Genomic DNA, 65,742 nt, shown 5'->3' with positions numbered 1-65,742 from the left:
GAATATGCATCGGGATCTGAATGGTGCCTTGATGGATAGATATGCTCATTGCAAGGGGATGCTTTGCTCTGAAGTGCCCTTGCAATTATTAGAAGTAAAGGGTTTTAAGGATCATATGGTCCTTTTTTGTCATAATTGTACACTTTAAATAGATAGAGTAAATGGACTTGAAAATCCAGAATAAACTATGTTTTTGGTGGAATGGAGGCAGAGCTCTCGTATCTACCTTTCTGAATCTCAATAAACGCAAGAACATTTTACCGGCATTTAAAACAATCAAAGGCCTAAAAAATTGTAAAAAAAAAAATTATTATTATATATTAACTTAAATTTTATATATATATGAATATTATTTTCCAAAGAAATGACAACCTTGTTCATCTTAAAGCTTCTCATAATAATACTCTATCCTTGAATATGTGAAAATCATTATTTTCAAATACAACAAATATGAGGAGAAGATTCATAAATTAAATAAAAAAGTAATTTTCTTCTTGAAATTGACAAAATGCTAGTGAAATTAGTATAAGACCTGCTTTCTATTGTTTGGACATAGGTGACAAAATGGAAAGGGGAGGTAATGCTGCTTTCTCCGATGACAGAGTAGAACATCGATGAAAACTGTTAAGAGAAAGATTAAAAACAACTAAAAGAAAAAAGTTGTATTGATCACCATGAAAACATAGCTATTACTTATTTCTAAATATAAAATCAAATCTCAAAATCTCAAGCACGACAAAGTTAAGTATCTGAAAATTCGAGAAACTGAAATTATGAATGGCACGAATCCGCGCTGACTCACTCTGATATATTTCAGGTATTCGACACATTGATTGTAAAGGTATTAAATTTTATATATATATATGAATATTATTTTCCAAAGAAATGACAACCTTGTTCATCTTAAAGCTTCTCATAATAATACTCTATCCTTGAATATGTGAAAATCATTATTTTCAAATACAACAAATATGAGGAGAAGCATTCATAATTAAATAAAAAATAATTTTCTTCTTGAAATTGACAAAATACTAGTGAAATTAGTATAAGACCTGCTTTCTATTGTTTGGACATAGGTGACAAAATGGAAAGGGGAGGTAATGCTGCTTTCTCCGATGACAGAGTAGAACATCGATGTAAACTGTCAAGAGAAAGATTAAAAACAACTAAAATAAAAAAGTTGTATTGATCACCATGAAAACATAGCTATTACTTATTTCTAAATATAAAATCAAATCTCAAAATCTCAAGCACGACAAAGCTAAGTATCTGAAAATTCGAGAAACTGAAATTATGAATGGCACGAATCCGCGCTGACTCACTCTGATATATTTCAGGTATTCGACACATTGATTGTAAAGGTATTAAATTCGAAGTTTCGAATTTTTAAGTTCAACATCAACTGAGGACTAACCGTCAATACACTGGGTGTGTCTGAATTGTCACCTCAGCTGTATGACACATCTACACACCTCTCGTATTTGAGGACAGATAGTCAGTACACAGCAGGGTGTGTCCATATTGTCCACTTTGGCAGATTCATACACGCATGTATTCAACTAGACATTGTCTAGATAAGCTGTTTTAATTAAAGTAATGGTTCACAATTTAAGAAAATGAAGTAAATTGTGAATTAGAGATGAAATGAAGTTGTATCGTCATTCATACTTGAAAAGAAGTGTAAAAGGTCCATTTTTCATTTGTTTCAGATTTCATACCTTTAAATCTGGAATCCGATTGAACTATGAAGTTCAAAATGACCTTGACCGGAGGACTGCCATAGAGGACGTTTTTGACCTTCATAGCACCATTTACCTCAAGGCGAGAAAAATTTCCCTACAAGTATTAAAGATGAGCTGTTTCATGTATCTTTATCATATGTTAAAAAGATTTTGTCTAAGGATATTACATACAGTATGCTAAAACTATGACTTGTGATTTTAATGAAATATATGTATGAAATAATTGAAACATTATGTTGATTCCTTATTTTACATGAGTACTTTAGTTATATTGCAAATTGATTCATACGCGTCTAGTTGTGAGAATGTAAATTCGCAACAAATACGTTATTACAGAGTTTTACATATATTTAAGCTTATGAAAAAATAAATGTAAGTATAAAATTTACTTTAATTTAAATTTACAGATTAATTTAAAATTTATATTATAGTATTTTAAAAATTCTTATAGATCTACAATATGTGAAAAACCGTGTTCTCTCAACTTGGTTCGAAGTATCACGTACTAAAGAAAATTATTTCTTTTGTCATGTCAAGTTGAAGTGAATGCCAATGATAGGAGATAAATTTACACCAGCATTTATAACACTTGTGAACTTTCCATCACGTTCACATAGAATTCACTCTTTCTCTTATCCTGCAATATTAACGGGTCCTTTCTCTTTGAATTTTCCAGATTACAAATTTAAAATGAGAGAAATATAAGTGTTTATTTGCATTTATTAAATAATTTTTAATTTCCATTAAAATGCAGAAAAATGTAAATGACGTAGTAATTACAAATTGATAGAAATAAAGAAAATCTTAAATCTGTTAAAGGCACCTGACCCCACCTTGAATGTTTTAGAGGTCCGTATTTGCTCTCCTAGTTTGTATTATTTAATGGACTTTTGATCTTGAATACGTTTCATTATCTCAATATAGTTCATCCCTACAAAGAAATTAAAAAAATGAACAGATATAAACACAGATATGAGGGTCACCTGATCTAGATAATAGATAAACAGTGACAAATATAGTGTATGTTTAGCAACAGGATCAATAGGACATCTGTCATTACCGTCAGAAGTCAGGTAAAGTTTACGTGATACTGTCACATCGCATTTGATAGGTCATTATTTCTCTTGAAATTTTCATTTACATGTACTAGTATATTAAGAATTCACGTAACCATTATTGGATCAAGTATTTTACAACTGAGTTATTCGTATAACTACACTCTATAGGCAAATTTTAAAACTGACAGATCTCTGTCATAAAGTAATGGTACCTATCGTATGAGAATAAAAACATGTGACCAATTCTGAAAATTTGATTTCATATTTGCATAATCAAGAATGAATAGAGATCACTTGATCCTCTTTTCAATCGCTAGTTTCTCCTGTACAAAAAATATATTTTCCCTATTCAATGTAACCGACCGTTGTCTTTCTGATGACATAGCCGTCAAGAAATTAGTGTGATTTAAAGAATTTGCTCATCCACCGAATAAAAGTCACTCTCCCTTCTAGAGGATATAATTTGGAAACAAATATTGACCCTGCTATACAATTCATTAATAAATATTAATGACTCTATAATGAATATTAAGCAATCACAATAAAATGATATTCTATTATATTAAAACCCATTTTAATTTGTTACACGATTCTATAGGTTGAGAAACACTTTTTCATAAAACAACTTTTAAGTGCCACAAAAACTCTACATTTCAGAGTTGAAAGTTAAGTCATGAACTCCAGTACCAGTGCCAGTACCCAGGACGTGATGAGATGTGACCTGTGTGAGACCGCTGTGGTACAGATACACTGTGATACATGTCTTGTCAACCTGTGTAAGGCTTGTATGGGAGAACACATTTCTGCGAATCTCTCAAAACCTCATAAAATATTTGATTTCGAGGACAGAAACTCCACATCTCTTTACCCTGGGTGTACTTATCATGATAAAGAATACTGTAAAATGTACTGTAAATATTGTAACATTCCAGTATGCACGAAGTGTATTGCCTCTGATCAACATTTCGCTCATAATTTGTCAGAAATCTTGGAACTTCTGGATGAAAGAAAAGCCAAACTAAGAAAAGATTATTTTGAATTAAATTGGGTCATTTATCCAACCTACCAGGACATTGCCTCCGATGTACAAAACAGAATGATCCAATTAGAAAAGGAATATGGATATCCTTCAACAGCCATAACAAAACATGGAGAGGACTGGCACAGAGAAATTGACATATTTGTCAAGAAACTTAAAGCTGAAGTTGATGAAATGAAAACCACACAGTTACAAACTCTACAGAAACATCTGGATGAAATTAACGATACAATTTTTGAAATAGAAGTAGGAATCAATTTTATTGATATAGCTGTCACTTCTCCTGATATTTCCAACCTATTTAGCACTACATTCAATATAGATAAATATAGACAGCTTCCACCTAAAATTGTTCTCTCCTCACCTTCTTTCAATAAGGGAAAAATCCTTGTAGAGCAACTCAGTAAGATGTTTGGAGCTTTATCATTCACTTCATCACTCTCAGATAAAAAAGGCTACAGCATAAAGACATCACAGAAATCGCAAGAAGCTGTATCCTCTACACCAGTTAAACAGCTGCTTGATGAACCAGAGACTGTCACCACCATAGGCACTGGGTATGGACAGCTTTACAATGTGTCCTGTCTGAGTGATGAAGAAATCTGGACAAGTGGATATGACAGCACCATAAAACTCTTCAGCATCAATCAAGGATCACTACTCAAGTCAATCACATCTAAGTCAGGTAACAGACCATCAGAAATAGCAGTTACAAAAGGTGGAGATCTTGTTTATACTGATTACTATAATAGAACTGTTAATATTGTGAAGAATGGGAAGATAGAGGAGGTGATCAGACTACAGAACTGGTTACCTCGTGCTGCCTGTATCACTTCTTCCGAAGATCTATTGGTTATCATGGAGATTGATGCTTACAGAAAAACAAAAGTTGTCCGTTTTTCAGAATCAATACAGAAACAAACCATTCAATTTGATGATAACGGTAAACATCTTCTATCATTTCAAAGTCTTTTCCTAAAATATATCACTGAAAATACGAACCAAGATATCTGTGTAACTGACAGTGGAGTTAAAGCAGTAGTGGTGATCAATCAGGCCGGAAAACTGAGATTCAGGTACATTGGACATACTACTTCTCCAAACAACGAACCATTTGATCCACGAGGAATCACCACAGACAGTCAGAGTCACATCCTTACACAGGTCGAGACCACTACCTTATATGGAAGGCAAGTTTCAACACTTGACGATGTCTTCGTCACGCCCGTTCTCCAATCAAGTGATAGAGTCCCAAAGCATAACAGTCTACCACGTGTTTACGATTCAATGGCTACACGTGGTTTCGTCGGTTTACTGTGTACAAAATTTAACTCGTCAAAAAAACAATTTGTAACTTTATTAGACCGAAATTGAAAGATTAATTCTAAAAACAATCAATTTAATATTGCTGTTTTAGATATTAACAGTTGCTTCGAATATCGTACAAACGCTTTGAATTTTGCATATACATAAATCACTTTCTGATAATTTTTTAAATAATAATTTTGCACACTTTCTTGTGTCTGCTGTTTTTTTGATAAAAACAAAATATTTCCTATTACTACCTGCGAAAGATTTTAATCTCCCTGTACACGTATATCACGTGAATTTGCGAAATTTGAAATCAATGTTCTATCGACACGATAGCACCTATACGTCTCTTTGAACAATGGTATACTAGGCCGATGTATCATAAGTTGATACAAGGCTTCATAAAGCAAATTTTGTAAATGTGAGCATAGAAATCAAAGATTTTACATCATTTTAAATATTTCTTTCGCAAATTTCAAAAAAGAATTGAAAGAAATTTTCCAATTCAAGTTGCCTTTAATTTGCAACACAGCTATATCCTTTTCACAATGCATTGCGGCTCATAACAAAAAATAAAAAATTATTTACATGCAAATTTATCATGTCATTTAATCTAGGGCAGGCCACCTGTTACAGCTGATTATTACCATGAATGTGTCCACATCATAGACCAGGATGGACTGTTCCTCCGTTACATAGTCTGTGGACTGTTTCCCTGGTCATTTTTATAATTTAAAAACAATTTGTTTATTGCTAAATTCTACAAGAGAGAACTAGAAAATCAAATATCTGCATTTCCATCAGTACACTAAGTGTTGACATTTTAAATCTGAATGAACATTTTTCAGATTATACATTTGTCTCACCTTTGCATTGTGTCCTAAATGATTTTTGATTAAAATAATTATTTCATCAACATATTTTAAACTGACACACTTGAATCAGTTTTCTCCGTGTAAACCAACTATTATTCAAAAATTATCTTTTATGAATTGAAAAAATAAAATGTTTAACTGATATAACTTATTTATTTTTTCATAATGACATCAAATGAATTAGGACCAAATGCATAATAAAATGTACACAGGTTATCTTTTAAAAATTATTGTAAATGTACAAATGCATTATTAATATTTTTTCAATATGTCATTACATATTTGTATCATGATTTTTGAAAGCAATCTTTTTCACTGGCTGCCTTACAAGATTTATACAAGTTTATAGAACAGACCATATAACATTGATGGGGGGCAAAATCAATTTTATTATATCTGAAAAAGAAAATTGTAAAATCTGCAAACTGTAAATATACAATTCTTATTTTTATTGTGGTTATTTTTTGTGCATTGTTTTTAAATATCAATCTGTATTTCCTAATATAAATTCAATACAAATAGTTGATGTTTTTTCATTCAAACAAATGAAATATATTGGAAAAAATATTTTTATCAACAAAACAAAAATTAAATTTAAAAATAGTAATTTTTTTTCAAATTTTGACGTATAAGTAATTTTACAGTGAACACGCATGTATTCAACAGAACATTTTCTCCATAAGCTTTATTAATTAATGTAATTAAAAATTTAACAAAATATCATTAATTGTACATTTAAGGTCTAAGATGTAATGTATTTGTTTTTACAAGGATATATCTTAAAAAACATATAAATGTGTACAAATAAGATAAATTGTTCCAGATTTCAATTCTTTTTAATTCTGGATATTGTTAAATTAGTTGCTATCAATGTTTTTGTATAAAAATGACTTTGATTCAAACACTGCCTTATTGTATTTTTTGACCTTTTTTACCAACAACACAAAATTGCTTAAAACACACTCCTGCAAAAAAAAAAATGTGGTTTTATATGTATAAATAAATAATTCATAACATAAATCATTTTGTTAAAGAATGTTAAATACAATTTATTAAAATTAACTTGAGTGCTTTCAAAATAATGCAAAATTACTCGAATTGTGACAATGTGAATTTGCAGATGGACTGTTATTGAAGAGCTTTACATACATTTCAGATATATAAAAATGAATGTATGAGTGCTACATGTCATGTGGCTTTTATGTGATATTTGAATTCTGCTCTTTAAACTTACAATAGCGTATCACATTTTGTTTAAAATAGAGCTCTCAAATTTAAAAAAGATAAAATAACACCAAAAACAGAAATTAACTTACATCAACATTTATAACGCTTGCGAACTTTTCTATGACATCCACATACAGTTTATTTTTCCTTTTATTCTAAAATTGTAATTTGTAAAGTCAAATTTCTTAAATTCTTCGAAAGAAATTTAAAATACTGGTTATTTTTGCAATATTTGATTCTTCTCTAATTCCATGTAAGAGTTTCCAAAAAAAAAAAAATATGCATGACTGAGAAATAACACATTCATAGCAGTAGATATAAAATCTTAAATTTTAATTTTAAATCCCTTCTTCAAGGAACTAATAAAAGTGTATAGGTATAAGCATGATCTGTGGGTCACCTGATCTAGATAGATACACAAACTATTAGTGTATGTTTACAGCAACGGGATCGATAGGACGACCGCCATTGCCATCAGCAGTCAGGTAACATTGATTCTGTAACATTTGCATGATGATAAGTTTTATAATATTTCCCTTAGGCTTGAATTTTTCAAGAATATATATGAAGATCATTTGTTCAAATATTATTTTTACAACTGAGGCATAAGATGAAGCATGTGCCATGAAAAAAATGACTGATCCCTGTAATGATCCTAGCACATAATGACAAATACAACAAAGTTTGATCTAAAAGTAGAAGTTCTTTATTTATAGTTCTGAACTTAAACTGATTTAAAAAACGTGTGATACTTATTAAGTAAAAAAGAAATTGCTATTTCTCAAACAGCTTTTATATGCACGATCCAGATGCAGAGATGACTTTGACCTTTTTTTCAATCACTAATTTCTGCTATAAGACGAAAATATTTTTTCTACTTAGTGGAACTATTATTTTTCTAAAGATAATGTAACTAACTAATTATAAAGAAAGTACAAGTAACCTGTCTAAAAGAATTCTTTATCCATTCTTAATCCCCTCCCCCAAAAGAAATGCCACTCTACTTCCAAGAAATAATTTAGTATCCAAAATTAATCATGCGACACAAATCATTTACAGTGTATAAAAGCATTTACCCATGCATTAATTCCAAAATGAATATAAAGCAATCTAAATAATTTGTTACTTATAAAGTTAAAACAGAGTTCGATCAATGACATAGTTCAAGACGTTAAAGTAAAGTTTTCATCAGATAAATTGCTAAATATAAGTGTCAAACTAAATCTACATTTCAGAGCTAAAGGTTTAATCATGGAACCACATACCAGTGCCCAAGACGTGATGCAATATGACCTGTGTGAGACCGCTGTGGTACGGATGCACTGTAATACATGTCTTGTCAACCTGTGTAAGGCCTGTGTTGGAGAACATGCTTCAGTTGATCTCTCAAAACCTCACAAAATTGTTCATTTTAAAGATAGAAAGTCAACTCCAATCTACCCTGGGTGTACATTTCATGATAAAGAGGGATGTAAAATGTACTGTAAGCGTTGTAACATTCCTATATGCACCAAGTGCATTGCATCTGATCAACATTTAGGTCATAATTTGTCAGAATTATTGGAAGTTCTGGATGAAATAAAAGAAAACTAAGCAAATACAACATTGAATTAAATGAGGTAATTTATCCAACCTACCAAGTACATTGCCTCTGATGCACAAAATAGAATAAGTCAGTTAGAAATGGAATATGGAGATCTCTCAACAGCCATAACAAAACATGGAGAGGACTGGCACAGAGAAATTGACAAACTTGTCAAGAAACTTAAAGCTAAAATGGACGAGATGAAAAACACACAGTTACAAACTCTACAGAAATACCTGGATGAAATAAACAAGACAATTGTTAAAATCACAGAAGAAATCAAATCAATTGACCAAGTAGTTACCTCTCATGCTATTTTCAAATTATTAAGTAGTACATTTGATGTAGATAAGTTCAGACAGCTACCACATAAATCTGTGCTTTCCTCACCTACATTCACTCTAGGAAGAATCAATGGAGAACAAATCAGGAAACTATTTGGAACTTTATCATCAATTTATCCACAACACACCAGAAACCACAAGAAGCTGAATCCTCTCCACCAGTCAAACAACTGCTTCAAGAACAAGAGAGTGTCGCCACCATAGACATTAAATATGGAAACTCTATCATGTGGCCTGTTTGAATGATGAAAAAATCTGTACAATTGGAGATGACAGCACAATGAAAGTCTTCAGCATCAATCAGAGATCACTATTTATGTCAATTAAAACCAAGTCAGGGTACACACCAGAGGACATAGCAGTGACAAAAAGTGGAGATCTAGTTTATACTGATTACCGTGATAGAACTGTGAACATTGTGAAGAATGTAAATATAGAGGAAGTGATCAGACAATGGAATTGGAAACCTCGCAGTGTCTGTACTGCCTCCTCTGGTGACCTCCTGGTTATCATGGAGAATACTGCTTATAACAATCAAAAGTTGTCCGTTATTCAGGCTCCACACAGAAACAAAGCATTCAGTTTGATGATAAAGGCAATCCTCTCCTTTCATTTTCAATTCTGGGTATCGGTATTGTGGTAAAACATATCACTGAGAACAAGAACCAGGATATCTGTGTGTCTGACTGTGGAGCTGGAGCAGTAGTGGTGGTGAATCATGCTGGGAAACTGAGATTCAGGTACACTGGACATACTCCTGCACCAAAAAAACAAACCATTCATTCCACTAGGAATTACCACAGATAGTCAGTGTCACATTCTTACAGCTGATGTTATTAATGACTGTGTCCACATCATAGACCAGGATGGACAGTTCCTTCGTTATATTGACTGTGGACTGAGTGCACCCAGAGGACTGTGTACAGATACAAATGACAATCTGTTTGTTGCTCAAGAGGAAAATAAACAAGTGAAGAAAATCAAATATTTGCAGTGAAGTCAATCAGTGTAATTATCATTTAGAAATATTAATATAGAATATGCACCTAATTAAAAAGTGTAATAAAATTGTTTTCTGGATGGCTCTTAAAAACATTATTTAATGAAAATGTTAATCTGGCTTGAAATATTGCTTTATTAACAGAAGAAAATAGCATATGATATGGCTTTATTAACATAATATATTAAAACATTTATGCAGTTGGGGTTGTGATTTTTAAATATCCATTGTAATTTTGCTGTAAATTAAACTTGAATTTTGTTTGTTTTGCTTCTTGTTATATGAATAATTTAAACTGCTTAAATCTTGTATTAACAAGAGGTCTCTGATCCAATGTTTACAAGTAATTCCCCGACTCTGATGTGAATTAACACTATCATTTTAAGATACACAAGTTCAGTTACAAGCATATGCACGGATAAACAGGAAGTTGACATCGAATTTGCACAAAAATAAATCCCACCATATGGCATGCCTCAGCAAAGGGTGTGCTAAAATTTCATCTCCGAAGAGTAGTTGCTGAGAGAACTGGATGTGTATGGTACAAATGGCACAGATAAATGGGGAGTTGATATTGAATTTGAACAAAAATGATCCAGAATTCCAGCACAAAGATTGTGCCAAAAGTTCAAGAATATGCAATGAGTAATTGCTGAGAAAACTGTGACAAAAAGTTTTTTAACTGACAAACACACAGCTAGACAGACAGACGGAGAATTAAATTAACAACAAAAATAAATAAACATACATCAACACTTGTGATCTTTTCAATGACATCCACATCGAGTTCATTCATCTTTAATCCGAATATAATTTTATATCAAATTTCTTTAATTCTTCAAAGCAAAGAACTGCGAACGATAGTATTGTTCTCCCGCCTACCTTCAGGTCAATTTTCAAAAGTTAACATATTCGAGGAAATTTTAATATCTTTTTATAGATACTTTTATGGATTTTCATAAAACATTACTTGTTTGGGAAAACAAAGAGAGATAAATCTAAAAGTTTGGTAAAAGTTGTGTTTTTCACTATAGAAATCAACGGAATACAGAAAACATTTTTTAAACATCTATCCCACCGTGACACAAAAATTCCTTTTTACAGTTAATATGGACTGTTATTTCACAAATTCATACCAAAGCTTTTTGTGTGACACGGGGGGGAACATATGTTTATTGACAAAAAACGATAAAATTGCTTACATTCCACCAATTAAAAAGCGATTCACAACTGAAACATTTTATTTAACATATTTATGTTTTATTTATTTCCCTAAAATATAAGAAAAGATATAAGGAACATTTAATCACATCCAAGACTATTTCAAAATATGGTGGTGGTTGAAAGTCCGATTTCAATGGAAAATATCGTCTACCCCCCTTTTTTCAAGAGCTGGAATTTTGGATAATTTACTACTAAGCGCTGGTATCAAGGCAATTCATCATTTCCCATTGAACTGTTCTTTGTATTAAACAAAGATTTTATGGCCAAATTGCTGTTTATTTTGAATTAAATAGATCCAAAATGTAGGCGGGAATCGAGAGTTAGCGTGCGTATTTCTTTAATATATTACTCATCTGGTTATTTTTGCATATTTTAATTTCCTCTATCTCCATAAAAAAATTCAAGGAAAAGGTATGCACGATTTATACTTACAACAAAATGATAGCAGTAGAGAATTTCTATTTTTAATTTGAAATCCCCTCTATACTGTTATAATAAAAGGAAGTAAAATAAGTGAACATGTATATGTACACAGCTACTGGGTTACCAAATCTGGAAAGAAGATACATATAGACATATAGGTGTGTGTTTAGATAGGTCACCTGTCATTACCATCAGAAGTCAGGTAATACATGTATCTACATTAATTCTGTAACATTTGCATTGTGATTATTTCTAAAATTTCCCTTGAAAATTATATTTTAAGATTCTTGTAAACAAGATTTGTTCACAAAGTCATCCTTATAGGACTTTTGTGAGTTTACTTTGACATTTAAACTTGTGTCATGTACGGAGTTACATTAATTAACGGATATTGAAAAGAACATTTTCTAGTTGTCATAGGTACATGTATTGTGTTTGGAGCAAAGGAATATGAAGGGCGTTATTTCAGGATATACCTTATTCCAGCACGTCTCTCTCATTTTATAAAATAGTGTGCTAAATATTTACTGTACATTGTTTCAGTGTAAAAGTAAGCCGTCGACAGCAAAAGACAACGCTTTTCTCAATATTGAGTCATTAGGCCAGGTATGTGCAATTAAAAAAATAGCTGATCTCTGTAAGGACCAAGGACAAATACTATTGAACCAAAACATCTAATTTTTTGCAGGAAAATGATCTTTTTGCTATTTAGACAACACATTATAGGCCTTTGATGCCACATGCATATAAAAGAAATGTACATAGAAGATTTTAAATATCGGTGGTTGGCGCAAGAGAAATTTTAACATTTACAAATAGCATAGTCAATGAAGTATTCTTTTTTAATCATGCTATAAGGAAATATAATGTTACATATGTTACCTCCATAAACACTCTTTAATGTTGTGTGCTCATATTAAAAATAAATCTATTTGGCATAATTAATGACAAATATATAATGATATATTCCAAAGCACTTTGAATTTAACATTGTCAAGAATGATGACGTACATTGTAAGGCGGTATTTTGGAGCACGAATGTGGAGCGGGATACAACTCCTGTACATAGGGATACAAAGATATGTTAACGATGAAAAATACAAACATAAGAATAGAAAGCAGGTTTATCTCTAGCTGAGGGAGTTTGAGGTTGACTTGACTGGTTATCCGATAGAAGAAAATAGACCAAAGAGAAGAAGAATGAAATGACAAGAGCAGGGCGTCATAAGCTACGTTAAGACCTTAGAGAATTAGGTTTATGATTGGGAATGTGAAATTGTCTGTCAAAAGAATTAACTGCGCAATCTTTTGGTAACACTAGTATTTGAGATGTATAATTTGGTAACTAAAGGAAAATTAAATACGGTGTCAACTTTATGCTAAAATGAATTTTATTAGAGGCCCATTTTCCAGAACAAATTCACAAACAATACGAGCAACAAATTTACGTCGTCAGTGTTGCGCCGACAGCGGATTTGTTGGATTCATTTCCCTGAGAAAAAAGTGTTATTTATAGAAATATGTCATTGAAGTTTTAGGCATTGTTAAAAAGATGTTTTAATTTCATAATCTTAGTTACACAAATAAAAAAAATATTTGCGTTTTTCTGGGACAACCATCGATCATATGGAACTTACACTGGCACAAAAAGTATCAATTGTGAATATATTGCTTTTCCTTAAGGGTCCTCCACACCATGTGACTTCCTGTACGAAATGTTCCGCCTGGAATATAGGGGAAATTGAGGCGTACTTGGAGAGGCGTCAATTTGTCTCTCTACATATATGGTGATACAAAAGTTCCGGGCGTAACTGAGACGGAAACCAAGCGTAAACGGGCAGGAATTTGAGGCGAAAAATGCAAATGAGCTACGCCCGGAAAAATAAATGACGCCCGTAAAAAAATTACGCCTGGAAACTAAAATGACGCCTGGAATAAAATTACGCCTGGAATGTCCTTATTATTATATAATACTATGTGACCTAAAAACCTATATATTCACCATGTTAACAAAGAAAAACATTCAGATTATGATTTACAATGTTAAAGCTAAATATTTAGCTTTTTGAACTGTAAGAAAACATAATGACATGTCATTAACATATATCATTAACAAGTATAGAAAAATAACATGAATTTTGTGCATTAGGGACACTAAAACACGACCACCATGATTGAGTGTGTATTTAGAATTAAACTTTTTTACAATACCTGTACATTTTATCACTTCAATAATTATATTGAAACATTTTAGTTACTGACTGAATACAATTCTTCAATTACTCAGCAGTTTACAGTTAGATTCTCACTGCAGCCTCTATCAGACTGATATTTCTCAGAATGTGTGCAAGGACAAACTCAAATAATTCTAAAGTAATTTTAGGGTCAACCAGTTATAACTATCATTGTACATAATCATAATCAAATTTACTCAAATAGGTACTAGATTTTCATGATCACACCTACCAGAAGACACTGTGTTATGATCATCCTCAAGAAGTGTAAAAGCCTTAACATTGAGATATCTGCATTTCCTGTTTCACTCACACTAAACTCCCTCCTTCATGATCAAATTCAAACTTAACCTCCTATCTGAAATGACCCTTAATTGATAATTAAATTGACCAATCAGAGGCTTTTACTTCTCCTGAAAGTTCCAGGCGTAATTTTTGTTTCTATTTTCCTGCCATTTTACGCCCGGAAAATCTGAACTTGCCAATTGACGCCCGGAATTTAGAAATGACGTCTGTAAGACGTCTCTTCTACTGAGGCGTAACTTTTCGAAAATTCCGTCTCCGCCTCAAGTACGCCCGGAATTTGCCAATTCCTGCTCAATTCCACCCAAATTCCAGGCGGAATCCGCCTTAAAAATTCATACAGGCTGTGACGTATATCTATAGAAAAAAATCTTTTACTTCCGGCTTTATCTAGTTTGTCCACTGACAATTTGCCTGGTAAGAGAGTCTTGCAAACGCTTGAGAGATAAAGGTTTTGCTAAGGAAAAAGTATACAGTACACTGAGAGCGACACCTTTATCATATTTGTGCGTTTCAATAAAGCCTTATCCCACTGTGTGTTTATAAATATTGATCAAATAGTGTACGTTTCTAGTGTTACTCTTTTATATCTTTCCAGTTCAGAAAACAATAATGAGTTAAAGTTATTATATTATATCATATACCTAGTAGTGTATCAGCCCTGATACAGGCGTTTTGGACTTGGCGAGACAGCGCCTCGGAAGTAGGGCTGTCTCGCCCTCAGGGCTGAGATATCTGTCTCGGCCCGTCGTCAAGGGGCTGTCTCGCCCTCAAATTTCAAATCATTATTTCTGTTTAATTTGTGTGAATTAAGAGTAAAATTCATATTTAAGTATTAAAGAGAAACATTATATATTGAAAAATTTAACAAGAATCTTTAAAAAATATTTATTCATATTAGAATTTTGAGAAAATTGTTTTTAAAAAGTGCGCCAAATGATAGCACTTGTGACGTAAGAGAGGTAACTCTTGTTTACTTCTAGGACAGCAACAAGTCATGCTTTGAAACAATGGACGTTTATTTGCTTTGACAGTAAGACAATACCAAGTTTTCATTTAATGTGCCATTTTAAATTAAATATATATTGTAAACAAAACAAATAGTTACTATAAATCTCAGGTTTACAAATTGTAACGATTCGTTGACGAAGTTGTCACCCCGGTTCGATCAAAAGTGAAAGTAGAATATTTTTAAGTTCGGGACCTTTTAAATCTTTCTAATGTGCTTCGAAATGAAATGTTTCAAAAGGACTATTCTTTTAAATGACCAGACCAGGCAAATCTCTATTTGAGTATTCACCGTCAAGCAACATCTCCAGGAACATCGAAATAAAGAAAGATAACTCTAATATTTTTTTCTGACAAAATTATAAACGTGATGATCAAAAAATATCAAAATATTTGTTCTTTTCTTTGCTTTAAGATATATGACATAAACAACATCACACCACTGTTTTGATCTCGTCCCTGGTATCAGCCCTCGGGTGGTCTCGGCCCGCGCCCTCTGGGCTTGGGCCGATACCAACCGCTCGGGCTGATACCAGGGCCGAGATCAAAACAGCAGTGTGATATTCTATATATATATTGACCTTTAATACATGATCTGATAAAAAGATCATTTGCTCCATTTGTAAAGCACCAGTTTCTGTTGAAGAACCCAAGTGTCTTTCTTATTAAATCGAAATGTTGACACAGTTTTAACTTTTAATCTGTAATGGGAAATTTTTATGATTAAAAGAAACCTTTGCTCATTCTTACACCCAAAAATTGCACTTCTACCTTAAGGTTGAATAAGTTCAATTTTCCATCAGATAACCATAAGTGTTAAACTAACTCTATATTTCAGAGTTAAAAGTTTAATCATAGACCCCCGAACCAGTGTCCAGGATGCGATGCGATGTGAGCTGTGTGAAACCGCTGTGGTGCAGATGCACTGTGATACATGTCTTGTCAACCTGTGTAAAGCTTGTGTGGGAAAACACATTGCAGCTGATCTCTCAAAACCTCATAAAATTGTTGATTTCAAGTACAGAAAATCGACCCGCCTCTACCCTTGGTGTACATCTCATGGGAAAGGGCGGTGTAAAATGTACTGTAAACGTTCCTGTGTGCATCAAATGTATTGGATCTGATCAGCATCTAGGTCATAAAATATCAGAAATATTGGAAGTTTGGAGGAAAGAAAAGACAAACTAAGAAAAGATCATATTGAATTAAATGAGGTTATTTATCCAACATACCAAGACATTGTCTCTGATGTACAAAACAGAATAAGTCAGGTAGAAAAGGAATATGGAGATCTCTTAACAGCCATAACAAAACATGGAGATGACTGGCACAGAGAAATTGACAAACTTGTCAAGAAACTAAAAGCTGAATATGATGAGATTAAACACAAGCAGATTCAAGCTCTACAAGAACAACTGGATGACATAAACAAAAAAATTATTGAAATCAAGGATGAAATCAATTCAATAGACAAAGCTGTTACCTCTTATACTGTTTCCAAACTATTTAGCACTACATTTGATGTAGATAAGTACAGACAGCTACCACATAAAATTACGCTTTATTCACCTACATTCACCAAAGGCAAAATCAATGGAGAGCAACTCAGTGAACTGTTTGGAACTTTATCATTAACTTCCCTATCCCCAGAAAAGAAAGGTTACAACATAAAGACATCACAGAAATTACATGAAGTTGGATCCTCTGCTCCAGTCAAACAGCTGCTTGATGAACCAGAGACTGTCACCACCATAAACACTGGTTATAAATACCTTTACAATGTGGCCTGTTTCAGTGATGAAGAAATCTGGACAAGTGGGGATGACAGCACAATGAAACTTTTCAGCATCAATCAGGGATCACTACTCAAGTCAATCACAACTAAGTCAGGGACTACACACTTTAGCATAGAAGTGACAAAAAGTGGAGACCTAGTTTATACCGATTACAAGGATAGAACTGTTAACATTGCGAAGAATGAGAAAATAAATGTTGAGGAAATGATCCGTCTACAGGATTGGAAACCTCGTGCTGCCTGTACTACTTCATTGGATGATCTGCTGGTTATCATGGTGAATGATGCTTATAAACGAACAAACGTTTATTATGATTTTAGTTTCCATAGAATGTTGTTGTCTGTCTTTTCCAGTGTGGCTGTTTGCTCTCTGCTGTCTAAATGCTGGAAAATGCTTAAGTCATCAATTGAAAAAGAATATTCATCCAACCTAAACATACCACTACAGAGTATACGCTTCATTTTGTCAAAGAATTTAAACACAATAAGTTAAAAAATCAACTCGAGTGCTTTTGGATTAAAATGACTTGCATTGTGATAATGTAAATTTGCAAAAGAACTGTTAATCCAGAGCTTTACTTGTATATTTCTGAAATATAAAAATAAAAGTATGAGTGCTACTTGTCATGAAGCATTGTGGCTTTTATGTGATATTTAAATTTTACAAAGTATTTCTGTGCTCTGTAAACTTACTTTGGCATATCATATACTTAATGTTTAAAATAGAGGTGTCAAATTGAAAGCGAATTAAGCGATAAAATAGAAAGAAAAAAACAGAGGACTGGGGCCACATCACTCACCTGAGCAACTGGCTAGGGAAAAGCAAAAATTGGTTCAGTATTAAAAAATTAAGATATATATCATAAAAGTGGGTTCTTGGGGGGGGGGGGTGTAAACAAACTTAAATCTAAACTTCCTTAGAATGCTTAGAATTTTCATCCTATAAACAACAAAACCATAATGTGTCACAAAAGCATTCTAAGGAAGTGTAGATTTAAGTTTGTTTTAAGACAAACTTAAATCTACACTTCCTTAGAATGCTTTTGTGACACAATATGGTTTTGTTGTTTATAGGATGAAAATGTTTATTGATATAGCCTTTGTATTTATATGTCCACTTTATGGTTCCTCTATTCTCCTGAATTTCAAATTTACATTACTTTTTTCATGCTTTTAAATTGATGATCAACCATCATGATGACTTTTTGAAGAATTTTATCAATTTTGACCATGCATTTTTATGTAAAAACTTGATCACCCATTGTGGCCACAACCTTGCCAAAGGTGTCATGATTTGAACAAACTTCAATCTACACTATACACGGATGCTTCCATATAACTATGACCAGTCATGACTTTGCTTTCTTGAGAAGATTTTTCTTATGTTTTCCTTTGTTAAACTTTGATCCCCTATTGTGATCCCCCAACCACCACTAAGGATCATGATTTGAACAAACTTAATCTAAACATTCAGAGGATGCTTCCAAATTACCATGACCAATCACAACTTTGCAGTTCTTGAGAAAAATATTTTTCAAAAAGTTTTTTCCTATGTATTCCTATGTTAAACTTTGATACCCAATCATGGCCCAACCCTACTCCTGGGGGGGTCATTACAAGGGGTGATCAAAAAGTTCGCAAACTATCTCTATATCTACAAAACCACAATTCAGATTAGAATGAAATTCGGTACACACATAGCCATACACAAGGTCTATAAATAGAATATGCTAAGTAAAGTTTCTCTCCTTGTTTGTGACGTCACAATGTGAAAATGACGTCACTATTTAGGTTACTTGTGACGAAAAATGGTTGTCGCAGTCGAACTCGTTCAACAAACGACTGTACAATTTATTGTAATATCTTAGAAATCCCTCTAAAGTATCATATAATAATTTGTACACAGTTTATTGAGATAAATGAGTTCCTATAAATTCAATTAATGATTGGATTAATCGTTTTAGTGAAGGAAGGCTGATGGATAAAAATGATACTTGTCATCTTGCCCAGTGAAAGCAAGTTTGAAAAGATATGTATTTTTAATTAGGCAATTTGCTATCGAAGACCTCCAATTAGCACTTTGAAAAATAGTTGAATATTTGAACAATGATATAAGTATTAAATACCTAAGATATCGTTTACTTTAGATTTTAAACATATTAGATATGATAAAAAGGATGCACCCATTCTCTATCCATCTTGAATAAAGGTCTCTCCTGAGACAGAAGATTAATTTGTGTTTTAATGGTCGCCATGCTTATTTTTGGAAAGGATGTTATTATCCATCCATTCTGTTGCCGAGATATGACCATTTCTGACAAATTAATTGTTCTTGTCATAAAAATTAACTCACATGGAAAGAAATATAAAACTCGGAAAAATCTTTTAACTTTTGTGACAGAACGCTACGGAGGGGGTCACGTGACCGCCAATATCACGTGATTTGCGCATACGCAGAACGGTGGTTGATGTGCATTAAAATCGGGAAGGATTAATTTAAAATATAATCAACTTTAAAACCAAATACTGTCTCTTGTATGGAAGTTATTCAATTAGTTTGCGAACTTTTTGATCACCCCTCGTATTTGAACAAAATTAAATCTTCCCTTTCAGAAGATGCTTCTGCATGAGTTTCATCTTTCCTGGCCAAGTAAATCTTGAGAAGAATTTTTTAAAAGATTTTTCCTATGTGTTTCTATGTTACAATTGGACACCTCATGGTTGCCCCATCCTTCCCCAGGGGTCATGAATTGAACAAACTTGAATCTTCGCTACCTGAGGATGATTTCACATAAGCCTTTCCTGGCCCAGTGGTTCTGGAGAAGAAGATTTTTTAAAAATGCCATCAATGTTTCACTAATTCATAATTATCTTCTCTTGAAAGAGGACATGGCCATTTATTTGAACAAACTTGAATCTCCTTTACCCAAGAATACTTTGTGGCAAGTTTGGTTGAAATTGGCCCAGTGCATGATTCCTGAAAAGAAGATGAAAATGTGAAAAGTTTATGACTACGACAACGACAGACAATGAACAAATTTTTATCAGAAAAGCTCACTTGAGCCTTCGGCTCAAGTTAGCTAAAAAACTTTTATCAGCATTTATAATGCTTGTGATCATTGCTATGGCATCCACAAAGAGTTCATTTTTTCTTTTATCCGAAAATTAAAATTTGCAACGCCAAATGTTTTGAATTCTTTAAAGCAATAATATTTGCAATATTTTACTCTTCTTTAATTCCATTGAAGTGTTTCAGATAAAAATATGCATGATTTAGAAATAAAAAAAATGATAGCGGTAGTTGAGAGACATTACTTTATCTCAAAGTTGATGAGATTGCATGAGATTTGAATATTTAAACAATATGGAACGCAAGATCGCGCGAGACTTTGAAAAGCTGCGAATCTCTGTTATTTAAGTCTCTGGCAGTAGAGATAAATCTATAACTTTAAATCCCTTCTACAAGGAAGTTAAATAAAACTGTACAGGTATAAACACATTATGTGGATCACCTGATCGAGATATTAGTTACACAAACTACAAACTGTATAGGTGTATGTTTATAGCAACAGGATCGATATTAAGAAACCAGCCATTTCCATCATAAGTCAGGTAATTAATATCTACATTGATTCTGTTACATTTAAACATTTGCTTTATGATAATATTTATAAGTTCTAATTACGTGTATTCATTTATCATGAAAATTATTTTCAAGAATTCATGTAAAATCTGGTTGATCACTGTAATGAGATATTAAATAAGGTATTAAATGGAAATGTTAACATGAATTAAAGGACAATGGTCTGATTATAAAAGAAACCTTTCTTCATTCCAACCCCCCCAAAATACCCCCAAAATTGCTATTCTGCCTACGTAAAAGTGCAGTTTTCCATCAGATAACTATTAGTGCTAACTTTACTCTGAATTTCAGATTTGAAAGTTAAATGATGGACCCCCGTACCAGTTGCCAGGACTTGATGCGATGTGACCTGTGTGAGACTGCTGTGGTACAGATGCACTGTTATACATGTCTTGTCAACCTGTGTAAGGCCTGTGTGGGAGAACATGCTGCAGCTGATCTTTCAAAACCTCATAAAATTATTGATTTCAAGGACAGAAACTCCACTTCTCTCTTCCCTAGGTGTACATCTCATGATAAAGAGGGATGTAAAATGTACTGCAAGCATTGTTACATTCCTGTATGTACCAAGTGCATTGCATCTGATCAACACCTAGGACATAAATTATCGGAAGTCTTGAAAGTTTTGGAGGAAAGAAAAGACAAGCTAAGTAAAGATCATATTGAATTACATGAGATTATTTATCCTACCTACCACAAAATTGCCTCTGATGTCCAAAATAGAATGAGTAAGTTAGAAAAGGAATATAGAGATCTCTTAACAGCCATTACAAAACACGAAGAAGACTGGCACAGAGAAATTGACAAACTTGTCAAGAAACTTAAGGCTGAAGTTGATGAAAGGAAAACCACACAGTTACAAACTCTACAGAAACATCTAGATGAAATAAACGAAACAATTATTAAAATAAAAGAAGAAATCGATTTAATTGATGAAGTTATCAATTCTCATGAAATTTCCAAACTATTCAGGAATACATTTGATGTAGATAAATATAGGCAGCTACCACTTAAAACTGTGCTTTCCCCACCCTCATTCACCCAAGGAAGAATCAATGGAGAGCAACTTAGTAAGCTGTTTGGAACCTTATCATTAACTTCCATATTATTAGAAAAGAACTGCTACAGCATGAAAGAAACAAATCACAAATCACAAGAAGCTGGATCCTCTCCTTCAGTCAAACAGCTGCTTGGTGAACCAGAGTTTGTCTCCACCATAAACACTTGGTATGGAAATCACCTTTACAGTGTTGTCTGTCTGAATGATGAAGAAATCTGGACAAGTGGAAATATCAGCACCATGACACTATACAGCATCAATCAGGGATTAGTACTCAAGTCAATCACAACTAAGTCCGCGAACTGGCCGACTGACATAGCAGTGACAAAAAGTGGAGATTTAGTTTATAGCGATAATGGTGATAGAACTGTGAACATTGTGAAAAATGGAATGATAGAGGAATTAATCAGACTACAGAACTGGAGACCTCACGGTGTCTGTAGTACCTTCTCTGGAGACTTCCTGGTTATCTTGCTCAGTGATGATAACAAACAAACAAAAGTTGTCCGTTGTTTTAGCTCTAATCAGAAACAAACTATTCAGTTTGATGATAATGGTAGACCTCTCTTTTCATCTGGTTCTCATTATTACAGATTTATAACTGAGAACAGGAACCTGGATATCTGTGTATCTGATGATGGAGCTAAAGCAGTAGTGGTGGTCAATCAGGCTGGAAAACTAAGATTCAGGTACACTGGGCATACAAAGAAAGGATCATTTACTCCACGAGGAATCACCACAGACAGTCAGAGTCACATCCTTACAGCTGATAATACATATTACAACGACTTTGTCCACATTATTGACCAGGATGGACAGTTCCTCCGTTACATAAACTGTGGACTGAGATATCTTTTGAGACTGTGTACGGATTCAAATGACAATCTGTTTGTTGCTCAATGTGGAAACAACCAAGTGAAGAAAATCAAATATCTTCAGTGAAGTCCATCAGAATACTATAGACGATACAATAGTTTTGATATTAAAAATAAATTTGAATGAACATTTTATACATTATAAATGTGTCATAACTTTTGTTCTAAATGTGTTTTTATAAAAATAAAAATGAAATCTATTACATTAAAATGTTTAAAGCTGTCACTCACCTTTATATAAAGGGTATGCATTACTATGTTGGTTTATAAGACATAGTAAAACTACACGTTTATACAATTTGTCAGGTTTAAATCAATTGGAGTTGGAAATTGGAATACACTTGCTTATTGTAATGCACTAGACTTAAATGATCTCCTTGGGATCATACTAGGTTTTCTCAAGTCTCCCTGCTCAAAGGCCGTAAGTGTCGAGCATTGGCCTAAATTTGCAGCCCTTTACCGGCAATGGTGACGTCTCCATATCAGTGAAATATTCTGGAGAGGGGCGTTAAACAGTATACAATCATCAATCATTTAAAAACGGCTTGATATAAGCTGGTAAGACTAAAAAATCTCAAAATATTCAGTGTTAACCAGAAGAAAAACAAATATTCAAATTAATTAATGTTTGCTTGCTCTGAATTTTTAAATAAACTAATCATCATCAGTCTTTTCACGGCTATCAATAGAATTATGGTCCTTTATAAAGTCTCTTTTTAATCTTTTCAAAAATTTTCTACAGAAATTTGACTTTAGTAATCATGTCAACATCACTCAACAAAATAAAAAAAAAACAACAATATAGACAACAATGTATCTCAGCATTGTCTACTTGTGCTCAAAGATTCTCAGTATACTGAAATCAGACCGAAACTGTAAAAAGGAATAGCGTTTAAAAAGTTTTTTGTATCCTACTTAAGTCTGCATTGTTGCAACCACTATTGAAATAACGACCACTATTGAAATAATTATATCAATAGTGGTTGAGAGTGCATTTCAATAGCATCCATCTTTCATATTGTTTCTGAAGAAATACCTTTATTACAGAAATTTCTTTGAACCATGATGATGTTGTTCAAATTGACCTTGTCCTTAGGACTGACATAGAGAAAGTTTTTGTCCTTCTTAGCACCATGGACCTCAAGACTAGAAACACTCCTCTGCAAAGAAAATGTGGTTTTACATGTATTACTGAATAATATATTTAATGTAAATCATTTTGTCAAATGCAATATGTTACAAAATCAGCTCCAATGCTTTTAAAATACTGTTAAATGACTCGAATTGTGACAAAGTAAATTTGCAAATGCACTGTTTTTCCAGAGCTTTATATTTTTAAGAAATATAAGAATGTACTCTGTAAATTAACTTTATTGTAGCACATACATGTTGTTTAAGATAAAGCATTCAAATTTAAAAGAGATAAAATAGCAACAACAACAACAACAAAAACTTACGTCAGCATTTATAACACTTACGTTTTTTCTATGACATCCTTATAGAGTTCATTCTTTTATTCTAAAATTGTAATTTGTAAAGTCAAAATACTTGAATTCTTCGAAAGAAATTTAAAATACTGATTATTTTTGCAATGTTTGATTCTTCTCTAATTCCATGTAAGACTTTCCAAAAATATGCATGACTTTGAAATAACACATTGATATTATTAAATATAAAATCTATAATTTTAAATCCCTTCTTCAAGGAAGTAAAATAAAGTTGTATAGATACAGTATAAACCTATTTGGGTCATTTGATATAGATAGATACACAAATTGTTAGTGCATGTTTATATCAACAGGATCGATAGGACGACCGCTATTACACTCAGAAGTCGGGTAAAACTGATTCTCTTATATTTGTATTATGATAAGTTTTATAATATTTCCCTTGAAATCAACATGTTTTGTTCATATATTTTTTATAAGTGAGTCATTGGTTCGAGCATGAGGAATTAAAAAATGGCTGATCCCTGTAATGATCCTAGAACATGATCACAAATACAACAACGTTTGATATGAAAGTCGAAGTTCTTTATTTATAGTTCTAAACTTAAACTGATTTTAAAAAAAACGTGTAGTATTTATTAAGTGAAAAGGAATTGCTATTTTTCAATTAATTTTTATATGCATCATCCAGGTACAGATGTCACATTTGATCTATTTGTCAATCACTAGTTTCTGCTATAAGAAGTAAAAAAAAATTTCTACTAAGTGGAACTTTTTGTTTTTCTGATGATAATATAACTTTAACTAATAATAAAGAAAGTACAATATAGCCTGACTTAAAGAAATTCTTTATTCATTCTTAAACTCTACCAAATGCCTCTTTACTTCCAAGAAATGATTAAGTAACCAAAATTAATCATGTGACACATACATTTTATAGTGTATTATGGTATTTAATCATGCATTGATTCCAAAAGTAATAAAAAGCCACCTGAATAATTTGTTACTTTATAAAGCTAGAACAGAGTTCGATCAATGCATTAAATAGTTCAAGAGGTTAAAATAAAGTTTTCATCAAATAACATGCTAAATATGTGTTACACTATCTCTATAATTCAGAGCTGAAGGTTGAATCATGGACCCACGTACGAGTGCCAAGGACGTGATGCAATGTGACCTGTGTGAGACCGCTGTGGTACAGATCCACTGTGATACATGTCTTGTCAACCTGTGTATGGCCTGTGCGGGAGAACATGCTTCAGCTAGTCTCTCAAAGTCTCACAAAATTGTTGCTTTCAAAGATAAAAATTCAACTCCAGTCTACCCTGAGTCTATATCTAATGCTAAAAGCCGATGTAAAATGTACTGCAAGCACCGTAACTTTCCTGTTTGCAAAAAGCGTATTGCCTCTGACCAACATTTAGGTCATAGGTTATCAGAAATCTTGGACGTTCTGGAAAAAATAAAAGACAAGGTGACCAAAGATCAAACTGAATTGAATGAGGTCATTTATCCAACCTACCAGGACATTGCCTCTGATGTACAAAACAGAATGAGTTACTTAGAAAGGGAATATGGAGATTCTCTCAACAGCCTGATAAAAAACATGGAGAGGACTGGCACAGAGAAATTTACAAACTTGTCAAGAAACTAAAAGCTGAAGTTGACGAGATGAAAAATACTCAGTTACAAATTCTACAGAAACATCTGAATGAAATAAACAAGAAAATGATTGAAATAAAAAATGGTATTGATTCAATTGACAAAGCTTTTACTTTTTATGATATTTCCGAATTATTTAGCACTACATTCAATTTTAATAAATATAGTCAGTTACCACTATATAAATGGTGCCTGTTTTTGAGGGTAACAGTTGAAATTGACACCCCAAGGAAAACCATTGTCAACCGACGCGTCGCTCTAGAGATAGTCCGTACCTTCCTTGTCCCTGTGCAGCTCCAATCCTACAAAATAGATTCATATTCTTTATACATTGTACTTAATAGATTATTTTGTTTTTAGTTTTATAATGATTATGTAAAAAAAAATTAGCGATGATTTCATATTTAATCAAGAATTTTAGTAATTATTAAACCAGTGACTCTTTTCCTCTGGATCACTTGTGCTGCGTCATGTCAGGGCTGGTGACGTCATATTTAACATAAAGCTTTCTTCTATTTCTCGACGTTATTGCCATCAAGAATTGAAATTTTAAAAGATTTGATAAAATAAATGAATTCAATTTGTTGTTTTCACATCATCATGTCGTTAATTTGATTTTCGACAATTAAACTTCAAATACGGTGCATTACATAACATAGCTGAGTGTGCAGATGAAAAATGTGTCATAGTTGGTGTTCTACATATTTTACAAAATCAAAAATAGATTTAATTCATGAAGAAGTTTAAAGGAGGCACTCTTGAATGATTTTGTCCCTTTTATAAAGGGAGAATACATTACATGTTGCTTTATATGCAGAATAAATAATGTATATCTCAAGTTACCAAATTTGAATAAATTAAAATTTGAGAAATTGACCAAAGTGAAAAAAAAAATACATACTAGTATTTAACCAGAAATGAGTAGATGGTACTGAAATATTTTTCCCTTATCATGAATATTCCCTGAGACATACACCTTTTCTATTTTGATATAAAAAAAACACAGATGACATAAGAGAGTGTATATCATAGGAGATTCTTAGATTGTTCTACAAATACGCAAATAAGCTTTTGCCCCCCCCCCCCCCCCCCCCCCCTCTTCCTTAAAAGCAGCTTTAACAGCTCAAAAATAGATAAAAGTTCTTAGAAATCTTTTAGAAAAAAAAATATTTAAATTAACTTAATTTTTACGTCCCTGAAAGTTTTACTGAAAGAATACTAACCAGAAATTTCTGACAAGACCGTAGCTCTACTGATTTGTAAGTTGCACAAAGGGAGATAAAGGTAGTTCATGGACCTGAACATTTTCAGCAATTATGAAGAGAATAATGATCCTTTGTTTAAGTTTATTTTTGTGGCTAGATGGTTATACGACTTTTTTTAGAATTCATGTAAACATTATTTGATCAAATATTTTTATATCCACTTATCAAACTGATTAAAATCAAACCTTCACGAGCTGCTTTTTATTTTGATTGTCGCGACAATCAAAATAAATCAATCAAAATACCCGATGATATTTAAATTATCTAATCACAATTGTACGAATTGCAGTAATCAAGGAAATTTTAATAAGCTTGCAAAAAGGTAAACTTCATACTTTTTCTTCTCTTTCTTTGATCTTTGTTTATCTTTGTTTATTTTCATTTTTACACAAGTTTGACAAAAAAAAAAAAAAGGAATCACTGACAGTTATTTACCTCAGCCACTTTTGTGGAGTTGTCTGCTTTTGAATAACAATTTTCACAGTTTTAATCTTCATCCCTGATAGCAGATGGCCAGAAATTTCAGATCCCATTCTAAGAGTTCCAACATCTTCCCTGTTTAATTCACTGCTTTGATTAATCAACAAAAACAAAAACAAGAATGAAGTACAATGTAGATGAACAAGTGTTATATTATACATGGATAAGGCATTAATAGTCCCAAGCAGTAAAACCTTGACATCAAAAACTCTGGACTGTAAAAAATATTTACACTTCTGCATATCCAATCAGAATACAATCTACTTTAATACTTCAATGGTATTCAGATTGCTTTCTCAACAGAATGAACCATTGTGATTTGTAAAATTGCTTCCAAAATTTTGTTTCAGACATCAATAAACAGTTTAAAAGATGCAAAAAATTATTGATGCAATTATATATTTTAAAATATACTTCACAATAAGATTATCAGGTACATGTAGATCATACCCTAAACTGAGCAACAGATTCAGTATGAGGGGCCAGTTGGTTTAGTTTCCATAGAATGGTATTTTCTGTTTTTTCCAATGTGGCTGTTTCCTCACTGCTGCCTAGGTGCTGAGAAATGTAAAAGTTATCAATTAAATATAAAGGATGTGCTACATTTACAGCATTTCTCAAAAGTATGCTATATTTATAAAAAGAAATCAATTAAAATTACTATATAGATCTATTTTTATTGCTGGGTAATTTAATATTATAAATCTTAGCTCTTTTTTTCACATTCTATCACAATAAACACATGCATTCATTTTGATGATTTTACTTGGACACAAACTTTGATTTAAAGTTAACAGAGGTCATATATATGGTACGAACAGACGCATAGATAAACAAAAAGCTGATATTGTATTTGAACAAAAATAACTCTAGCATGCTTTCACAAAGAATGTGCCAAAATTTTGAACATCTGCAACGAGTACTTGCTGAGAAAACTATGACAAAAATTTTGTTACTGAAAAACACACAGCTAGACAGACCAATTAATTAACAATAAAAAATAAATAAACCTACATCAGCATTTAGAATACTTGTGATCTTTTTAATGACATCCTCATAGAGTTCATTCTTTCTTTTATCCTGAAATCATAATTTTTAACGTGACATTTCTTGTATTTTTCAAAGCAAATTTAAAATTTTACACATTTGAATTCCCTTTATCTCCATAAAAATTCAAGGAAATGGTATCTACGACTTATACGTACAACAAAATGAAAGCAATAGAGAAATTCTAATTTTAATTTGAAACCCCCTCTATACTGTTATAATAAAAGGAAGTAAAACAAGTGTACATGTACACGTATATTTAATACTTTATACACAGCTACTGACACAGCTACTGGGTTACAAAATATGGAAAGTAGATATATACAGACATATAAGTGTATGTTTAGCAACAGGATCGATAGGACACCTGCCATTACCATCAGAAGTCAGGTAATATCTACATGATTCTGTTACATTTTCACATTTGTATTATGATAATTTCTAATATTTCCCTCGAAAATTCTAGTTTAAGATTCTTGTAAACATGATTTCTTCGCAAAGTCATTCTTATAGGACTTTTGCGAGTTCACTTTGACATTTTAACCTGTCTTAAGTACGGAGGTACATTATTAATTGATATTGAAAAGAAAATTTTCGAGTTGTCATAGGTACATGTACGGTGTTTGGAGCAAAAGAATATGAAGAGCGGCGTTATTTCAGTGTAGAGTGGTTGTCGGATTCTATATATGTGCCTTATTTCAGAACTTTATTTTTAAAATTTTTTATAAAATATGGGGCTAAATATTTTCCGTACATTGTTTCGGTGAAAAAGTAAGCCGTCGACAGTAAAAGTCAACGCTCTTCGCAAATCTCAGGCATTGAGTCATTAGGCCAGGAATGTGCAATTAAAAAAGCTGATCTCTGTAATGATCCAAGGACAAGATGACATAAACAATAAAGCGTGATCTACATGTACGAGGGTTGTCCCAGAAAACTTTTTGAATACTTCAAATACTAATATTTACATTTCCAATAAATTTCCCTTATGATTCTTTGCAAAAAAGCAGTATATTTTCTCATGAACTACATTACGTATGTACCACGAATAAGCACGACTCTATATCTCCATTGTTACGTCAAAATACATGTACCGCTCTTGACGTCAAAAATAAAGTGCACACTGATTTGCTTTAAAAATATCAGTTGAAAGGCGTAAATTTATGGCAATTCTTAAAAAATGTAAATATAAGAAATGAATTTAATTTTTGAAGATTCATGACGTATATGAACTACAACACTCACGTCTGCATATTTATCATGAAGCACTAACGCGCTTCATGAAATATGCCGGTGTAAAGACGAATAATGACCCCCGTCGAATAATGACCGGGGGTCATTTTTCGACAGCGAAAAATGACCCCCGGTCATTATTCGACGTCGAAAAATGACCCTTTTGCCCGTAGAAAAAGTGTCACCACTCTAAAAATTTGCAGAACCAACGTGAAGAAAAATGACCCCCGTAGAAAAAACACTCCCTGTTGATTAAAGCTGAAATTTTTAGGGGGCAAAAAAAATATTAGATAAAGAAGCATATTGGCCAAAATGCTCACCTGAGCTTATTTGGAATAGATTGATGATATGTTGATCTCATAGCATACGATTATAGCTATATTTCAAGGTCAACGCGATGATTCAGAATCTAAAGGAGTAAAGATTTATCGAGCCTGAAGTGTTAGGTAAGCATTGTTTTTCAATGGTGGAAATCATCGTACTGACAGAAAAAAAATCAGCAGTATCATACATTATTCTATCTTCCGCTTGAAAAGCGGGAGGGTAAATAGTGATTGGGATGTCCGTCCGTCTGTTACGCTTTGGGGTATCCATCTGTTATCCGCAACTCCTCTTATATATAAAATGATTTATTTGTAAAACAGCTATGCCCCTGTATGGCAACATAGCGAAGATTAAACTTTTCTTAAAAGCAATTTAAATATAATGGTACCCAAAGTAGGGTCTTCTCACAAGAAATACAATTGCAAAATAGGAAAGCCCTAGCACCACTTGTTCAAAATTAATGACTAAGGATAAGTGTTTGAAAGGTAGGTCAAACTAAACGGTCAAAGGGTCAAAGTTGATGGTTTCTTAAGAAAGGTTTAATGTAAGAAGGATTACATTTGTGAAGTATGAGAGTACTAGTATCTACCGTTTAAAAGTTAAAGCCAAAGGAATTAAAAATTTGGCATTTTTGTGTAATATGAGACAAACTCCAAGGTAAAGGTCAAAAGGTCAAATTTGGTGGTATCCAATGTAAGGTCTTGTCACAAGGAATGTACACATATTGAATATGAAAGATATAGCTATAATAAATGAAAAGTTATGGTAAAGGTTAAAGTTTTTGCAGAGAAACAGACCGCCAGATAGACAGACAGACATACAGACGGACAGGATAAAACTATATACCCGTGAAACTTCGATTACAGGGACATAAAAAGAAATGGTCTTCAATTAACTTTTCTTATTATGAAACAGTATAAAGAAGAGTTACAAAAATGAAAATGTTTGTTCTGATTCTAATATTAAATTCTCTGAAAAATATACTCAGAACTGGGTAAAATCGTGGAGTAAAACAAGAATTAGGAAAAATAATGAATACTGAGTGCTAAATCAAAAGGTTTTGTCTACATTGATAGTTTTTGCATTAGAATGTGTATTTTACACTAGCCCATAGCTTTACAGAGCATTTTATTAGGTGTTATACCCACCCCACGCTCTTACTTATTTAGGAGGAAGTCGATTATCAACAAAAGCAACAAGAAAAAAAAAACTACCCTACCTTTATTTTCCTTATAAGAAGGGACTAAAAATAAGCTTAAAATTATCTACTATTCTACTAATTTTCAACTGTTACTTTGCCACAATTCTTTCAAGTATACCCCCACCAACATTTAAAGTATGCCTTAATCATGGCGAAGTTAATAATGATATGATAGAACTTGTGTGAAGGCTTAACTTCATTTCAATATTTTATCTAGAGCCTCTTTCAGTATCATTGAAAGTTATAAAGTTTTATTGATATTTTTGCTTTTCATTGTCAAATAGGAGTTGTCAAACTTATACAAGCTAAAAGTTGAAATGAAGGAAAAATTAATTTTTCTATTAAAGAGTATTGTCCAGAACCTGATTGTTGCATGGTTTGATTTCTAAAAACAAGTGGAATATCATTCTTTAAGTAAACACTATAAGGAGGAATATTAAAAAGAAATTTTATTTACTTGACAATTAAAGAATCTCTTTTCACTTTAAAGGGGGTCATTTTTCAATAGGGGCCAATTTTTTATAGGACTAACATATAAAATAATGACCCCTAGGACACTTTTTCTATGAAAAATGATTTTTTTTTCTACGGGTAGGGGGTCATTTTTTGTCGTTGAAAAATGACCCCCGGTCATTATTCGATGGGGGTCTTTATTCGTCTTTACACCGGCGTGAAGCGTCGTAGTTCATAACCTCATGAATCTTCAAAAAATTAAATTAATTTCTTAATTGAACCAAAAATAATGATTTTTTGCAGGAAAACTATCTTTTTGTTATTTTGACAACACATTATATGTCTGTGATGCCACATGCTTATAAAAAAAAGTACGTAGAAGATTTTAAGTATCGGTGTTCGGCGCAAGAGAATTTTTGACTTTTGCAAATAGCATAGTCAATGATGTATTCTTTTTAATCATGGTATAAGGAAATATAATACTACAGATTTTACCTCCATGAACACTCTATAATGCTGTGTGCTCTTGTTAAAAAACTAATCTATTTAGCATTATTAATTACAAATATATAACGATAAATTCTAAAGTACTTTAAATTAGAAATTGTCAAAAATGATATGACATAAGGCGGTACTGTGTAGCACGAATGTTGAGCGGGATACGACTCTTGTACATAGGGATAAAAAGAGATGTTAACGATGAAAAAACACAACACAAGTATGGAAAAAAATTTATCTCTAGCTGAAGGGGTTTGAGACTGGCTTGACTGGTTATCCGAGAGAAGAGAATGGGCCAAAGAGTAGACGAATTGAAATGAAAAGAGCAGGGCGTCGTAAGGTACGTGAAGACCGCTGTTAAAGGATTCGGTCAATTAGGTTTATGATTGGGAAAGCGAAATTATCTGTTAGAAGAATTAACTGCGCAATCTTTTATTTTGGTAACATTAGTATTTGAGATGAAAATTTTGTTACTAAAGGAAAACTAAATTCAGAGCCGATTTTATTTATATGAATTTTATTAGAAGCACATTTTCCAAAACAAATTTACACACAATACGAGCTTCGTTTTGATACCATCAGTGTTGCGCCTACATCGGATTTGTTGAAAGGAAAGTTTCTATTTATAGAGATATTTCATTGAACTTTTAGGCATTGTTAAAAGATGTTGATGAGTAGTATGCCAATTTTTAATTACATAGTCTTAGTGACATGAAATTTAAAAAAAAAATTGCGTTTTTCTGGGACAACCATCGTACGTACATATGAACTTACACTGACAAAAAGTATCATGTGAGAATATTTTGCTATTTCTCTAGGGTCCTCTACACCATGTGACTTGTGAGTATATCTATAGAGAAAAAATCTTTTGGTTTTATCTAGTTTGAGCACCAACGATTTGCCTGGCAACGCTTGTAAGAGAGCCTTACAAAGAGAGATAAAGGTTTTGCGAAGAGAAAAGTATGCAATACAATGAGAGTTACACCGTTATCATATTTGTGCGTTTCAATAATACATTATCCCACTGTGTGTTTATAAATATTGATAATATAGTATATGCGTTTCTCGTGTTCCTCTTTTATATCTCTCCAGTTCAGAAGCCAATAATGAGTAAACGTTATTATATTATATTGACCTTTCATACATGATCTGATAAACAGAACATTTGATCCTCTTGTAAAGCACCAGTTTCTGTTGAACACCATAAATGCCTGTTTTATTTAATCGAAATGTTGACACCATTTTAACTTTTAATCTGTAATGGGAAATTAGTATGATTAAAAGAAATCTTTGCTCATTCCTACACCCGAAAATTGGAATTCTACCTTGAGGATGAATAAGTTCAATTTTCCATCAGATAACTATAAGTGTTAAACTAACACTATATTTCAGAGTTGAAAGTTTAATTATGGACCCCCGAACCAGCGTCCAGGATGTGATGCGATGTGACCTGTGTGAGACCGCTGTGGTGCAGATGCACTGTGATACATGTCTTGTCAACCTGTGTAAAGCTTGTGTGGGAGAACATATATCTGCTGATTTTTCAAAACCTCATAAAATTGTTGATTTTAAGGACAGAAAATCGACTTGCCTCTACCCTTGGTGTACATTTCATGGGAAAGGGAGCTGTAAAATGTACTGTAAACGTTGTAAAATTCCTGTATGCATAAAATGTATTGGATCTGATCAACATATAGGTCATAAAATATCAGAAATATTGGAAGTTTTGGAGGAAAGAAAAGACAAACTAAGAAAAAATCATATTGAATTAAATGAGGTTATTTTTCCAACCTACCAAGACATTGTATCTGATGTAAAAAACAGAATAAGTCAGGTAGAAAAGAAATATGGAGATCTCTTCACAGCCATAACAAAACATGGAGAGGACTGGCATAGAGAAATTGATAAACTTGTCAAGAAACTAAAAGCTGAATATGATGAGATTAAACACATGCAGATTCAAGCTCTATAAAAACAACTGGATGAAATAAACAAAAAAGTTATTGAAATCAAAGATGAAATCAATTCAATAGAAAAAGCTGTTACTTCTAATGATGTTTCCAATTAAACTATTTGGCACTACATTTGATGTAGATAAGTACAGACAGCTACCACATAAAATAACGCTTTTTTCACCTACATTCACCCAAGGCAAAATTTATGGAGAGCAACTCAGTGAACTGTTTGGAACTTTATCATTAACTTCCCTATCCCCAGAAAAGAAAGGTTACAGCATAAAGACATCACAGAAATTACATGAAACTGGATCCTCTTCTTCAGTCAAGCAATTGCTTGATGAAACAGAGACTGTCACCACCATAAACACTGGTTATGAATACCTTTACAATGTGGCCTGTTTGAGTGATGAAGAAATCTGGACAAGTGGGGATGACAGCACAATGAAACTTTTCAGCATCAATCAGGGATCACTACTCAAGTCAATACAACCAGGTCAGGGACTACACACTCTAGCATAGCAGTGACAAAAAGTGGAGACCTAGTTTATACCGATTACAACGATAGAACTGTGAACATTGTGAAGAATGGTAAGATAAATGTGGAGGAGGTGATCAGACTACAGAATTGGAAACCTCGTGCTGTCTGTATCACTCCATCGGGTGATCTGCTGATTATCTTGGAGAATGATGCTTATAAGCAAACAAAAATTGTCCGTTATTCAGGCTCCACACAGAATCAAACCATTCAGTTTGATGATAACGGCAAACCTCTCTTTTCATACAAGAGTTTTTTGCTAAAACATATCCGTGAGAACAGGAACCAGGATATCTGTGTGTCTGACCTTGGAGCTGGAGCAGTAGTGGTGGTCAATCAGGCCGGGAAACTGAGATTCAGGTACACTGGACATACTCCTGCTCTAAAGAATCAACAATTCAATCCACTGGGAATCAGTACAGACAGTCAGAGTCATATCCTTACAGTTGATTTCAACAATGATTGTGTCCACATTATAGACCAGGATGGACAGTTCCTCCGTTACATAGACTGTGGACTGAGTGATCCCTGGGGACTGTGTATAGATACAAATGACAATCTCTTTGTTGCTCAGTACGGAGATAGACAAGTGAAGAAAATCAAATATCTGCACTGAAGTCCATTAGTACTAGTATACTATAAAGGGGATAGAATAGTGTTGGCATTTTAATATCTCACCTTTCATTATGCAGATAAAGGTGTCATACCTTTGTGTTCTAAATGTGTTTTTAAAATAAATTTATTTGACACCTTTGAATCAGTTTGCTCCCTTTATATGCAGGGAGTATGCAACACAATACTTGTTGGTTAATTAACAGGATTAAATATGTTTAACTCAAATTTTTAATTTCAACAGGACAAACTTTTCAGCTCTCCATCATACAATCAATTAATCAAGAATATTCTCTGACACACACTCACACCCTTCTTTTCTATTTTTATGTACACACGCAGACACAGCATAAGAAGATGTCTGTATCAGAGGAGATTCTTATATTATACTATCCGCCGAAACATGGCTGAAAATTGACCGACTCGGCGGTAAACAATATTCAATCAATCAATCATAGACTATACTGAGAAGTACTTAATATTAAAAATTTTTATTTGATTATTGTATTTGAGTAATAAAATTAATAATTGATCGATTTATCAAATAAGAATAATAAAAAAATTGAATACGAATTATATGCTTTCGATTAGGAATGTTATTTTTAACAATAAACATAGCATATGTTTATCAAATATAAATCGTTTAAATATCGAATAAGAACAAAATAAATTATCGAATATGAATTAGAAAATTATAGATTTGGAAACGAGAAATCATCGAAAAGAAATGACAAAATTATCGATAAGGAAATTGAAGAGAAACTGCGTATTATCAACAGGAAGCAAATGTTTTCAAATAGAAAAAACAACATGTCGAATATATAGGGATGGTAAAACTATGAACTTGATCTAATTTAGAATAAAAATAACATTTATATATGATATAAAATGAATTAGGGCTTGATTATTAATAAAATGTACACATGTTACCAAAATAATCGTACGTACAAATGGTCAAACGCATTACGGTAAAAAGAAAACAGATTTTTATCTAGGGAAGGGGGTGACTCGTCACTACAAAGAAACTTTTTCACAAGTTTATAGGAACAGGGGCCAAATTACATGGGGGTGTTTCAAGGTTATTTTATTATCGAAACACATTTTAAATTCTGCAGACTGTATTAAACTTTGCAATAACCTAGCTATTTTCATCAGGGGTTAATGTTTGTTGTATTCAAATGTCATGGAGATTTTCCATGCCCCATGAAATATGTAAATCCAATACTAAAAGTTGGTGTTTTTTTCACTTACCAACAAAATCAAATGCCCTCGAAAAAATATATTTTTCTCAAACCGCATTTCATCCACAAATATTAGTCCCTTTACTGTATAGAAAAAATATAATGTATACTTCTAATTCTTTTCATATTTGACGTGTAAATGAATATAATGTATACTTCTAATTCTTTTCATATTTGACGTGTAAATTAATTTCAGTTAGAAGACATTTAGCATCAGGATTGATATGACAGCAGCCATTAATATCTGAAGTCAGGTTACGTTATATCAAATATGACATTATAACATCGATTTATGATAAATTTTGATTTTTTTTTTTGGTAAATTTTATTTTAAGCATTCCCGTAAACATATTTTGTTCAAGTATTTTGACAACGCGTCATTGGTTTGCTATTAGAAGCGTACATGTAGCGGAGCCAGCCGAGGATTACCGATTGTATATAGAGCTGTTAACGAAAAGGAATAAACTTAAATCAGTATTTAAATCACTGATTATTTTTGCAATAATTTATTACTTCTATTTCATTTAATAAATTGCAGGAAAATATGCACAACACAGTTATCAAGAAATGAGCAGTAAAGAAAATCACTTGTACATGGAAGTTTTAAAAAAAGTGCAGGCATAGGGCACATATGTGGGTCACGTAAACTAGAAATTACAAACACGCCTAGAAAGTGTATGTTTAGCATCAGGATTGATAGGACAGCAGCTATTAAAATCTGAAGTCAGGTAATATCAAATATGACATTGTAACATCGTATATTATGATAAATTTATTTTTTTTTTTTTTGTACATTTTATTCTAAGCATTCACGAAAACATATTTTGTTCAAGTATTTTACAACGCGTCATTGGTTTGGGAGAAAAATGCCTGAGCTCTGTAACAAAGGAAAAAGGAGGGGTCCATCTTATGTAATCATAACTGTCGGTACAATTAAGTCAATAAGATAATCCAAATTCAAGATTTATCTTTTATTTATTAAATCAACATCAATAATTGCAGGAACAATTATAAAGATTACACCCCTTGTTTTGTCTCCAGTTTCAGCGGTACAAATATTTATTTTTTTTTAATGGAACTGTTGTCTTTTATGTCATTTTTTTTAGCATAAAAACATACTTTGATTATTATCTCGTTCTCTAACTCTGAACATATGAACATTTAGTAATCTGCATGGTTAACTGATACTCTGTTGGTTGAAGCTATACTTAAATGTAGGTCATAATGTATAAAATATAGGCCCCTATAGCAATCAAATTTCAGGGAAAGTGCACCCAGCTTTTGGTGTCATTTTGGGTTTGATGCATTTATTTATGTTATGTTGTAATTGTTTTGTTTGTATGTCCGGCCTTTTTGTCCATGATTTAAAAAAAAATCTAAATCTTAGTTTAAATAAGAATTATGTCCAAAATTTAAAAAAAAAAATCTGAATGGCATTAATTTAAGACCATGGCCTCAACTCATAAATTAAAATCATGAAAAAATGTGAAAGCCTAGAATTTTCTTGTGCATAAGATTGGACCAATGTACAAAGTTAATGATGAGTGAATCAGAGTTTTACATCAAGGTCATGTGGTCAAAAGTGATACTACTTTCTGAAAAGTATTGTAGTACGTGAAATTTAGAGCCCTATCTTTACTAATTGAAAAGTTTTGACTAATTTTATTGTTTTGATTAATCGATTTTCAAGGTCATGATGTCAAATATCATAGGGCATTTAGAAAGGTTTGTCACATTATTGAATGCACTGTAAAATATGAAGGCCTATCTATCTTTTCTCATTTAAAAGTTATGAACAATGTACAATTTTTTTAAAAGGAGGTCAAAATTTAAGTTCAGTTACATATATTAAGGGACAAAAAAAATTAATGCATATGGAAAGGTCTTGCCACATGTACATTATATAATACACATGTGAAATATGAAAGTCCTACTCTTTCTCAATTCAAAAGTTCAAAGTTTTTGTGATAGACCTACAGCTGGTTAAGGTTTAATATTCTTTCAATTTCCTGAAAGCTGGGGACAATTATTATTCATGTACATTTTCATTTTTCCATCAGTTTACATAATAAGTTATACTAAACTAAGTTTTCACTTCCACTCTAGAGTTGCAAGTTTCATCATGGATCCCCGCCTCAGTGCCCAGGATGTGATGCGATGTGACCTGTGTGAGACCGCTGTGGTACAGATGCACTGTGGCACATGCCTTGTCAACCTCTGTAAGGCCTGTGTGGGAGAACACTTTTCTGCTGATCTCTCAAAACCTCATAAAATTGTGGACTTCAAGGAAAGATTATCAACGCCTCTTTACCCCGGGTGTACCTCTCATGATAAAGAACGATATAAAGTGTACTGCAATGAATGTGACATTCCAGTTTGCACCAAGTGCATTACATCTGAAAATCATCTGGGTCATAAATTATCAGAAATATTGCAGGTGTTGGATGAAAGAAAAAACATGCTATTGAAAAAACAAACTGAATTAAATGAAACAATATTTCCAATCTACCTGGAAATTGCCTCTGATGTAGAAAAAGAACATGAAAATCTTTCAACTGCAATAATAAAACATGGAGAAGACTGGCACAGAATAATTGACAAACGCGTCAAGAAACCTAAAGCTGAGGGTGATGAAATGAAAAATACACAGTAACAAATTCTACAGAAACATCTGGATGAAATAAACAAGAAAATATTGGAAATCAAAGAAGATATCAATTTAATTCATATAGCTGTTTCTTCTCGTGATATTTCCAAACTATTTAGCAATACATTCAATGTAGATAAGTATAAGCAGCTACCACATAAAATTGTTCCCTCCTCAACTACATTCACTCAAGGAAGAGTAAATGGACAGCAACTGAGTACGTTGTTTGGAGCTTTATCCTTAACTTCCTCATCTACAGGAAAGTACGACTACAGCATGAAGACAGTACAGAAATCACCAGAAGCTGAATACTCTCCACCAGTCAAACAGCTGCTTGATGAACCAGAGATTGTCACCACCATAGACACTTGGTATAAAGAACTTTACAATGTGGCCTGTCTGAGTGATGAAAAAATCTGGACACGTGGATATGGCAACACCATAACACTCTACAGCATCAGTCAGGGATCACTGCTCAAGTCAATCACAACCAAGTCAGGGAATTGGCAATGTGATATAGCAGTGACAAAAAATGGAGATCTAGTTTATACTGATTATGATGATAAAACTGTGAACATTGTAAAGAATGAGAAGATAGAGGAGGTGATCAGACTACAAAACTTGAGACCTAAAGGTATCTGTAGTACCTCATCTGGTGACCTCCTGGTAATCATGGACAGTAATGATTACTAACAAACAAAAGTTGTCTATTACTCTGGATCCACTGAAAAACAAAGCATTCAAATTGATGGTAATGGTAAACCTCTCTTTTCACCAGGTAGATATAAAAGATATATCACTGAGAACAGGAACCTGGATATCTGTGTTTCCGATAGTCGAGATGGAGCAGTAGTGGTGGTCAATCAGGCCGGGAAACTGAGATTCAGGTACACTGGAGATACTCCTGCTCCAAAGAACAAACCATTCAATCCACAAGGAATCACCACAGACAGCCAGAGTCACATCCTTACAGCTGATTCTAACAATACCTGTGTCCACATCATAGGCCAAGATGGGCAGTTCCTCTGTTACATAGACTGTGGACCGATTGAACCCCTGGGACTGTGTACAGATACAAATGACAATTTGTTTGTTGCTCTGTGTAGAAAATCACAAGTGGAGAAAATCAAATATCTACAGTGATTTGAAGTCAATCATTTTAAAATCTGTATGAACATTATGCAGATTATGAAAGTTTCATAATTTAGCGTTCTTAAGTGTTAAAATTTAAAAAAATAATAATAAATTCATTTCATGAAAATGTTCAAGCTGCATTACTTGAATGAGTTTGTCGTCTTCAAATAGAGGGCGTTTTCGACACTTTATTTGTTTGTTTAACAACTTTGTAAAAACATATATACATGTATATATTAAAAACATATCACTTAAGTTGACAGATTCAAATCATTTGTTAACAATAAAACAAATAATCTGCATGTTAAGTTATTACTATTAATATTTTATAAATTTATAAAGTGCAACATCATAAAGAGATTTTAAGCGCTGTACAATGTTAACTTTGTGCTAATATGAAATTAATAATGACAATATACCAATCAAAAATACGTACGGGCTATGATAAAAATATTTAGGAAAATACAAAATACTGTATACAGGGTTGTTTTCGCCCTTTACACTTGCAAACAATTTTGCCCCGTTTTAAATTCGCCCAATCACAATTTTGTTTTTAGAAATTATACTGGTTCTTTGAATTCGCCCCATTTTAAATTGAAAGTTTGGCGAAAGGGGCAAAAACAAAAGGCCCATCCACATCGCTCACCTGAGTAACATTGGTCATACTATTCTTTAGATTTCCCCTTTGTAATACCAATTATGACACTGCCCTACTCCAAGGGATCATTATTTGGAGAATGGAAAATCTATACTATATAAAATATACCCAGAATATTTTCACATAAGTTTCAGAACTTCTGCCCTAGTGGTTCTTGAGAAGAAGATGTGTAAAGATTTTTCCTATATATTTCAATGTAAAAAGATTCCCTATTGTGACCCCGCCATACCCCATAGGGGTCAATTTAGAAGCTACTCTACTCCAGGATGCAGTTTCAGCTTTTCTGGCCCAGTGATTCTTGAAAAGAGGATTTTTAGCTCACCTGAGCCAAAGGCTCAATTGAGCTTTCTGATCACATCCATCCGTCTCTCTGTCCGTCTGTAAACTTTTCACATTTCCAACTTTTTCTCAAGAACCACTGGGCCAATTTTAACCAAACTTTGTACATAGCATCCTTGGGTAAAGGGGAGTTCAAATTATTTAAATGAAGGGCCTGGTCCTCTCACAAGGGGATATAATCAAGAAAAGACAAAAATAGGGTGGGGTCATTAAAAAATCTTCTTCTCAAGAACCACTGGGTCAGAAAAGCTGAAACTTATATTTATCAAAGCATCCTTGGGTAGTGTAGATTGAAATTGTTCAAATCATGACCCAAGGGGTTGGGTGGGGCCACGATAGGGAACCAAAGTTTGACTTAGATTTATACAGGAAAAATCTTTAAAAATCTTCTCAGGAACCACTGAGCCCAAAGAGCTGAAACTTATATCAAAGCAACCTTTGGTAAAGTAGATTCTAAATTTTTCAAATGATGACTCCCAGGGGTTGGGCTGGGCCACAATATGGAATAAGTTTTATATAGAAATAAATAGGAGAAATCTTAAAAAATCTTCTTTTTAAGAACCACTGGGCCAGAAAAAATGAAACTTATGTGGAAGCATCCTTGGGTAGTGTAGATTTTAAATTATTGAAATGATGACTCCTGGGGGTTGGGTGGGGCCACAATGGGGAATCAAAGTTTTACTTAAGGAATGAAGCTTATTTCAACTTATTTTATACGATATTACATAAATTGGGACAATTTACACTTTATAAACCGCAAACGGTTTATAAAAAGCATAAACTGTCCCAAGTTTTGTTATATCAAATATTAGTTGAAATAAGCTTCATTCCTTATAATTTAATTTTAGTGCAGACAATGAGACAATTTTTCTCCCAGAACAAGGCTTCACAATGATTAAATTTTAAAAGTAATGTCAAGCGGAGTAATACGTTTTTGACATAACTCATTGTGATGTAGGCAAGTTATGTTACACAAAATGGATAAATCTTTTATCCAATCAAATGACATGTTACAAGTAAAATTAAACCATATAGAAATATTTATGAAAATAACTTAAAAATCTTCTTTTCAAGAACTACTTGCATAGCCAGAATAGCTGAAACTTTTGTGGAAACATCCTGGGTAGTGTAGATTTTAAATTGTCCAAATTATGACCCGTGGAGTACTATGGGGTCCCAATAGGTATTACAAGGGGGGAAATCTGGTTACAAATTGAATGGTCAAAGCTTCTCAGGTGAGTGAGGTGGCCCATGGGTCTCTTGTTTTTATAACCCCACCCTACATTTTTTTATTATTTCCCCTTTGAGTAGACTTGGCCTTTCATTTTAACAATTTGTACTCCCCTTTACCCAAGGATGCTTTATACCAAGTTTGGTTAAAATTGGTCCAGTGGTTCTTGAGAAGAAGTTGACAATGTGAAAAGTTTATAGACGTACGGACGACGGACAACGGGTGATCAGAAAAGCTCACTTGAGCTTTCAGCTCAGGTAAACTAATAAAACAGGGCGAGAATTTTTCCTCTATACAGTAATCCGTAAATTTTTACAACACTGTAAAGAACTATATGCGGTATATTGCATACATTTGCCCCCACAAAAGTCAAATTTTGAAAACTTCCTGAAATGTGCTGAATTCAATAAATTGTATGAGAAATATAAATTAACAGAAAATATTATAGTGTCAAAGCAGTTTATTCACAATTTTTGTTTTTATGACGTCACAAACTAGTCCAATTTTATATCCTTTTTCAGAGAGGACAAAATGGACAAAATTTAAACAATTTTAGCTTTAAAATTAATAGAGCGCAAGTTTGTTCAGGAACAATATTGACATATTTCATTGATATTATCATTCTACACATTATATTTAAATATTGATCCTGAACACACATGCGCTCGGTGACTTTTACTCAAAATATCGACAAAATATGTACATTTTTCTGTAAAATTCATAAAAAACTGAAATTTACGTCATATTTGTGACGTCATTATGTACATATGGCGTCATTACTTATGAAAATATTCAGTGCTTTGAAGTCAGCATATACTCCCCTGTTTAAGAACTTAATTAAATATATCTCCATCAAAGTTTGATTTTGGGGGCAAATATTGGTTATTACCGAATAAAGTTCTTTAAATGTAGGAACCAGGAAGGAAAATGAGAGGGTTTCGTGAAACATTAAGATTTCTGCTATTACCATACAGTATGTCTCTATTTGAACAAATGAGTGAGGATACTGAAGTTTCAAATGGGATTTTAATAAATGTACTTTTCTGTCACAAAAACAAATTGTACACTTTGTAATAATAAAAAAAAATTTAATAAACTTTCACAAAAATAAATTGTACATTTTGTCTTATTACACCTTTAGTTTGCCTATTTACTCTTCGTTTACATTGCTACACAAGTTTGACAAGAAATGAATCACTGACAGTTATGTATCTCAACCACTTCTGGGGAGTTGTCTGCTCTTGATTTACAATTTTCACAGTTTTTATCTTCATCCCTGAGAGAAGATGGCCAGAAATTTCAAACTCCATTCTAAGAGGTCCAACGTCTTCCCTGTTTAGTGCACCGCTTTGACTTATCAACTAAAAACAAGAATGAAGTAGAAAAACCTAGTGTTACATTATACCTGGATAAGAATTTAAGGGGTCCCGACCCTCTGCTATAAATTTCACTACAGAAAATTTAAAATTTGTAATATTGATTATCATAAACAACAATAACATAAAAGAAAATAGGAAAATAGTTTGAATTATGAAGCACTGCTTATTTTTTTTCAGAAATGATTTTTATGTCAGATCATATGATATGAAGAAATTGAACACAGAGAACAGAAAGAGTAACGCTTTATTATCACAACATTAAATTTAATATATGAGGTACATATGAAAATGATACTTGGTATCATACCTATTAAAATCATGCTAGAAAACATGATGAAGCAATGCTTCTTAAGTAAGAAAATCACAATGTTGTTTGTGGTTGTAAGAATAAAATACATCTTTGAGGAGGAGTTATCTTTCTTCTAAATATTTCTTCATGTGAAAAAAAGTCACATTAATGAAAATGCTGAATTAAGTACTTGAAACATTAAACCATTTTTAAAATGGGCCTTAAAAAGATTTAACTTATTCAATTTACAAGGCTCTAGATGTGGGATTTAAATGTTTTATTGTTAAATATAATAAAACAATTACAAAGAAATTAGCAAAAGAAATAAAAATTAATGTTTCCATCATATGTTAGATTTCATTGAATTGACTACTCAGAGGTCTCTTGAGTAGTATTCATATTTTGTACTTTGAAAGTTATCTCTCTTATCAGAGGGTCGGTACAAAACAGAAAAATTTGTTGTGATCTGCAAAACTGCTCGCAAAATGCTGCTTCAATGCAATCATCAATAAACTGTTAAAATACCAAAAAAAATATTGATGTACATCAAACCAATTTTATATGAGAAACATGTAGATTTGACGTACCCGAAACTGAGCGACAGATTCAGTGTGAGGAGCCAGTGATTTTAGCTTCCATAGAATGGTACTGTCTGTCTTTTCCAGTGTGGCTGTTTGCTCACTGCTGTCTAGGTGCTGAGAAATGCTAAAGTCAATTAAATATAACGGATATAATAACATACTTGCAGCAAAAGTACAGTGTATACAATATTTATAAAATTACTCAATTAAAAATTGCTAGGTTTCTACATATATCCAGTTTTAGTGCACAAGTCATACATGCATTTATGTATTAACGATTATTTATCTTAACTCTAATTTCACATTCTATCACGTAAACACATACATTCATTTGGATAACTTACTTGGACACCGACTGAGGGACCCCAAACTTTAATCTAAGGTTGACAGAGGTGACAGGAAACATGTTTTTTATCCTCAGACAAACCATCACATCCCTGAAATAAAATAAACATAAAGCTTAAGGGTGGTATTATTGCTGCATATTCAATCAAATTTATTGTGATTAGGATCTAAAACTGATTTTATGAAAATTTATGTGAAATTAGAATTCACATGAAATGAATTTATGAATAAAAGACATACATGAATGTGTACTAATTAACTCTAAATACCCCTTGAAAGCATAAAATTGATAACAGAACTTCTTCCTACTCTCTACGTATTATCTGAAAGCATGTATTAATAATAATAATAATAATAAATGCTTCTGCTTTAAAATTGACAGAATACAGTTGTATGACCTGCTGTGTTCTAGTGGCTGGACTGAGGAGACAAAATGAAAAGGGGAGGTAATGCTGCTTTCTCCACTGACAGAGTAGGACATCAATGTAAACTGTAAGTAGAATTGTAACATATAAAACATAGGACACTGACTGGTAATCCTGATCAATTAGCTATTACCTATCTGCTGAATCAAACAACATGCTAGGAAAGAAACGACATGCTAGTGAAAGTGACAACATGCTAATGAAAGTAACAACATGCTAGTGAAAGTGACAACATGCTAAAGAAAGTGACAACATGCTAGTGAAAGTGACAACATCCTAGTGAAAGAGACAATACATCTGTTATGATCTTGTGAACTATCCTGAGACATTAACATACCTCTCCTATCTGAGGACAGATAGTCAGTATACTGGGTGTGTCCACATTGTCCACTTTGGCAGATTCATGGAACACACAGTTATCCAACTGGACATTGTCTCCATAAGCTGAAGTAATAAAAGTAAATAGAAAATTTACAAAATGACAAATTGTAAACTAGAACTGTCCAAACGGGACAAAATACTCCCCGTGGGATTCAAGTTTTTCCATAATAAAGAAAGATATGGACCAGACACAAATTATAAAATTTTTCTTCCAGTGACCTTGAACTTCCCCATATGACCTTGGGCCAAAGGCATGACATACCCTTAGGTTATGAGCAATCTTTGTGTGAAATTAGAACTTACCAAGTTTATCCATTAAAAAAATATGGACCGGACACGAATTCTGAAATTTTCCTTCCAGTGACCTTGAACTTCCCTAAATGACCTTGGTTCAAGGTCATGACACATCTTAATGTCAGGAGGAATCTTTGTGTGAAATTAAAACCTTCCAAGTTTATCCTTAGAAAGATATGGACTGGACACAAATTATAAATTTTTTCTTCCGGTGACCTTGAACTTCCCAAAATGACCTTGGGCAGGGCTCCACATGAACGCTTGTTCGCTTGTCCAGTACCAATGAAAAAAAATTTCGGACAAGTGAATATTGCTGGGCACTTGTCCGATTGGACAAGTGATTTTTCTTTGTAAAGAAGTCTTCAAATAATAATAATAAAACAAAAACCCAACCATTCGGCTCACCTCGGCTGACTACGGTACCCTACATCAAATGACTTTTGATGTAATCGGCCGAGGTGTGCCGAGTGAAACCCAACTATTGTAAAGTTTATCGAATATAAACGGAAGCAGTACATAAACCTGAATTTCGATCCCGATATCAAACGCTATGTAAGTTCACACTTGATCGGGATCGATGTTCACTAATTGCAGCCATACTATTGCATGGCGTGGATCTCACGACGTTTGCGAGTTTAGAATATATTTGATTGATATTACAGATTCACTTGCGCACATTTATGCTATTGTCAGGACAGGAAGTCTAGATAAAATTTAGTTTTATATGTGTTTGTATTATTTATCAATAACAAGCACATTTAATTTTTTAATTGTTTTCAAGTTGACATAACAAGACATTCATTGAAAAATTTTCGGACAAGTGAAGTTCGGACAAGTAAATATCTTGGTCACTTGTCCGAATGGACAAGTAGGGAAAAAAGTTATTGTCGAGCCCTGTTGGGTCAAGGTCATGACACATCATTAGGATATGAGCAATCTTCATGTGAAATTAGAACCTACCAAGTTTATCCATAACAAAGGTATGGACCAGACACGAATTCTGAAATTTTTCTTCCAGTGACCTTGAACTTCCCTAAATGACCTTGGTTTAAGGTCATGACACACCCTTCTTTGTGTGAAATTAGAACCTACCAAGTTTATCCATAAGAAAGATATGGACCAGACACAAATTATGAATTTTTTCTTCCAGTGACCTTGAACTTCCCCAAATGACCTTGGGTCAAGGTCATGACACACCCTTATATCATGAGCAATCTTTGTGTGGAGTATTAGATTCTAATGTTCCTCCGTAAGAAAGATATTGACTAGACACGTTTGCACAGACAGACGGACAGCTAGACAGACAGACGGACGGAAAAGGAGATTCCTATATCACCCCCCAAACTTCGTTTGCTGGGGGTATAATTAGAGTGCTTAGATGTAATGTGACTGAGTTGAAAAACACACTTGAAATGTTTGAGGTTCTTCATTCATTTGTTTCTGATTTCATACCTTTTATTCTGGAATTCCGCTGAACTATGATGTTGTTGTTTAAAATGACCTTGACCTGTGGACTGCCAAAGAGAAAGTTTTTGACCTTCATAGCACCACTGACCTCAAGACGTGAAACACTCCCCTGCAAAGAAAAAGTGGTTTTACATGTATAAAAATATACTGTAAAAACACTTATTTTCGTGGGGACAAAATTACGTTGATTTGTCATCAAAAATAGTTTCGTGTGCATTTAATTTCGTTGTTTTGAGAGTAAGTCTATTCAATATAAAGTCATATAAAATTTCATGTGGGATTTAATTTTGTTGATAGTTGTTAACAACGAAATAAACAAAATTTAATCCCACACGGATATTTGTGCTTTTACAGTATATAGAATGTAAAAGTCATTTTGTCAAAGGATGTTATATACAATATGTTTAAATATCAACTTGAGTTCTTTTAAAATATTGCAAAATTATTCAAAATAAGAGAATGTTAATTTGCAAATGGAGAGAGTTCAATGCAGAGTTTTACATATATGTCAGTAAATTGAATATAAAAATATTAATGTATGAGGGTTGCTTGTCATAAAAATTTTGTGGCTTTTATGTGATATTTGCAATTGACATTTGAATTTACAAAGTAAAACTGTATAGCTCTCAACTTTCTTTGGAGTACATGTACCACTACTATTGTTTAAAATATAGAGTAGTCAAATTGAAAAGAAATAAAATTACAACAAAAAATAAATAAACTTACATCAGCATTTATAACACTTGTGATCTTTTCTATGACATCCACATAGAGTTCATTCTTTCTCTTATCCTGAAATTATAACTTGTCACATTATAAATTCTTCAAAGCAAATTGAAAATAATGGATACCGTATATACTCGCCTATAAGTCGGTATTTTGGGAGTTAAATATTGGTCTAACACTCTATGTCCGACTTATGGGTGCGTCATCAAGAGATATTTTTCTGGAGGCTAAAATTTAGTATTTTATTTGCATTTCTGACGATTATCAAAGAAAATGTTTGGATGTAATATATGATAATTTATGTATTCTTAGATTATACATATAAAGTACAAGATTTTACCTATTTAAAACTTTTATTTGTAATTTTAGTGAGCATTGCCGTTTTACAAATAATTTATGATTAAACATTAGTGTCATTTTGAAAAATATGAATATAAAACCAGGTTAAAACATCAACATTACTGATTTACTTGAAATTAGCATCCGATTTTGACAAAAAATGTACCGACTTATAAGCGGGTCAACAGCAAATCCCACCAAAGCAACATCAAAAAATACAACCGACTTATAGGCGAACCTACTTATAGGCGAGTATATACGGTACTATAATTGCAATATTTTAATCTTCTCTATCTCCATGAAAAAGGTGCAGAATAAATATGCATGACTTCGTTGCAATTTTAATTTTAAATCCCTTCTACAAGGAAGTAAAATAAGGTTGTACAGGTATAAACACGATATGTGGGTCACTTGACATAGATAATAGATATAGATACACATTTAGCAACAGGATTCCATTACCATCAAAAGTCAGGTAATATCTACATTGATTTTGTAACATTTGCATTATTATAAGTTCTAATATTTTCCTTGAAAATTCAATTTTAAGAATTCATGTAAACATGATTTGTGTCCTATTTTTATAACCGAATCATTGGTTGATCAAGTATGTGCAAGAATAAAATGGCTGATCTCTGTAATGATCCAAGGACAAGATAACAAAAACAAGAATGTTTGATCTTAATAGAGAAATTCTTTTTTATAGTTTTGGACATAAACTGATTAAAAAAGTGTGGAAGTACATATTATGTGAGAATGAATTGCTAGCTATTTCTCAAACAATTTTTATTTGCATGATCTAGATATAGAAATGACATTTGACCCTCTTGTCACTCTCCAATTTTGAGCACTGTACAATTACTGTATCTATTTTTTTTCTACGAATGGAACTATTGTCTTTCTGATGATAATGTAACTTTACCCAAGTTCAAGGAAAATAGCACGATTAAAAGAAATTCTCTGTCCAAAAAAGGCACTCTGTCTTTCAGGAAACAACTTAGAAATCAAAATTGATTATCAATTGCAACACAAATCATTTTAGTGTATAAATATAACTAGTATTTACCAATGCAATTTGCCTCTTTATTAAGTTAAAACAAAGTTCAATATGTTATATAGTTCACAAAGTTAATGTAAATTTAAGTTTTCATAAAGTTTTCATAAGATAAACTGACTTATAATTGTCACACTAACTCTATATTTCAGAGTTAAAAGTTTAATCATGGACCCCTTTACCAGTGCCCAGGACGTGATGAGATGTGACCTGTGTGAGACCGCTGTGGTACAGATGCATTGTGATACATGTCTTGTCAACCTGTGTAAGGCCTGTGTGGGAGAACATGCTTCAGCTGATCTCTCAAAACCTCATAAAATTGTTGATTTCAAGGACAGAAAATCTACACCCCCCTTCCCTGAGTGTACATCACATGTTAAAAGCCGATGTAAAATGTACTGTAAGCACTGTAACTTTCCTGTTTGCAATAAGTGTATTGCATCTGATCAACATTTAGGTCATAAATTATCAGAAATATTGGAAGTTTTAAATGAAAGAAAAGACAAGGTAACCAAAGATCAAACTGAATTAAATGATGTAATTTATCCAACCTACCAGGACATTGCCTCTGATGTACAAAACAGAATGAGTCAGTTAGAAAAGGAATATGGAGATCTCTCAACAGCCATAACAAAACATGGAGAGGACTGGCACAGAGAAATTGACAAACTTGTCAAGTCAAGAAACTTAAAGCTGAAGTTGATGCCATGAAAAACACACAGTTCCGAACTTTACAGAAACATCTGGATGAAATAAACGAGAAAATTATTGAAATCAAGGATGAAATCCAATCAATTGATAAAGCTTTTACTTCTCGTGATATTTCAAAACTATTAAGCGCTACATTCAATGTAGATAGATATAAACAGCTACCCCATCAAATTATTCTCTCCTCATCCTCATTCACTCAGGAAAAAATCAATGGAGAGCAACTTAGTAAGCTGTTTGGAGCTTTATCATTAACTTCCCTTTCTATAGAAAAGAATGGCTACAGCATGAAGGAGATACATCAGAAATCAGATGAAGCTGGAAACTCTCCTCCTGTCAAACAGCTGCTTGATGAACCAGAGACTGTCACCACCATAGACACTGGGTATAGAGAACTTTACAATGTGGCCTGTCTGAGTGATGAAGAAATCTGGACAAGTGGAGAAGACTACAACATGACACTCTTCAGCATCAATCAGGGATCACTACTCAAGTCAATCAGAACCAAGTCAGAGAAAAGACCATGGGACATTGCAGTGACAAAAAGTGGAGATCTAGTTTATACTGATTACAGTGATAGAACTGTGAACATTGTGAAGAATAAGAAGATAGAGGAGGTGATCAGACTACAGAACTGGAAACCTGCAGGTGTCTGTAGTACCTCCTCTGGTGACCTCCTGGTTATCATGAGCAGTGATGATTACAAACAAACAAAAGTTGTCTGTTACTCTGGCTCCACAGAGAAACAAACCATTCAGTTTGATGATAAAGGTAAACCTTTCTTTTCCCATGGTCCCTATCGTAGATATATTACTGAGAACAGGAACCTGGATATTTGTGTGTCTGACATTGGAGCTGGAGCAGTAGTGGTGGTCAATCAGGTCGGGAAACTGAGATTCAGGTACACTGGACATACTCCTGCTCCAAAGAACAAATCATTCAATCCAAGAGGAATCACCACAGACAGTCAGAGTCACATCCTTACAGCTGATATTAACAATGACTGTGTCCACATTATAGACCAGGATGGACAGTTCCTCCGTTACATAGACTGTGGACTGGTTTATCCCGATGGACTGTGTACAGATACAAATGACAATCTGTTTGTTGTTCAAGTTATGAACCAACAAGTGAAGAAAATCAAATATCTGCAGTGAATATAATTATGTTGAAAGTTTAAAATCTGAATGAACATAATGCAGGTTATAAATGTGTCATACCTTTGTGTTCTAAATGACGTATTACATGTACATGTACAAAAAATAAATCATCTTCATGAAAATGTTTCAAACTGGAACACTTGATGAGTTTTCCCTTTTTCATAAGGGTGTATGTTGTTCGATAATGAAATGAAAAATAAAATATATTGACTAAAGTTATCAAGTCAAATCAATTAAAATATGAGAAAATGTTCCAAATAAAAAAATTGTAAAACATATACTCAGTCAGAAATTATACATAGTATGTTGAAATTCCTTATATGATCAAGAATATTCTCTGACACATACACCCTTCATTTCTATTTTGATGTAAACACTAGGACAGCAATATGAGATGATGTCTGTATCAGAGGAGTGTCTTAGACTGTTCTGCCTGGAGATTGATTGATTGCATATTGTTTAATGTCCCTCTTGAGAATTTTTCACTCATATGGAGACGCCACCACTTGCTAGTGGAGAGCTGCAAATTTTGTCCTATCACCCATTCTCAATATAAGGGCTCAAATGATGTCGCCTCATTTTCATTTAAAAGAAATACCACTGATGTAATTTCTAAATCAACATTATAAATAGTCATATAACAATGAATAAGAATTCATATAATTATCGATCTGAAAGGGTATTTAAGGAATTCCAAATTCAAATATAGTAGCCTATTTGAAATGTACGTTACTGTCGCCGAGGCAAATATTATTCTGAATCCCCTCTGTGTAATATATAGTGTTGATTCTTAAGTAAAAATTCTCTGATAAGTTAAACCTTGTATCATATATATTTCTTTTCATAACAATAAATACATTTTCTTTGTGATAATAAATAATTTTTATTGTGCAATGTCCCTGTCGCTTAATTCTATTTCAACCACATTACAAGCAAACACAAAGATTATACACCTGATAGTTTTGTTCTCCTTTATTTACTGATGGGCTAAATTTGAAATTTCAATAGATTTATTACTCCTACTTAGATAATGTAACATGAAATTGAACAATTTGAGCAACTTTTATAAATATGTTTACGGAATGAAAGACATTTTCAATCGTAGAGATAAGAAAGAAATGTACGTTACCTATATTCTTCCATTAAGAATATATATTAAGTAGAAAATATGAGACGACTCTGAATAAGCAACCCCTTGTATCCTGTAAACTGGCAAAGACGTTTTGCGTAACACAATTAAAAATTATTTTTTACATGAAAAGTGATCATTTGAAATGTACGTGACTGAAATGTACGTTACCATGAAATTCGAATTAAGTGAATCTCGCACGAATTTTCATGTATTCTCATACTTTCATACACTCGAATGTGTACACAAAGGAAAGTTTCAAAGGTTGTAGGTCGGCTAAATCCCAAAATTAATGAAAAGAAACGTTTCTGCTGAGGAAAAAAATATATTAAGGTCAATTATATGTAATATAATTTTGATACCTGGTATATATTTCTGAATACGAATCCTGTATGATGCATTTCTTATCATATGCAAGTTCGAATAGTATCAATATCTTGCGTGTCTACCGTACGCTTGTGGAAGAGAATTGATTTTTATATTTGAAATGTACGTTACGTATGGTAACGTACATTTTTCGTATTTTTTACTGACATTTTTTTTTAATTTAGTCAATGAATTGCGTTTACACGAGCGAAACAAAATTATCGTTACAATCCATTTGACAACTGGCCACATAAATCCATCTAAATGCACCCCAAATCCTCCTAAATGTTTTAGACTGTTACCACATGCTAGAAAATTTATTTCAAAGTGTCTTAAATTCATCTTTGGCAACCTTTTTGCAGTTTGTTTACTTTTAATATGCGACTTTTCGTCAATATTAATTTAATTGTTGTTGATAATTTAAAACAAGGTATGCATGGGCTTATAATTGGAAAAAAAAGAAACAAAAAATAGAAAAAAAGAAACAAATAGGCCTAAACCCAGAACACAAGACGGTCACGTACATTTCAAATACTGAAAGGCACACAATACTCAGTTTTGTTTGAATTATTGCATTTTGGGTTATATTTTTCCAGATCTGCTGAAAAGCACGTATGCTTGTGTTTTGAAAAACGAAGTTGCAACATACTAAATGAAATTGTTAACAAACTGTCGATGAATATATTCGGAATAGATTTATGTCAAGTTTCAATGGCCAAACACGAACATTTGTTAGATCATAGCAAAATACGTCTGACTCTTATATTTTTTGGCTGTACCCTTGCACACAGGTAGAAATAACCAGGCTACAACCGGTGTCAATTTCAGCGAAACAGCACAAAAGAATAGTAATGAACTGAGGTGGAGGGGACTCTCCAATAATATGTGAAATGAACGTTACCGAAGTGACGTGACATTCATATAGTTGATGACAAATAACCTCGTTTGTTACATTATGATTTCTTATATTACTGCCTTAAAACGCTTCATTAAAATGATTTTTATGTCAATAATTGCTTTTTTTTCAAAAATTTCTTATCACTAATTTACATATTATTACAAGCTTGAAATGTACGTTACCTACTCATATTCTGAGGCAATCGTGTCTTTATAATTGTGATTGCGACATATAACACAATGTGATTACATAGAGAATCTTTTTTTAATAAACTGAAACAAAACGATGAATTTTTAGATGAATTTTAAGCATTTTATTAAACAGAAATATATCTTGAAATGTACGTTACATTTACGTAGTTTTCTAAATCGGCATGGATATATGTTAAGAAAGACAGTAACTACAAAATAGAATTTTACTACATGTACATGTTAGGTTCCAGTATCTATAGAAAATGACAAGATTCCAAAACTGATCGCTCTAAACAAAACAGAGAGAAGAATTTAAAGCATATATTTAAAAAATGTTTTTATACATTTGGATCAAAAAGTAACCATTGTTTTTTGAAAGGAAAAAATCAAACGCACGGTCTTATGCCGAGAAAATGTGTTGCTGACAGAGTTGGTAGGATATGCTGGTGTTAAGATGAGCTATTTCAATTGTGATTTTAATGACTACTGTACATTTTTTTTACATATCTTTTTGGACATTGAAGAAAGAGTAACGTACATTTCAAGCTACATTTCTGAATAAAATCACCCTCTGCTTTATCGTCTTGTCATTATTCCATGTATTATAATTTGATGAAAAAAATCTGGAAACAAAATCTTCAGATACTTTCTTTCAAAGATAATTGATAGAAAAATTGTTTTCTTGAACTTCATTTTTTAAAAAATCAGAGAGGCATTTGTGCCCTTATATTGAGAATGGGTGTATACTCGGCATTTAGGGCCATTGAGCAGGGAGGGATCTTTTTCGTGCCAGCACCTACTGTGACACGGGATCTCGGTTTTAACGGTCTCATCCAAAGGACAGGTCTCCACGTCCCACAGTGGGATTCGAACCTGCCACGTAAGGATTAAATCCTTACTTCGCGACTCTAGAGCAGACGCTCTAACCACTGCGCCACGCGGGTGACTTCTGCCTGGAGAAGCACTTTATCATGTTGTTTATCCTAAACTTTTTGACACCCTCCCCCTAAAAAAAACAGCTCCTGGTCATTTTCTCATTTAAAGCAATATGAGCTGCAAATTTGATGTCAGAAAGTTTTGTTGCAATATTATAATTAACTATTTCAATTACAGAAATAAAGAACATTTTTAAACTTCTGTTGTTCAAATTTGCAATGGAAGAACTTTTTAAAGCTTTGATTAAAGCAAAATTACATTATTTTCCTTCTGTACAATATTGATTTCTTATAAAATATACTACATGTATTACTACATATATTCCATTGTACAGACATAATTATTTCTTCTGAAATAAATTAATACTTCATTTGAGTCTTATTGATCATAAAGGATTATAATACATGTATAAATTTATCATAAGAGCATTTTAACAGCAAAATAGAATTTTCAGAAATGCAGCTCATATATAATTGCTTTTATAAAAATAAAAAAGCTTGCTTTAAGTCTTTAGGTCTCGAACGTCTTAAAATGGTCTCTGTAAAACTGAGGAAAAACAATTAACAATGATTCAAATTAATTTACTTAATCTAGCTATCAGCGAAATTTTTACCAACTTCAAAGAATCTTTAAGAAATAACAGTTGTTGTAATTGAGGTCCAAAATAATTCTCCAAGAGAATGACTTTTTGTTTTGTATATATTTTTTCTGTATTGAAGTATGCCTACCTTCTGGACAGAGGAAGCTATGACAGGTCTGTCTGTGGCTGGGATAGGGGTGGTCTTTGTTTCTATACCAAACTGAAAAAAAATAGAGCCTGGCTCTTAATGCTATCTCTATGTACATGTATATGCAAATCTTTGCAGACGTATTTGAATTATTTCAAATATTGCCAAAGATTTCTTAATAACTGGTAATTAACATTGTTTAATCACAAGAAGTATCCAGTTAAAGAATTATGAAACTGTAAGGGTAAAAAAAAATATTTTTAAATGGTAAAATTTTATAATTTATAATGGAAAAATTACCTCCTCTGTGGAATTTATTTTCAAGGTTCATTGAGTTAGAAAAAGCATGAACTTTATAAATTTTTAATGACAAGTCCTATGAATTCCTTTTGGATTTGTAAGTGAGTTAAAATTTTTTGGAGGACATGAATTTTTCTGTCTCTTCATATCATAAAAGCAACAAAAATTAACCACGTATGAAAACGTGTGATTTCAAAAAGCTAGAGATTACAGCAAACTAGGAATCACATTATACAATTGTGACATAGGGAAGTATTTTTTAATTGCACTCACCACCCGTGATGTAATATCCTGTGCTTGTTATTGTTAATTACACCTGTGATGTAATATCCTGTATTGGTTATTTTTAACTTTACTCACCACCCGTGATGCAATATCCTGTGTTGGCTGTCTGTTTATGCTGGTCAGTACCGGTGTGGACTGGATATGAGGCTGTAATTTATCTGTAGTGGACAACTGGACATAACCAAAGGCCTGTGTAAAAGAATTATGAAAACTACAGTCTGTATTTATAGGGTTCAAGGGCACCAAAAAGCAGAGCATCATGTCGCAAAGAGCATATCTATAAATCAAGGCAACATTCTACATCAATTTCTGACATTTTTGTTTCACACAGACTTGCTCACCCTTTCACCCACAAACCCACACGATTACATTACTGTACAAGTATTCCCTTCAACTCTATTGCAAGGGAATGATAATATTTAACCTTTTCCATATTACATTTTATATGTTGAATTTACTGAAGATGATTGCTTCAGTAACTTTTTTCTGAGTGCACTCACCAAAAATACATTCAGAACCTCTAGAATCAGGAGAAGATTTTCTTGTAATGATTCCTCCGATACCACACCACAAACATCCATGAAGATGTGATATGATCTGTAGAATATAGGGTCATGGTTAAATGAAAATCTCAGTTGATAAATGTAAAATATATAGCTGGAAATTGTTTTGGTAATATACATTGTATACAAAAAGTTGAATGAATACATGCCAGATGAATCATAGCTATACCCCACCTAATTCTACGTTTTGACCAAGGATCATCAAAATTTACATCTTTGCTTCCTGTGATTAAATTACTGATAGCTTTACTGCAGAAGCACACATTTTAGGGATGACATTTTTATTAATTCGTCATCCAAAAGGATTTCATTGTTTTAAAAGTAATTTTATTTCTTTATACATTCTTAAGAATTCTTAAGAATGTTGTGTGTGATTTAATATAAGATACGAAATACTGGAATTGTTGTAAGAGGATTAATCAAGCCATTGTTCTGACCCCACAACCTCACAAATATCGACTTCAAAATTTCAAATTAACAGAGAATGGTCATAGCAATCCCGCTAAACAGTTAGGTCAAGTTACTAGTCCAGAATATTTATCAGAAAATTTGTTATAAGTTTAAGAGTGTTAAGGCTACTTAATAAACATTAGACAGAAAACTGCCTCCAGGACATTGAACGAATTTGTTGGCGGTAATGTAATGATATGGAAAACGGCATATTCTAAAATGATATTGTAATTGTATTAATCCGTAATCTTAAATTAGGCTGAATGTTATTGCCTCATATATAAAATACCCTGTTTATCAAGACAAATCTGAGTTGACATGGCAAGTTTCTTTTCCCAATCTCATTCCTTACTTCATTGATATGTCACTAACTAAATGTTAAACTAAAGAATTTCCAAATTTCTGTCGGAAAAATGAGAGAAAAATATCTGAAGTAAACTTAATATGAAAATATTGACCATTATCAATTATTCTTACACAACTTTCCATTGTTGCTACATTTTTCAAGACATAATTTTAAATCAGAATTCATTCATTAACAAGAGGCCCAGGGGCCACAGCGCTCACCTGAGCACATCTGGCTTGAATTTAACCCCCCCCCCTCCAGGCGTTCATCATTTGAACAAACTAGAATCTACACTACCTGAGGATGATTCCAAATAAATATCACTAATCATAGCTTTGAAGTACTTGAAAAGAAGATTTTAAAAGGTTTCCCTATATATCCCTATGTAAAACTTGGGTCGGCCATTTTGGCCCCACCCTAGCCCCGGGGGTCATGATTTGAACAAACTTGAATCTACACTACCTGAGGATGAATCCACATGAGTTTCATCTTTCCTGGCCTAGTGGTTCTGGAGAAGAAGATTTTTAAAGATTTTTCTAATATATTCCTATGTAAAACTTGGGTCGGCGATTTTGGCCCCACCCTTGCCCCGGGGGGTCATGATTTGAATAAAGTTGAATCTACACTACCTGAGGATGAATCCACATGAGTTTCATCTTTCCTGGCCTAGTGGTTCTGGAGAAGAAGATTTTAAAAGATTTTTCTTATATATTCCTATGTAAATCTTGCATCGGCCATTTTGGCCCCATCCTTGCCCCGGGGGTCATGATTTGAATAAAGTTGAATCTACACTACCTGAGGATGATTCCACATGAGTTTCATCTTTCCTGGCCCAGTGGTTCTGGAGAAGAAAATTTTTAAAGATTTTTCCTATACATTCCTATGTAAAACTAGGGTTGGCCATTTTGGCCCCACCCTTGCCCCGGGGGTCATGATTTGAACAACTTGAATCTACACTACCTGAGGATGCTTCCACATGAGTTTCATTTTTCCTGGCCCAGCGGTTCTGGAGAAGAAGATTTTTTAAAAATGCCATTAATTTTTAACAAATTCATGATTATTTCCCCTTGGAAAAGGGTGTGGCCCTTCATTTTAACAAACTTGAATCCCCTTCACCCAAGGATACTCTGCGCCAAGTTTGGTTGAAATTGGCCCAGTGGTTCTTGAGAAGAAGATGAAAATGTGAAAAGTTTACAACAACAACAACGACGACGACGACGACAGACAACGGACAAATTTTGATCAGAAAAGCTCACTTGAGCCTTCGGCTCAGGTGAGCTAAAAACCCAGTCTGAATTACTTATGATAATAAAAAGATAAAAAATTAACATGCAAAAATGACTTTCTACACAAACTTTCCTATCAAAATACTGTTATCAGAGGATCTATACGACAATCTGGAATTTCCAGAAGTGGGATCAGCTGCCTAGAAGGAGGAAGTATCCCTTGTCAGCCCATCACATCCACTGTACAATGTATACCCCATTTATTGATCAGGTGGACGAAATACTCAATACATATATGAGAAATATATAAATAAATGCTGATGCATAATATAAAATACTCATCACCCCCCCCCCCCCTCCTTCAACCTGTCATTGGTAAAATATTAAAATATCCACCATATGACGTTTCAGGGCAAAAAACCAGAAATTAATGTAAGGAAGTTTGTGACTGGTCTCCTCCCACTCTAAGAGTTTATTTTCCATTGAGGGGATGGGGGGGGCAGGATTAATTTTATTAGTATTCTCTGCAAATGGTCAATGTGTAATCACTTAATTATTTTCATGAGGGGTTAATGTTTGTTGCTTTTATATACCATGAATATATCCCAAATCCACATACCCTATACACATGTGATAAGATAAACTGCCCACAATGCTGATTCTTCAATTTAATTAGGCAATATTTCTGTTTACTATTTAGCTATATCAAAGCATACAATTTATAACATATTAGAAGAAAGTTCATATAAACATTGGACTTTTAATGATCAACAATTTTTCTTTATCAATGAGATATAATTAAATAATAAAGACGATGTGCAACAACTTTGTGATTATTTTATCAGAAAGTGGTAAACAGGCTTTGTTAAACAATACAGTAAAGTTGTTGTCATCAGTATCTTACATTGTACTTAACTTCATCTAAAACATCTGATTGAGGATATCTAAGTTTTCTACAAATTGAGAGATTTAAATTACATGTATCTATCACAAAAACATTCTGTACAAATTGTAATGATCAAGGAAATTTTGTTAAGTTAGCATAAAAATAGATTGCACATATTTTCTTATAATAATATAATATCTACTCTTTAGTTTCATTGCTACACAAGTTTAACAAGAAATGAATCACTGACAGTTATGTATCTCAGCCACTTCTGTGGAGTTGTCTGCTACTGATTTACAATTTTCACAGTTTTTATTTTCATCCCTGAGAGAAGATGGCCAGAAATTTCAAACTCCATTCTAAGAGGTCCAACGTCTTCCTAGTTTTACATTATACCTGGATAAGGTATTAATAGTCCAAAGCAGTAAAACCTTTATATCAAAAAATTCAAGACTAAAATATTCTTTGGACTTCCTCAAACCCAATTAGAATTTTATTTTAAATAAAAAGTTCAATTTTCTGCCCAACTGAAAATTTGTTGTACTTTGCAAAACTGCTTACAAAACGCTGATTCAACCATTTATAAAACAATGACATTCAATAAAAAAAAAGATTCACATGAATTTAAACCAAGTTTTTATGTACATGTTGATTTGACCTACCCTAAACTGAGCGACAGATTCAGTGTGAGGAGCCAATGATTTTAATTTCCATAAAATAGTACTGTCTGTCTTTTCCAGTGTGGCTGTTTGCTCACTGCTGTCTAGGTGCTGAGAAATGCTAGCCAATTAAAAATAAATGATATAATAATATTTCCATTTCTAAATTTTTTCTCTATAATAACCCTTTGAAAGTGAGCGGACTTGATTTCCTGATAATTCTGCCGGAATGTAAATTAGGCAGGTCTATAGCTCAGCAGCTCAGGAGGTCTAATACGCACGCAAATCTCGTGCGCATCTGTCTCTGAGTCTGAAGCTAAGGAGGCCAAATATGCATGTAAATCTCGTGCGGCTGCCTTTGTTTTTGACGTCAGTGTTCGAGGACTATTGAAAATGGCATGGAAGTCCTCGTGTAATTTAAATCGATTAGTCTACATTCTTAATGTCTAAGTCTACAATTTTATTTCACAATGAAATGGAAATATAAGGAATCACTGTCTAGTTTTGAGAGTATGCCAGGGACATCAACAACAGTGGGAAACATGGGATAATTTTAGCAAAACGGGCTTCGCCCGTTATGCAAATTATCCCATGTTTCCCACTATTGTTGATGCCCTGGGATACTCTCAAAACTAGACAGTGATTCCTTAAAGCTGACATGAACTCTTAAAAAGGCATCAGTTTTCATCTTTGTACGACTTACTACATTCCTGTACGCCCTTGTCCGACATATTTCTTTGATTCCGCCATATTTAATCGAAGATTTTTGGCCACCTGTACCTGCTATATATAGCCTTGACGAATTGTTTCACTTGAGTGATTTACTAGTCTGGCTGTCGACATGTACACATCTCCGATAGCATAGTTTTTAGAAGTCCATAAACTGACCAATACATGTTTGAAAGTAAAAATTCAACAAAAAATAGAACTATACCGAGAATTAAATTATTTTTGAATGCATTTGCTGCAATATAAAAAGTACTCTAACACGGAATACATTTATGTACAGCAAAAATCCATGCAGGTCGAAAAAACGCGTCAAACGCAGTGATGAAACATTTACCTGAATACTGCTATCGTTACAGGGATGTGCACATGTCGAAAGAATTATCCTATTTTACTTTTATTGAAAAATCCATCTCAGAAGTCATGTAATCCATTGCTAACTCAATAGTAAAAAATGCTTGGACACACGTGGCCCATGCCGATCATTTTATTTGGTCAGGGAAAATATCAAAGGTTGAAAGCTCAGTGGGGTTGATTGAATTTTTTTTTTCAAAAATAAACATTACTCTTGTTTGTAAATGTAGTAAATAAAATTTATGATTACATGGTTTAACTTCATTAAATTTATAATAAAGCATGCATTATTACGAATCATTCGCACCTTTTGAAGATATTTTCCTGTGATAGGAGGGGTGGGGTGGGGGGTGGGGGGTGGGGGTAATAAAACATACATATTCACACTCTCATAAAAATAATTTAAGAAAAACGTCTGAAACAGATTAATTATTATCAAATAAATACCGTGTATAGGCTTTATTATTCCTAATATAATTTGATTTAAAGTTATTTATAATTTTATGCACAATGAAAGAAAAAAAGTGAGCAAGTTCACATACCCCACGCTCCCCCAAAAGTCGAAGTGCTGAAATTCCCAGAAAAAAATAAAGGAATCGTAATTTCCATGTAATATGCTCATCTATACACATTGTGTCCTAAATATCTGCAAAGTTGGACGAAATTGTGTGCAGCGGTTTATGAGGAATTGCTCTTACAAACTGCCCATCTCTATATTCAAGATATGGCTAAAATCTAAATGTAAAAGTGCGGAAATTCCCGAAAAAATAAAGAATTCGGAATTTTCTGGTGATGTGCAAATCTACACACATTGTCTCCTATAAATATCTGCAAAGTTCGACAAAACTCTGTGCAGTGGTTTATGAGAAGTTGCGCTGACCAAAAAAAGAAAAAAAGGACTGCCCCACGCAACTTATTGCGAGGGGTATACTAAACGAGTTTGATTCTGTGGTGAAAAGATAATGAAAATAGAATTTAATGTGAATTAAATTTCTAGACATAAATAAATAATGATTATTATAAAAAGCATATAGGAGGAGAGAGCAAACCCCCCGTGAGAATTCCACATTCTACCTACAATTAGCTTTTTTAAAAATTCTCTTGTCTGCATGTTGGCCATGTCCTGGTTCGACACGTACGTTTTAGAAGATATTTGAGAAAGTTCCCAATGTTCCCTTTCCTGTGATGTATATTTCATGTTTATTATATCCCCCGCTTGAAAAGTATAGTAATCGTTATGTCCGTCCGTCTGTCCATGCGTCTGTCTCTTACGCTTTGGGGTACCATTTTCAGGGGTGTAGCAACGGGGGGGGGGGGCTGCCCCCCCTTTTTCTCGCGACCTAACTTATACTATAGGAAATGTTAATTGAAGGTGTGGTTTTTTTTTTTTTGCTTGTCAACTTTTTCAGGTAATGAAAAAAAAAATCTCTGCCTGGCCACCACTTTTCAAATACGATGCTACGTGCCTGCTTTTTGATTGGACACATATTTTGGGTTTAGCGACAACAGCAAAATATAGACTTTGCCATTATAACCATATGGGAGGCGGGGTATCATTTAGTGAGCTCATTGCTCACAATAACTCTAGTTTCTATTTCAATTTGGGCGTATGGGTTAATTTCTTGTCCAAATTAAAATTATTATTCAATTATGAAGTTTCGACATCCAGCCTGAGTAAAATCCTTGATCAGTTCTAAGGCTTAACAAATGGTACAGCACAAAGTGCGTAGGATCTTGTGTACCTATTATCATGATTATTGCCCTAACAGATAGGAGAGAGAGAGAGAGAAAGAGAGAGTTCAATATACAAAAGAGTTATAAAAAATTATCCGTATTCAACCAGTGTCAAGTATCCCTACCCTAGCTCTTAAAATTATCTCTCAATTACTCCTAAAGAAATTATTTTTATACAAAAGAAAAAAATAGCTAGACTATCAGGCAGGGATACTGAAATCTCGAAAGACTCTCTGTAACAACATAAAACAGTTACATTCCTCAAAATGCACATACTTTGTGGTCGGAGTGACACATTTAAAAAAAATCTCAAAATTGAATTTGGCAGAAATGTCTGTCTTCCAAGAATATTTAAATAACGGTCATGTCAATTATTTTTGCATGCCCCCCCCCCCACCCCCGCGCCTAAAAAAAATCAAATGTCTTTAGAAATGTCAATCTAAACAGGGAATGGCCTTTCTCCGTGTGTGTGAGTGTTAAAGAACGTATAGATGTACACATAAAACTTTGTATTCTGGTTAATTGCTTTTAAGATTTGAAGTAGATAATTACCTTACCTCAAATTACTTGGTTTAGATTTGAGATTAGTACTAAAATAATCAGTTATAATTGACAAATGAATTTTGCGATGCAAACCAACTGCAGACTATATACATGACTTTGTACAGAATGTATATTAGAACTACATGTAGATAGACAATTCACGATTATAGCTTATGAACAGCAGTTCTAATACTTTAACCCCCCCCCTTTTTCAGCCACGCAAATACCAAATAACTTCTCTTTCCACTTGTGATATTTTCCCTGACCAAAATGTGATCAGCACGGACTAGGTGTATCAATGTGCTAGTCTGTACGGAGTAATGACAGTGTGTTTACTATTGAGCTTTTATGGAGTTTATTTCTTTTTTGTGATGCATATTTCAATAAATGGAATTTAGGGTGTATATCACTTGACTTGTGCACATCTTCGAACCGATGCAGTAACCTTATTTCCAGGAATGGGTACGTTTACAGCGTTCGAGGCGTTTTCTAGATATGCATCAATTGCATCTTTAGGACCTGCAAATCAAAGACGTGGATTGTTTTGTTCCATTCAAATGATATAATTTCAAAATGTGTTTGCAGTATTTTACTGCTTTTTATTTCAAGTTTATTCTGCATAAATTGGCGCACTGTAAAATACGTACTCATGCATCTAAATTTCTCTTCCAAATTTGCATTTTTTCCTTTTGATTCAAATCAATAATTATTCAGAAATATGATTATTATGTTGTTTGTTGTGGTTTTGAAATGTCTAGATCACCGCATGTGTTCTCATATGCTTTACCATCGGAGATGTGCACAAGTCGATACCCAAGCCAAAAAATCATTCAAGTGTAACGACCGCATTGGGGTATATATCGTTACAATGAGACAATGTATCTGAAAGAAATATGGCGGAATACGGCTATAGTTGGTATGAAACAAGTCGTACATAGATGAAATGTTGCGTTTTTAAGAATTCATGTCAGCTTTAAATATACCCGCAGCAAAAGTATACAATATTTATAAAATTAATCAATTAAAAATTGCTACTCTACATACATCCAGTTTCATTGCATAAGTCATATATGCATTTATGTATTAAAGATTGTATCTTAACTCTAATTTTACATTCTATCACCATAAACACATGGATTCAGTTAGATAACTTACTTGAACACAGACTGAGGGACCCCAAACTTGAGTCTAAGGTTGACAGAGGTCACAGGTAACATGTTCTTTATCCTCAGACAAACCATCACATCCCTGGAATAAAATAAACATACACAGCTTAAGGGTGGTATTATTGCTGCATATTCAATCAAATTTATTGTGATTAGGATCAAAAACTGATTTTATGAAAATTTATTTGAAACTAGAATTCACATGAAATGAATTTTATAATGAATGAAAGGCATACATGAATGTGTACCAAACTCTAAATACCCCTTGAAAGCATTAAATTGGAAACAGAACTTCTTCCTACTTTCTACATATTATCTGAAAGCATGTATTAATTATAATAATAAATGAATTGGCATTAAAATTGACAGAATACGGTTGTATTACCTGCTGTGTTCTAG

The 65,742-nt window shown here is 33.0% G+C and overlaps 4 protein-coding genes and 3 pseudogenes across 4 annotated transcripts; 6 read left to right on the top strand and 1 right to left on the bottom strand.

Moving 5' to 3' along the window:
* Positions 1-9,461: 9,461 nt before the first annotated feature.
* Positions 9,462-10,222, top strand: LOC134258085 (uncharacterized; annotated as a pseudogene).
* A 6,035-nt stretch (positions 10,223-16,257) lies between these two features.
* LOC134258084 (uncharacterized) lies at positions 16,258-22,859 on the top strand. The gene is made up of 4 exons (XM_062740650.1): positions 16,258-16,391; positions 16,524-16,644; positions 16,729-17,445; positions 21,221-22,859. Exons 1-4 carry the CDS (start codon positions 16,258-16,260, stop codon positions 22,811-22,813), a joined length of 2,565 nt encoding a protein of 854 aa, XP_062596634.1. The 3' UTR covers positions 22,814-22,859.
* Positions 22,860-25,428: 2,569 nt separating this feature from the next.
* LOC134258083 (uncharacterized) lies at positions 25,429-34,326 on the top strand. The gene is made up of 2 exons (XM_062740649.1): positions 25,429-25,813; positions 34,052-34,326. Exons 1-2 carry the CDS (start codon positions 25,429-25,431, stop codon positions 34,324-34,326), a joined length of 660 nt encoding a protein of 219 aa, XP_062596633.1.
* LOC134258090 (uncharacterized) lies at positions 28,984-51,854 on the top strand. Its single transcript, XM_062740656.1, has 2 exons — positions 28,984-29,038; positions 50,142-51,854. The coding sequence occupies exon 2, from the start codon at positions 50,697-50,699 to the stop codon at positions 51,852-51,854; it is 1,158 nt and encodes a 385-aa protein (XP_062596640.1). The 5' UTR covers positions 28,984-29,038; positions 50,142-50,696.
* On the top strand, positions 34,409-35,469 carry LOC134258082 (uncharacterized; annotated as a pseudogene).
* Positions 39,234-40,580, top strand: LOC134258079 (tripartite motif-containing protein 3-like; annotated as a pseudogene).
* LOC134258089 (uncharacterized) lies at positions 43,863-57,514 on the bottom strand. Its single transcript, XM_062740655.1, has 10 exons — positions 57,191-57,514; positions 56,766-56,879; positions 56,106-56,177; positions 48,597-48,662; positions 47,856-47,979; positions 46,066-46,172; positions 45,702-45,793; positions 45,303-45,395; positions 44,965-45,082; positions 43,863-44,070 (listed from the first exon to the last, which is right to left on the bottom strand). The coding sequence occupies exons 1-10, from the start codon at positions 57,398-57,400 to the stop codon at positions 43,879-43,881; spliced, it is 1,188 nt and encodes a 395-aa protein (XP_062596639.1). The 5' UTR covers positions 57,401-57,514; the 3' UTR covers positions 43,863-43,878.
* Positions 57,515-65,742: the final 8,228 nt, after the last annotated feature.

Source organism: Saccostrea cucullata, unplaced genomic scaffold (genome assembly GCF_032062105.1).
Source record: "Saccostrea cucullata isolate Sc308-1 unplaced genomic scaffold, CSIRO_AGI_Scuc_v1 ctg7584, whole genome shotgun sequence".
Lineage (NCBI taxonomy): Eukaryota > Metazoa > Mollusca > Bivalvia > Ostreida > Ostreidae > Saccostrea > Saccostrea cuccullata.
This window is presented reverse-complemented; position numbering and strand designations above follow the sequence as displayed.

Excerpts from the sequence above, each read along its gene's own strand:
- LOC134258090 (XM_062740656.1), top strand. The coding sequence starts at position 50,697 with ATGAAAAACACACAGTTCCGAACTTTACAGAAACATCTGGATGAAATA.
- LOC134258084 (XM_062740650.1), top strand. The coding sequence starts at position 16,258 with ATGCGATGTGAGCTGTGTGAAACCGCTGTGGTGCAGATGCACTGTGAT. Across the intron at positions 16,645-16,728 it reads TACAAAACAGAATAAGTCAG|AAACTAAAAGCTGAATATGA; the intron begins GTAGAAAAGGAA and ends AAACTTGTCAAG. Across the intron at positions 17,446-21,220 it reads ATGATCTGCTGGTTATCATG|GCCTGTGTGGGAGAACATGC; the intron begins GTGAATGATGCT and ends AACCTGTGTAAG.
- LOC134258083 (XM_062740649.1), top strand. The coding sequence starts at position 25,429 with ATGGCCTGTGCGGGAGAACATGCTTCAGCTAGTCTCTCAAAGTCTCAC. Across the intron at positions 25,814-34,051 it reads AAAAAACATGGAGAGGACTG|GTCATAAAATATCAGAAATA; the intron begins GCACAGAGAAAT and ends ATCAACATATAG.
- LOC134258089 (XM_062740655.1), bottom strand. The coding sequence starts at position 57,400 with ATGTATTCATTCAACTTTTTGTATACAATGTATATTACCAAAACAATT. Across the intron at positions 56,178-56,765 it reads AGGATATTGCATCACGGGTG|TTTGGTATAGAAACAAAGAC; the intron begins GTGAGTAAAGTT and ends ATTTTTTTTCAG. Across the intron at positions 45,396-45,701 it reads CAGCCACTAGAACACAGCAG|GGATGTGATGGTTTGTCTGA; the intron begins GTCATACAACTG and ends ATTTTATTTCAG.